Below are 72,089 nucleotides of genomic sequence, written 5' to 3'. Positions count from 1 at the left end.
CTTTAGGGAGGGAGGAAGGGAAGAGGAATCAAACCTAATAGATGGGAAATAAGATTAATCTATGATCTAAGTGCCGATTACACTTGGCCCTGCCCTTGAACACCCAGGTGTAACCTTGAAATTCACATCCACTAAGGCTTCGCAATTGGATTGAGTATCCCTCAAGGCCGTCAGGGCAGCTGGCCAAACTTTACCCATTAGTCCCCAGTGCGAACCCAAGACCGGCTTCTATGTCCGACTCTTTTTTTTTTTTTTTTTTTTTTTTTTTTTTGCGCTTGTGGAATTTGGCAGCTGTGCCTTTTCATGTTTGTTTTGGGATAACTCGAATTTTTTAGATAAAATACTTATTTTGGGTTCTTGAGTTTTTTGTTTGTCAGAAGCACCCGGCCATGGAGGGATTGAACTTTTACCTGGACCTCACAAGAGGAAAACAAATGATCCGGCCCCTCAAAATCTGATAGCTGTACCCAAATAAATGTAAGTCTTCGCTTCTTTCAAAACACTGCCATCCTGATCCCTAAAGCTACACATGTTTTAGAACAAGTAAGAGGAGGGGGGGAAAGGCTCCTCGCAACTTTTGTCTTCTGAACTCCGAACTGCTTATTTTTCTTCCACATACCCCCTGGGGTCTTAGAAAGGACAGTCCCTGGGTAAGATGGAACAGGGCTAAAATGCTGGCGCTACTGGGGATGTGGACAGAAAATCAGTTGTGCTCAGAGCAGCCTTTCATCCCCAACAAATTAGCACCGTGAGAAACGGGAAAACAAAGTTGTCTTGAAGACTCAGTCCAAGTCAGCAGGTCTGAAGTTGGGAATGGCTAGAGGGTCGTTCATCAGAAAATCCCCGCAAGCCACAATAAGCTTTGATACAAAGTAAGAGAGAGATGGCAAGTTAGTTCTACAAGAGGAAAAAACCAGTGGGCTCTAAAAATACAAGGGGTAAAATTTGCTTCTCCGAAAACACGACCGTTTCTTCCAACAAAAAGTAAGTCCAAACCCCAGGGACACTGGCTAGGAAACTGCATCTGAAAGCATTCTCAGCCTGTTCCGCTGACCTCAGAAGTGTGCCCTGTGAATGCCGCAGCACAAACACATTTTAGAAGCAAAACAAAATTGGGACGGGAGTGTAATTCAACAAGAAAGGGCTGCTCCGGGTTCGTCTCCATCCCATTGCCAAACAAAAAGAGCAAAGAGAAATGGGGCAAGTTAAGCAGCATTTAGTTTCAATAGATTTTTTTTTGTGGAGGGGGGAGGTTTGGCAGGTTTCTAGGTTTGAACCTAGAGCCTCATGTCTGCTATGAAAATACTTTACCACGCACAATCAGTAGGTTTTTCTTCCTGTTTTGTTTCTGAGGCAAGGTCTCTAGGGAGTCCAGGTTGGTCTCCAATTAGAAGTAATTCTCCTGCCTCAGCCTCCCTAGGCCTGGGATTACAGGCATTAGTCACCACAGGCCTCTCCCTTGATGCTTCTTAAGTTCTGTCTTGGCAAAACCTATGTTCATTCATAGCTCGTGAGCCCTGAGTTCTCTGTAGAACATAGACTCTAGGCCATCTGTCACTTCTACAGAGTTCTCTCATGCCTCTAACTGTGAAGCGTGTCTCCAAAATATGTTTATCTTTGTGTCTCTTAAGAGTCCATTAGAACGTGGCCTTCCTCCTTAGTGGGTGGAAAAAAGCAGGGCTACAGAGAAACTTCCACAGAGCACACAGTTTGAAAACTGAATTTTGAATTTTGGGTCCCTACAAGACAAGACTGCTCAGATATCCTGGATAGATGGTGGCGGTATGACCTTGAGACCATGGCTTCACACCTCAGACTTTTCATTTGTCCAGATGCATAAAGGACATAGAAAGACATTGGCCTGTACAAGGCAAAGGGTCACATAACCACCCGCACAAGTATGTAATAGCCACTGACTAACTGAGTTGAACCCGGCTCTGCGGTTCGTTCCCAATGTAAGCTTGGGTAAAGTTCCTTAACCACCCATCGAAATGTCCTCATTTTCTAGTGGGAACAATTTGAGGACTTTGTAGAGCTCTGTGAAGTTTAAATACATTAAATCTGATATTAATTAAAAGATATGAGAGCCTCGTACGACGATTATCTTTCCCTTTAAATTATTTACAGTTTACAGTCACATGCGCATGCGCACGTGCGCACACACATACACGTATGTGTGCACACACATGTACACAAAACCACACTTCTTTCTCCTCTTCCTCCTCCTTCTCCCCACTCCCGCCCCCATTTACTGTGAACTTGGGAGCTCTGGAAAACAACACTAAAGTTTTGTTTTGTTTTCTTTTAGATTTTTTTTTTTTTTGCAAGGTTCACAGCTGAAAAAACATTAAGGAAATGAGGACCCTGTAAGTGCTGGCAAAATACAAAGGGTTCTTCCCTTTCCTTTGTTTTGTGTGGTAGGACAGTGGCCTTTTGACGGAATGTAGGCGCCCCCATCAGCTGTCCAAGGAGGGTTAGCTCTCACCTCAGCGGGAGCCTCATGCCATTAAGTCAGGGAGAGTAATGAAATTTCACTTAATTTGTCAGGAAGAAAGTGCTAATGTTAAAAGGCATTTAATAAAAAGGGAAGAGATTCTTTGAAAGGGAGCCCTTAAGTAATTGCTTCAAGTATCTTAGGCCTGCTCACCAGAATATTTACATTACTGTCTTACGGCGCTAGTGTGTAATTAAATTAGTGCCACATTTACGCCCCCTGTTTTTCTCTCTTTTACAGAAGTATGATTTTATTAATAATCCCCCTTTTTAAGAAGAAGGAGAAAATGACTTGACCTAATCAAATCAGACGTTAGCGTTTGTTTGAAATGTTCACTCTCGGTCACTGAGTTAAAGCTCTATGTGTATGTGTTCAGGTGTGTAGGTGTATGTATGTGTATGTATGTGTGTGGAGGTGTGTTTGTGTATATGTATGCTTGTGTATTCATGTGTGTGTTTGGGTAACTGTGTATTTGTATGTGTATGTTGGAAAGAAGAGCTGGCTCCAGGATTGAGAAGCAAGGCAACTTCCTCATTTCTTCTTGGAAACATGCCCTTGTTTATCTGATCCTATCTGCAATGGAAAGTCGGGTCTCTGATTGTCAACAGGTGACATACATTCAGACATAGAAGAGAGCAGGGGTTTCGTGAGAGGCAGGCTCATCACTCAGCCCCCTCAGTGCACGGGCCAGCTCAGTGTGTCACCGGCACTTGAAGGAAGAGATAACTGATGTGCTAGAAGTGGGGAGCGAAGAGGGACCACGATGGGATGCTTTGAGCTTTGGCAAGCAGGTGACATGCTAGCGAAGGAGCCTGAAGTATTTCATTAGAAGTAGCTGGCTGCTGCCTTCCAAGGTGATAGATGTTAGTTTCCCACGAGTGGAGCTGAGCACTGATGTATGGATGGTTTGTTTTGATCTGACTCGTCTTCCAAAGTACAGACCTGGGACGCTGGCCAGCAAACAGGTTGCTGGATAGAAGGCAAAATGAAGTTACATAAGAAGGAACAAAGGCCTGCCTGGATTTATCCTTCCCATTGGTTTCCAGAAAAGTCTAGAAGCTCCTAGGTGCCATTGATTTAGGTATTTTTATGACTATAGTCGGGGAACACAATAACTATAGTCGGGAGACACAGGAGTGGATTCTGTTAAACGAAGTCCGGTTATATCATCTTTTTCCAAGTCATCATTCCCAGGTTCCCTGGTCTCATTCAAAGCCTGAACTTTTCAGAAAGCTCCATGTGTTCTTTGCTAACTTCTCAGTCTGACCCTTCATGCATCCATTCTTCTCCTCAAAACACAAGGTCCTCAGTGGGGTAAAAGTTCACCTCTGCCCCTTTGAGCACATTATTCCCTCTGTTTAAAGCTGTGAAGTCTAATACATTAGCCCCGAGGCTGACAGTGCTAGTAAAGGGAGAAAGGAATTAAGCTGCTAGAATACTAAGCACGCATGAGTTTCATTTCCAGCTCTCAACATCTGCACTTGGTGAATGACCCATCTTTGTTAGCCCCAGGTTTGTCTTCCGGATGGGTTAGTATCACATTGTACCCACAGGAAGCAAACACTGTCAAAATCCTTCCTTGAATGTTTAGGAAATACTTCAGAAGTATGCTCTCACTATTGCTGGAGTAAGGACTGTCCATCTCAATACAGCGACAGGTACCGAATGCCATCCCAACACAGCAAATGGAATCCTGAAGCATCGTGAGCTTAAACTACTAGCCAAGATGCTACGGCAAGTGACGACCAAGGAGAGTGTGCAGGGCCAGGCGGCCCACCACTAGCCCACGTTCTTCCTCTCCCTGCCCTTGCTACGCACACAGATTAGTCCAAAGAAAACAAGATTGCCTTTGAGCACGCTTTGAAGCAGACAGTGGTGACTCCTCCACAGTGCTGCTATATTTTAAAAGCACACTGATTTTTCCCAGTGGCCTGACTATATAATGTATTGCTTTTCCTTTGATAAACACTATCTATTCTCGGCTTTTCAGCCCCCAGTCCCCCAGTGGGAATAGAGAAAGGGCACTATGCTCACTCTACAGCTAGAAACCATAGTGTCTGTGGAAGTACACATGGCAATACACCAACAAGCGAACTTTAAGTAACGTATTACAGCTTTGTGTGTCTTCAGGAGACAAGAGGCGTGGAGGCTTTGAGATCCGAGCCATCAACTTTCTTTTCCTTTGACTCCACTGCCCAAGTTACGTTAATTATCACTATCATTTATCCTGAAAATGACGTGTGTTACTAATATTTTTTAGAATAAAAGTTTAGAGTCTTTTCAACAAATCAGGTTGTCCACAAATCTACCAATCAAACATTAAGCCTCACGGCTACCAAATCACCAAAATGATTAATAAATCAATAACACTGTGGTTATGCTTAGACACTGTTATTACTGTTGTTTCAAATGGAACATTAACCTTGGGAAGGAAAGAATTTCTAAGCCAAATGTCTTCAGTTCAAAATTTTGGTGGAGGGGAATGCTCAGGGTTGGAGCTAAAGCTTCTGGTTTTGCTCGTTAATACTGTGGTGAGTGTGAAAGCAGAGGGATAATGGGCTCCTCTGTGGGATTACACACCGTTTTGTCAGACAACCACAGCACCACGTGGGAAACATTGTTCTCTCAAGGCTCACGGATCCCTCCAACTCCGAGGCCCTCATTCCTGGCAAGTGTTAGTCTGCATATTTTGGGGAAAAAAAAACATTAAATTAACTATTGTCCTCATCATGGAGGTGGAGGGGGAGAGAATTGAGGCATAGGCCTTGCAATAACTTTCTCAGTCATCTACTTTGTGAGGGACAGCTGAGATTTGAACAAGTGCCATCCAATCCCAGGGCCTGCTTGTTCACCTGCTGCACCGTCTCCCCACTAGCAGGGCCACGTATACTGACTTACGTGAGTACATACAGAGTTCTAGAAGACTCTGTTAAATTGCATGCAGATTCGTGAAGTCATTTTCATGTTTTAACTGAAGGAGACCATCTAACTAGAAGACACACTTCTGGTTGTCAACAAACTTGAAAGCTGAAAATAGGTACCATGTTCAAAAGCAAAAATGCAAGAAAGCATATCTGGTTAAGTGAGATTTTAAATCTGATTAAATACTTTACCTAAGTAGATAAAGAGAAATATCAGGGAACAATTATTTAAGGATATATTTCACTCTGGCTTACAATATAACATACATTTTGTTCAGCAGGAGCTGGTGGAATCATTCAAGGTTTTAGATATTTTCTGTTTGCTGTCCCTGGGAGCTTGGTACAGGATCATGTATGTTCCTGGCTGCTATCCAATGTTGGTTCATATAAAACTGAACTTACCATTTCTTCTCATAAACACAAAGGAAAAAAAGGTTTTTAAAAAAGGTGCTTAAAACACACACACGTGCGCACACACACACACACACACACACACACACACACACACACAATGTCCTCTTAGCAAGAGCTTCAATCAAAATCCAGATGTAATTTTTCTCCCAATCATAATGTGTCGCTAATGGCATTTTACAAATAAATGGATTGTACTCTCTTTCTTGAGAGCTATTTATACAGCGTGTTCATTCTAGCAGATGTTCATGTCAGTTACTTAGCAGAATCGACCGGACCGGATCCAGTCCACTACGATCTGTCCTTTAGAGGAGAAGAAAACCAGAGGCTACCCAAGAAGTGGGTGAACCACCCAGGAGAAAAAAAAGAAAAAAGAAAAAAAAAAAAAAAAGGTGTCGCTGCTTTTAAAGACTCTGAAGTAGCCGGAAAAGACGATGAGTGTTTTGATGCTGAAGTTCATTCTAAGGCTGGGGAAGCAAAGAAGAACAGGTTTCTGAAGAATGCTCCGGGAACAACATTCAGCACGCCACGGAAGGGCGCACAACAGCTTTGGCTTTGACACGCAATTAAAATAACCACTCGCGTTATTTAGAGTCAAACCACCAGCAAAGAAAACACTAAAATGACCCCAAATCATGTTTATAGCGTCTAAAAAAGGAGCTATTGAAATGGGGAGGAAACGGATTGAGAAGAGATGATTCGTAAGGACGTGGTTAAAACTGTTTATACGCCGGGTTCTATTTGTTTTACAGCGAGAGGCGCGGGGACTGCACGAAAGGTTATCTTTGACAAGGTTTTAGCTATTATTTTCTCCCACCGAAATGGTATTTCTTGAGAAAAAAAGGTCTTTGGAACAAAATAACAATAAATCCTGATTTAGATACATAAACCTGCCATTGATATCACATAATATCAGTGTTCTTTCTCACTCGATACAGGCGTTTTAAAGATAAATGGTAAAACCGAACTGGAAATCCATCTGGCCGGCTGCCTGCTCTAATGAATAACCCCACTTTGGCTCCTGCAATGTAAGCAGAAAGTTCTCTCCTGGCCTCTTTCGTCTGTCATGAATCTACAAGACAGCCGACATAATATCTGGGCGACAACGGCGCGCTAACAGTGCGGGGACTTCCATTTTCTTTGCTTTCTATTGATTTTCACTTAATAACTGGCGAAATACTAAACGTCCGCCCTGAGTACCTAATAAATCCTGCCTGAGCTTTTTATTGAGGAGAATTTAATAAAAACAACCATTGCGGCCGAGGGATTTTTCTTCTGGACAGAGCACAGGGGTAAGGGACAGTGGGGTTGGGGCAAAAGGAGGCCATTTAACTTTTTTTTTTTTTTTGTATAGAACTTTGCGGCTTTAGACAAGATGGCAGCAATGTCAGGGATGCATGTGCCTCCCATGTTTGGACCAGTTCATGATGTTTGAACCAGTTTCCGCACATCCCAACCCCCACCCCAGAGAAGCTGTAAGGTTTCCAGCCTGAACATCCCTGTGAGAAAAGGGTGCAGAAAGGTTGAAGGGGAAGGCTCAGCACAGCCCAACCCTTTGGCTTCTGGTAGCCTATGGTAACTGATTGCAAGTTCTGTCAAGGATTTCTCTTCCTTGTGACACTGGTGGTCAAAACTCTCCAAGGATTTACTTCCCTGATTGTTCAGTTTGGTACGAGGAGAGTCAGAACAGCTTGGCTATCGCCTCTTGGTGTCCTCCAACGACTGGCAGGACTGTGATAATTGTGTGTGTGTGGGGGGGGGGGGGTAGTAATGTTGCAATCCTTGCAGTCAGACAGTGGAGGCAGGAGGATCAGGAGTTCAAGGTCACCGCCAAACTACGCAGAAAAATTGAAGGAAGCATTGTCTACTTAAGATCCTGTCTCAAAAATCAAACAAAAATAAAATCATAGAAATAAATAATAAACGTCTGTGAGGAGAGACAACTTACATACCATTGTCTTCTGTGTTACTTTGAGTCTTCGGATTTCAATTTGGGACCTCACACATTTCCATCAGCATAAATGTCTAGGTCTGTTGTGGGTGTTTCGGGGGGGGGGAAAAACCTCCTGTTCCGCCCTGAGGGCTTTCAAAGCATTCCACAGCTGAAGGCTCCCTGGACTAAGAATTTAATTGAGCCAGAGACTACATTTAAGTCATCCGACTTAATGATAAGTGTTCCCGGTTCCTCTCTATGTGTGTTTGCTCCATTCCACTCTCGACGAAATGTCTAGCGAAGAAGCCCCATCTTTCGAAAAGAAAAAGAGAAGCATGTTGCATCCTTAAAGTTGTGGGAAGTACTTTTCCCAGGATTTAGGGATCCTGTTACCCCAGCAAAGCTATGCAGAACTCAAATATTCAATGCCTGGGCAGCTTTTCCTACAGTATGGAGGGAGGAGGTAGCGTTAATGCTAAAGACCTGTACCGAAATTCAGATCTTAGCTTTATCTACTAAAAAGTTTGGTTGCTTGACCTACGAACACTAGACATCAGTACCAAACTAGTGTGTTAGGTTCCCTCTTACTAAAAATCAGTAAATAAACTAATATAATAGTGGACTTATCATCAAAATACAATAACTAGATTCACAGATGCCCAACAAAGGTTGCTGATTCCCTCACTGGGGTCTCTCAATCAATGTGGTTTAGGGGCAGACCCAGTAAGCAGGGGAATTGCTAAGCCCAAGAAAGCACCTCCTTTTCCCCGTATATTCTTTAAGCATCTGATCTCAGGTCTTCTGTGCCTCAGTTTCCTAATCTTTAAAATGGAACAGTTATCTTTGGTGTTGGAAGTGAGAAAGGGTTTATTATGTCAAGTGAGTAAAAGATTTTTTTTTTGATATGAAGTCTGAACTTTGGGTAATAACATTGTGTCCAGAAGAGACACACCATCATACCCCACTCTGCTTGGAGAACCCAGACAGGGAGGAGGCCACACATGTGTGAGAACAGAAAGAAGGTGAGATGTGGCTGCCACTCAGTTCTGTCAAGAACAGAAAACTGATTTAGGAAATAACGTCTTTATTCTCCAAAGTGTCCCTGCATACAGGATCATGAAATACATGTTTGTTCTGGTGACTTATAAATATTTATACAGAGCAACTGAAGTGGTCACTGTTCCCCAAGAAAAATCTGATCCCTATTCTGTTGAAATAACACTCTCTCCCCACCCCCGACTTTTCTCCTTTAGCTTTGGGTCAACCCTCCTTTTCTCTCTCCTGGGCACAAGTTTTTGTTCTGTGTTAACAATGGCAAAAATTCAGCAGACCCCATTTCACATCCCCAAGCTGAGACCTGGATAAGAATGTTTCTGAGCTGACTCTCTGGTGTCGCCCAGATTCCGTCTAATCAGTTCACCTAAAGGTGTATTGCTATTCAGATAATGTCTTCCCTGCTCCACAGAAGGGTGTTGTACTGAGCTGTGATTGTGACAAATGATTTACTATTAGGGACATTCTGTAATTATTGTTCGGTGGGACCGCAGACCGATACATCATTAACATGATAGACGGGCTTTTATATCAGCAAAAATAACTAAATTAATAAAAATGGCTTCATTCCAGACCCTGTCAGAAAGCCAATACTCAGAACAATCAAGTAGCAATGGTACCTGAGGATACCATGCTTTATATCCCCAACTAATCATGTTTTATGCATAAGTAATAAAATATTTGTATTTATAATCTCTACAATATGGACTACGTAATATAGCAGATTTTTTTTAGAAATCAGCATTAAACAGAAAAGGTAGGGAATTTAAATATTTTGCTCCCACAGGAATTAGGCTTAAAATTTATGCTGTTGTATATTTGCATAGCGTTTGAAAACATGGAAACTTTCCAATGACTTTTTTCCCTCTCCAGGTCTCTTGAGTGGCAAGAACCATTTTAACATAGGCCTGACAGACCAGGACATCCATTCTTCCTTCCTTCATTCTTTCCTTCCTTCTTTCCTTTTTTCTTTCCTTCCTTCCTTCCTTCTTTCCTTCCTTCCTTCTCTTCCCTCTTCTTTCCATTAACAAACCCCTAATAATTAAATATTTAGCCTCACAATTTGTGCTTTTCTACCCAGAATAAATAAAAGAAAAGAAAGCTCTAATTTTTGACTCATCTTTGGAGTAGGCCATAGAAACAAAATGTGAACCATAGGCACTTGTGTTAAAAATCATTAAAGCATATCTAAGTAGGAATCACAGTTATATCGCTAAATTCTCCCTCTTTATATTGACAATAAATTTCCATGAGAAGTGGCCATTATAATAATGGGAAATCAAGGTGAAGATTGAGGAGATTATGAAAGCGATAAGAAAGAGTGCATGAGTTTTCTTTTGCCCTTTTTCTTCCTCCCTGATTTCACATATGTCCATGCATTTGACATACGTTCCCTTTCCCAGAGTCTTGAGGTGAGATCTTTGCCTTTCAAAATCCTTGATATATTGGAGTTGACCTGCGTACATGTCCATGAGCAAGCCACCATGCCCATCATTAGTGGGCTTCGAACAGAATTCTGTCACCTGTCATTAAAACCTGTGAGCACAGCTGCAAAGAGGGGAACTAAAGACACTGCACACAGTGCACACCGGTCCCCCATCCCATTTCTCTACCAGTGGGTTTAAGTTGGGTGGGACCGGTTTTCGGGTGTCCCTAATCATAGCCCACAGATTTGAAGGCCAAGAATTTGCAGAACTGGCTGTGGTGAACTGCCGAAATCAACCGCCAGACTCCAGTTAACATCCAAACAGCCTCAGTTCATTTCGTGTGATCCCATTTGGGACTTTAAAAACATGTCCCTTTCAGAGCATTTCTAGTTTTATGACACAGGCGAGAGGAAAGGACATTCCCATGCCTTACCTTTCCACAGCATGTGGTACCATCATCAACATCTGGCACCCAAGGAGCACATGTATGACCTCCAATGACAGGCGGTAGCTGAGCATAGTTCATAATTTACACGCATGCTCCATCCTGGTGCTGTATATTCTGCGACCATCCCATTCCTGTAGACAGGACCCTATAAGCATCCTTGTCACACTTTAGTGGCTTTTCTACTTTCAGTTGTATCATTAAGGATTAAAATTCACCCTTTAGTAGATGCTCAGTAAAATGCACTGACTTATTGGTTCACCTGTTGCTACTGCAATACCATGAACCTTTAGGATGTGTGTTCTTGCTACTTCCTAATTACACAGCAGCTTGAATGGCCTAATGCTTCATCCTGGGATAAAGCCAGACACAGCAGAAATTTTTTAGAAAGGTGTTGATGGCTTCGTGGAATTGGTGTAAATGGAATTCCTAATTGTCTACATGTTGGATGCTTTCATTTAGCAGTGCTGTTTTAAAAGCAAGTTCTCTCCCTAAAATTATGTGCAGGCATGTTTCTGTAACTTTTGAACCCTCCTGGTATTCCCTGCACATAGGAAATTAGTGTCTGGCACAGGTGGCGATGGGGAAATTGCATACAGTACAGTTTGAAGACACTTGTAGGATACAAAAGATTTGCCAATTCTGAATCCAAGGGAAACCAGAATACCATCTTGCGAAGTATCTTGCATGGCAAGAGAAACCACGGAGCTAGAAGCAACCTTCCTAGGGTAGACGGTGACACCCACACAATTGATTTTATGGCAAAAGCTTGATGGAGACCTATTTTAAACCTCATCTTCTCTGCTTTGGATTTCTCTTAAAGGAAGACAAATGCCCTTGAAAAGGAGTCTTAAAAGTATGATTCACAGATGCAGGGAGAATTACAGGATGCAGACAGCCTAGCGAAGTGCCTCCCCCCCAAGGACTTCACATTTCCTTCCCCTTAATCCGAGGGAGCCATTAAAAAGTTAGCCTATTCCCTGGAGGCTCCTCTCCAGTACCCTCCTCAAAGGAGACACTCAGGCTGGAAAGGTAATTTACCTAGACAGGGTTTAAGAAGCTAGGCTCCAGAGTTCAGAGGCTGCCATTGCCTTCACGCAGACTGCGATCTCTTTTTCAGGCCTCTTCCTAAAGTTAAGTAACAAAGAAAGATGCAGGGTAAACAAGCCACACGCACAAAACACACCACCCCCTGCACCCTTTATTATCGTGTGTAATTAACTCCCATATATGGTAGCTTCAGAGTTAGTATATCATCAAACAGTAAACATGCAATCCTACGGCCCCTGCAAACGGGCTCCTTTTATCCATAGTTTGCCATTCTGTTTGGAGAATGTTTTTAATTACTTGAGCTTCTGGTGGGAAAACTCTTTTCCGAGAGGTTGGGATGTGGGAGGGGCAGGAGATTCTTTGCTGCTGGGGACCTTAGGGAGTGTTGTGGTCATTGGGCTTCACAGGACTTCAGGAAAATGAACTGGAAGGCTGATTCCCTTTTATGGCAAAATAACTCGTATGAATTTGCCTTTTGAAAGTCCACTGGAAGCAAGGCGTGTGTTTACAGAATGCTGCAGCTGTATCTACAAAGCCAGCTTCGATTCCCATATCCCTGAGTCCCTCCTCCCCACACCCCTACCTCCAATTGCTCTCCTCTCATTCAGAGCAACATGGCAGCAAAGGGAAACTTCCCGAGTTTCGTGGACAGACACGTTGACGATCACACAGCATTTATCAGGGCCTTTCACATTTTCACCGTCCAGGCTCACAGTGAACTTTAAGGGGTGGTCATGAGAATGGTCATAATTTTATTGCTCCAGTTGTGAGGGGACGTACATTCAACATCTGCAAGCCCTTTCAAGGGTGACGTAACAGGTAGTTGTTGCGGGGGCGAGGAGCGGTGGAGGGGCTGGAGAAGAATATTAAATTCAGAAAAGTGTAGCGACGCAAAATTGTGATGCTAGAGACGACCTGAGATAAGGAAAACACAGCCTGTCAACACAATCCAGGAGACGGAGCTGGACCAAGCGTGACGCGTTCATCTGCTCACATTTTCAGAAATCTGAAGGATTTGCTTCCTAAACACTGGCGGATTAAAGGATTCGGGTATACAACCATCTTCCTTCTTCAAAGAACTCAGTGTTTTATGGCTGTAGCCCTGGGTCCAGGCTCCACACCTTAACACAAGATAAGGTCAAGCCAGGAAGCTTTGCCTGTTCTCTCATTTGCATACCTTTAATATACACCAACTCTTAGCATTTGAATAAAAGTCAAATATAGTGAGAAAGGGGATATTTTCGATTACATCAGATTTAAATTATCTGATGACAGAGCAAACTTAGAAGAAAACATCAAAAAGCTCCCCTTTTGTCGCTAACAGGCCACCATCCGCAGTAAAGCTACTCAGATTTGATAAGAAGTCATCTCATTATTCCTTGTCCTGCGAAGCTGGAAAAACAGAGAAGAAAAATTCACCTCTGTTCTTATTTGCTTTTTATAAAACTCCATCCCCGGGCTTGCACATTAGATTCACATTTTTCTTGTGTGCTTCCTTCTGTGTGTTTTGGCCGCATGGTTGGAATTTTCTTTGATAAGAGGACCACCAATCCAGTGAGCACTGCGTGGGGTTGGCCTAGTTGAGTGGGCCCCACTGGGCCCCCAGGGAACAGGGCCAGGAATTCACGGGGTTTGATTACTGCCAGGGTTATTTTTTTCTGTCCCTAAGCTATGCTCTTCCTGGCAAATCAACGCCTAGACTTGGGAGGCTTAGCATCCACCCTGAAGGAACCCAGTAAGGAAGGAGCAGTGGAAACCAGGCTTTCTCTAGGCCTCTTTAGAGACAGACATGAGCAGGCATGGGGGAAGGGTCAGCCTGTGCGTTCTTATTAAGGGCTTGCAAAGTTTTAAGAGATCTTGCCTAGCAAAATATGTGAGCAGGCATAGTGAAACTATTTTTTGCTCATTAAAGTCAACACTTCCCATTGAACTTTTCATTTTTTGTCAATAACACATTTGCCCCCGCTGAGAATATTGTCTTTAAAATGTACAGAAAAACTAAAGCCACCAGGTTTATTTTCCTGTTGTGACTTTTCTAAATTTGAAAGTATACTGTGGATTGTGGCTATGTGTGTGTGGGGGGGGAGGTGGAAAAGCCATGTGTGTGTCCAAACACAGGTGTGGAGGTCAGGGGACAAATTTGCAGAGGTCATTTTCTCTTTCCACTGGTATGTAGAGCCAGGGGATCAAATCCAGGACTCCAGAGTTGGGTGGTAAGTGCCCCTTTCCACTGGTCCAGCTGTGATGCAATCCACTTTTTTTTAAGTATTTATTTACGGACCATGTTTGAGTCGCCGGCTTCTGTGTAGGTAAAAAGAAGGTGAAGAATATTGATGTTTTCTCTAACTGTTTTAATAGTTGGTAAACAAATGTATCATTTTTCATTTTCATGAGATGACCAGCACTTTCTTCTTTGTAGGTTTCTTTATTATTGTGACCCATTTTCTGTGTATATGTATGTATGTATGTATATATATATGTGTATATATATATATATATGCTTGTGTGTGTATGCATGTGTGTCTATATGGTACATGTTCATGTGTGTACAACTGAGTGTGGAGGCCAGAAGTCATGATCAGTTGTCTTTCTCCATCACCCCCTATCTTGTTTTTTTTTTTCTCTTTTACTGAATCTGTTTCTCTAGACTGGGAGGGCAGGCAGCCCCAGGGTAACCTCCTGCCACTCCCTCCCCACTCCTGGTATTGCACAGATAAGCATCACCACACCAACTTCCTACATGGGTGCTGGGATCTGAACTCAGGTCCCTATGCTTGTATGGCAAACACTTTAGCAACGGAGCCAACTCTCAGCCCCATATCACTGTAGCCAACTTTTCATTTCCCCTTGATGTTTATTTTGAGAAGTGGGTTTTGTCATATGACTGAAGGACAAGAATATGTGAAGAAGTCCTTTGATCTAGGGTTCCCCCTATGACTTGCTGTGACCGATAAGAAATACTAGAAATAGTGTGACTTCAGAGGCTTTGTGTGTGCTGTGACTATAAAGGGAAAAAGACACGAAAACGAAAACAAAAACAAAAACAAAAATGCCTGGACAACATTTTTACTCCCAAATGAAAAGTAAAGAACACGTAGAGGTGAGTGTCCCCACCTGAGCCAACATAGTCAGGCTTAGCAATGGACCACTAAATCCCATCTGATCTACAGAAACAGGGTTCTCTAAAACCAGGTCTAGAATGGTTGATTGTACAATGGAAGTTAAGTGAGGCAATGATTACATTCATTCATTCGGTCAGTCACTGGTTCTCAAACCTCAGAGGTTTATCCGATAAACCCAACGACAAGGCTGAGACCTAAGCTGTGCAGTTCAGACCTGTGAAGAACATAGGTCAATGTGGTAGTAAATAAAATGGACATGCAAAAGGCCAAAATCGAAGGTTGGCTGGAGCACAATGGTGAATCCTCAGTGGGGGCGTCACACATCTGGAAGGGGCTTCATGTTAACTCATGAACAAGGATTAGGACGGCAGTTCGAATCTCAAGTTCACAGGAAAATCTGTGCAGCAGCATCTCAGGAAGAGGAAGTGCACAGCATTTGCAAACCTGGCCACACAGATCAAGAACCCTGGAGTGTGTGACTCGGAAGGTGACAGACTAGAGCCAAAACCATGCCTTGCACTTCCTTAAAAAATTTCCATGGTGCTTTCCATGGACAGCGAAGTCGAGCGTAGCTAAAAACGTCTCAGCAAATTTTCTCAGCCCTTACTTAGCATGAAAAGTAGATAGGGCATTTGAGTCGAATCCCCTTTAAACCAACCAGTTCCCCATCTGAACTCTGCCCTAACTGCTTGAGATGGTGAGAAGGAGGCAGGAAGCCTTTTGATTATTTGTGGTGTTTCCCTCTGCGCTTCCTGCTTTCGTCTTAAACACAGGGACTGAAATATTCTTAGAGAAGCTGCTTCCTACATATGTTTGGCATTCCCTGCACCAGGAAGTTAGTGCAAGTATCAGGGGTCCCCCTTTCCCAAGAGATTTCAGTGTCGACCGTGGGTGGGGGTTGCAGACACTTCCCTAAGCACTCAAGGCTTTTGCTGTTTGTGCAACGTGTGTTTTCACCACTATACACAAAGTCTTGTAAGAGGAAAAGTTCAAGAGGTCTTTAAAGGGCCCATAGCCATGTTCTGTTAACTGCCAGGGTTTAAGAATGTCATTTATACAACACTGTCATTAACCAGAGAGATGTAGGATGTTATGCGCCCCAATAAGAAGGCTGTTGTGAGGTAGTAACTGGCCTGCTGTTTCCTCAACTACAAACCTGGAAGGGCCTCTTCTGGGGACAAAGAAATGACTCCGAAATTGCCCTACTTCTTTGAGACAAAACTAGAATTAGGTTTCTGACCTCCAGCTCAGGTGCCCAACACTGGGCTCCTCCAATTCTTGATTCTGTCTGCTGCTCAAATGATCTAGACTCTGACACATGCACTGTGGCCAAAATTGAAGAAGAGAAAGATGCAAGAGAGGCAAAAATGATTCTGATGCTTAAAAATAACCGCTAACAGTTACAACAACTTGGCATGTCAAAATGGCTCCCAGGCCATTGCTCATTTTCAGGGTGTTGAGGTCTGGTTCTCAGAGGGAAAGGGAGTGGCCTAGGCATGTAGGTGGGTGAAGGAGCAGGAAAGGAAGCCAGAAGAAGACACTACATCTTCAAATTGAATTGAATGTTCTGTGACTTTAAATAAAAGCTCTTCTGTTGTTGGGCAAATAAATTTAAACCACTTAACATGGCAGAGAAGGTCAGGCAAGCTTATTATAGCGATCATAGCGTTACAGCTATTGCGATTGACCGCTGCTCTCAGGAATCGCCAATAATCAGAGACCGCAAGCTGTGTTTGCCGAGAAAGGTCATCATTCATTTTTTTCAAAGCATTAATATCTTTTGTTTGTTTGGCTCAACATGAAACAGGAATCGATAGAGGTAATTCACAGAGCAATTAGCCCCTCATCTGTCAAACGGCATCTGGGTGTATTTAACAAAAAGACCTTTGGAAAGGTTTAAAAAGGAGGAAAGTGCCTGTGTGATCAACAATTTATAGTTTCGACATGACATGTTGTGTATGTATCTGTGGAAAGGGGGGGGGGCGCGAGGAGTAAGAAAATATACATAAAGCGTGCTATAAATCTACACTTCAATGTTATGATGTGCCTGGGTAGGGATAGACCCACGGCAGCTCAGATTCCATTTTGAAGCTGCTCCCACGAAGACAGCAAGTAGCCATACAGATCTTTGTATCATGGACGAGCACAGCTCTGATGCACACATTTCTCAGGAAGGAAGCCCTCTAGAATAAACTTCAGGTCGACTGTGTAACAAATTGGACAAGGTCAAGTCTCAAATACAAAGGCTCCCATTTGGCGGCACAGCCTCTGATTTCTGTGCCGGGCTGGGGTTCCTCCCAGACGGCCAGTGCTTTGCACCCATCCCATCAGCTGGCGTAGGAAGATGTCCTGGTAGAAGCCGACGGTGGTTGTATGGACTCTTGCTGAGCATCTTTATAAAGGAAAGGTGAAATGTGAAATTGAACTGCAAGTCCTTTGTATTTGATAGAATGAGTCTGATCAGGAGCTATGGTTCTCTATGAAGTTCCAAATGTGCAAACCGCAGAATAAGGCGATGTATTTCAGACACGCGGACTTCTGAAAAATCTAAGCTTACAGGCTTGTCCACACAGTCACATAAATGCTGTTACTCACAGCAGGACCAGATGTTATTCTGGGAACGTGGTATTTTTTTTTCACTCCTAAGTTCTTCATTCTCTCTCTTTTTTTTCTTATCTTTCTTTTTCCCATTCCACTACAACCTCTTTCCCTTTCTTTTTTACTCTGGTCTTCATCCAGACCAAAAGATTGTGGCCAAGAAAGAAATTACAAGATTTAAAAGAATAATAATAGAAGCTATACTTAGTTCATGACTTGAGAAAACACACTTGAGTCTAGTTTTACTCTTACTATCTAAACTCTGTGACATTCCCAACTATCTTTCAGGCTGTGTCTGCATAATTAGAAATGTTTCAGGCTGAAGTCCTGGAATAAAAATAAGCAGAGAAGCAAGAGGCTATGACAGACTTTGAAACAACCACGCTAGAGAAAGGAGATCATAGCAAAGTATAGGAGCAGGGCTGATCACGGAGATGCGTGCCTTTAACCCCAGCACTTGGGAGGCAAAGGGGCATGATGATCTTTGCGAGTTTGGGGCTAGTTTCCTCTATGTAGTGAGTTCTCCAGGTCAGCCATGGATAGATCACGAGACCCTGTCTCTGAAAAAGTAAATACATAAAAGAAATAAATGGAAAAGCTTTGACCAAACAGGTCTTCAACAAAACAACCACAAGTGGAAGGATTATCGGGGTGATTTTCACCTCATTCATTTTCTCAGTTTTCAACCTTTTTTATTACAATCATGCAAATTTTAATTAGAAACCCTGCAGTGTTACTTATCCCTAATGCGGTCACACTGTGTTTTTATATAGATTCACAGACAATCAGATGTTGTATACACTTTGTTAGAACTGCCAAATGATCTATATGTTTCCATAGAAATGTCACAGATTCTAGAGGCTCAGCACTAAAATCAGCTCTGGCCGTGTTTCTGGCTGTTAGGCAGGAAATAGAACGTGGTGCAGCTAAGTTTCCAAAATACCGATAGCCTGCAATGCGATAATTCCATGTCAAATATGTGGGTCCATCTCACACTTCTGAACGTCTCTTTTCATCCTGGGGGATTTGTCTTCCTCGCAATTTTCTTTTCTGTTTATGTCACGTGTGTTAGGTGTTTCCACTCATTGGAAACATAGCTTCCTCTAATTAGATAGGGTTTCTGTAACCCAGGGATATGGCCAATAATTATTCTTCAGACTCCTGTTACTCAAACAAACTGTGTAGTGAGTTTGGTCTCCTGGCTTGCTTCCCTGAAAACAATGTACTTGGATAATAGGTAAAATCCCCCCACTTTCCACATGGTGTCCATAAGCCGCCATCATTATTTACTTGGTAGACTCTTTTAGGGGTCGATCTGGCTTCCACGGACTTTGAATGGTCTTCGGATTTGTAAATCAAACCTGAGTTAGAAGGATGGACTGCCACCTCCCCTGGGCTCTGCTTCGTGTTACAGGGTACAGTTCATCAGGCAAACACCTCATAAGCATCAGTTCTGGCAGATTTCCAGGGAAAACCATGTCATGCCATTGAATAACACTCAGGACCTCCCCCTCCTCTATAACTAAATAAATTGGGGAAAGGTCTTGCCCTGTCTCAAGATAACAAGTAGTTTAAAGGACTTAGTAATGTTTCATGTGGCAGACACAGCGTGTTAGGGGAGTGAACCAAAACAAGATGGCGGCTTTCCTACAGTTCAAAGGCGGCTCTGATAACGAATGGATACTGACAATCTTGCTGTCCCCTGGTGTGCACAAATCACCCTGCTGACGATCTGAGGGACACTGGGACTGAGAGGTGAAAGGAAATGAACGCACATGTTTCTGATGCTGTTCTGCACGGCTGTTCTGAGCCGCCTTCTACACGGCTCCTCATCGTCGATGGTGAAGAAGAGCAGCAAGCATTTCCTACAGATGCCCAGAGTCATTTCCTGTGCATCTTTTGTATTCTGCCCTTGTAGCATGAGAGCTACTGCCGAGAGCCATGAGATGAGTGAGCATTGAGTGCCTACCCATAAAACTTTATTGAGAACACCACCATTTGAATTTGTATCACCTTTTCTATTTTACAAACATGTCACAAAATATTCTTAACTTTTTCCCCCATTCCTTCACAATGTGAAATACACTTTTAATTCGCCACTGAGAGGAGACCATCAGGGAAATTCAAGTTCTGGTTAAAGAATGATGTTTCCAACATGGCGGGCTCCTCAGCTTGGGGGTGGGGGTGGGGGCATTTGCAGAACTCGTTTCTTGTTTCCTATGCACAGACTATTCTTCACAACTTGCACCTTTTCATTTTCTCTTCCTTTCTTTCTACAGGCAGAACGTTCCAGAAGGGCACATTGTACTTTGCAAACTCTTTGAATTGAAAGGAGAATCTTAATTGGGTGTGAGTCATACATTAGGGAGAGGGTTATACAGCCAGATCAAATTAAACTGTCAAAGCACGTTTCAAAAAGAGATGCCTTCTCAGGTAAGACTCATAATAATTTAAAATGCTATTGAAATTTTTAATTAGGTTATTATTTATTCAGGTAATGAGTGCAAATAATTTTAAAATCATTTTATGAACTATTTGGTAACAAAGGAAAACGTTCACTTCCTAGTGTAAGTTTAAATAGAGTTCAAGGCTCTGTATGTGTTTTTGCTCTTATCTATCAGAAAAGATGTAAATCAAAGTGCTTACCCCGTTTACAGAGATGGTAGGAACCAGTTTTTGTCCTTCCTAAACCTTCCAAATATTTTCCTCTCTGTCCTTCTTTTAAAATTAGGAGAAACCAATGCATGTTTCAGGGGTAATCTTTGTTCCCAACTTTCAACTTCTCTAGTAAGCCTGACAAGAGATCTTACTTAGAATTTTCTGGATGATTCGTTGACCGCGAGAAGACTTGAGATAGCCTTGATGATAACCTCTGGTGAGTTTGGAAAAATAATTACCTAAAAGTTACACCAATTCAGAGCTTTTGTGACATGCAAATAAAGAAAAGAAAGAAAAGTGGCATGGGCGAACACAAGGAAGAGCTCATAAAAGAGACAGCGGTGAATATATATAAAAAGAAATAATGGATGTTACTAAAGTCTCTAAAATTTTTGGCAGATCAATAGAACTGAGTAAGAAAGAGCCAACAGACCTCCCTCCCCTGCTATTCAGACAAGAACAAAGAACACATTATTCCCTGACATTCTAAATTCTTATTTGTATTTATGACCAAAGGTTTCTTAAATGCTGACCTTTCCCTTTATTTGCCATGATGCTGCTGCTGCTGATAATAATAATAACAACAACAACAACAATAATAGTAATAATAATAATTGGGTGAAGAAAAACATTAAATTTTCATTGATGGGGACATTGTGATCACAAAAGGATTTTCTGTGTTTCCTTTGTTGTTTTTAATTTCAACTTTTTTTCAAATTTATTTATTCATTATGGATAAAGTATTCTGCCAGAATATATGACTTTTTTTAACTGAAATCTCACCCCACAGTCCAACGCACAATTATTTCATGCACGTTTTTTTCCCAACAGACTTTGTACATCATGTGGGGAGAGGAAGATGAGAATTTATTTTCTCCTGGGCTAACAAGATCCTAGCAGGCACTCTGAGAAGAACACGGTATTGGAGACGTATTACTGCCCAGTCTGGAAAAATAAAACATCAAAACACACTTATTGATGTGGGTCAATGCTTGGAAGCTGAGTGAATGCAAGATCATAAAAAACTTGAGGCTTCTCAGAAGAAACTAAAGGGAGGCTAGGTATTTGCTATTTGTTGGCCTAAGAACTTGGGATTTGATAGTTAAACCTGACACACCCATAATTTCAATACCTACAGAAATATACCTGAGAGGGAAATCGCTGAGAGTACCTTCCCCTTACTCCTGTTTTTTTTTTTTTTCTATCCCATGGAAACCTGGCTCCAGGGTAATCTTCTTGACTGATGGACCTGAAGGGAAAGGACGGTACAACATGGGACCATTGCTTTCACTTCTCCTTATCACGCGCACTCGCCAATTGATGTTCTTGGCGTCTTTCCACAGTCTCCCAAGAGTCAGGATTATTCCGGGGCTCTTTGAGTCCTCTTGTCTTTTGAGATGGTGACAGTCTATCTTGACAACTCAAATCAAGTCACCGGGTACCACCCACAGGCTGCTGATACAGCCTTTCAGCAAGTTCTATGGGAACCAAGAAAGAATGAGATTGCAGGCTTCAGTGTTCATTCAACGCTGCCACTATTAAGTCTATTGCAGTATTTAAAACCCATCTCTGTAAGACCCAGCTCTCCCTCAGCCACGTGAAAAGTAAATGGGAGACAAGGTGGATGGTAGAGGACAGTGACACATCTTGATGTACGTACTGGTGATCTGAGCCACAGGGTTCACTCCTGTGGTCTCAGTTATCCATAGTCAACTGCATTCTCAGGAGATTAAATGGAAAATTCCAAAGGAAAGGAGAAAGAACACATCGATTATTATGTTGCATTTTATGGTGGCACTATTTTTATGTCATTGTCATCAGTGTCTTATTGTGTCTTATTACAAGTGAGACTGTATCACAGAAATGCACATAAGGCAAAAACAGCGCATGTAGGGTTCTGTGGTATGCAAGTTTTCAGACATTCAGGTATGGGGGATTTTGGAGAATACAAGCTGCCGGTGAAGGAAACTATGTATTATGTATATTATGTATGTATGTATATGTATTATGAAATTCATAGCATTATACATAGTGAGTATGGGAGACAAAGTATTAGAAAAAGAAGGTAGCATAAAAGCCAGAGTGATTCATGGAAAACTATAACCAAAAAACAGAATGGAAGTTGGATTTAGAACTCTCTGCGTGGTTAGTGCTTAATCCCACTGTAGCTATAGCCCAGGACCTGTCTTAGTTGTTCTTCACATGCATTCAGTTCTCATCAGATGAGGATGCTAAAGAACAGATAATGTGGCTTCCAAAGATGACTCAGCTTAATGTATGTAAAAAACGAACCCAACCTTGACCTGCCCCTTTCTGGAGCTTCTGTTCTTTTTCGTAGCTACATGGAGGCTGCCTGTTCAGAGGCGCACCTACAGGGGCAGAGTGAGGAAGACACAAACTGCGTGACCACCACCAGGAATTGGAAAGCAGATCATAATGGACATCAAAAGGAAATTTCCAGGGAAGAGGGGCAAGAGCCTATTGACATGACGAGAATTTGCTAACATCTGAATGTATTTCCTGATGAGCAGAGTAGAAAACTCACAAAGTTCAGACATCACCACCTAGTGCACATCGAAGGATGCTGAGGACAGCCAATGTTCTACTATCCTGTCTTCCTGTCTTCTTATATTTGCTTCAAATATGCACCTACTTGTGGAGATGTAGTTTTGTGACATTTGAATTTTGTCCTTTGTAAATTTCGTAACCTTAATATGTGAATTAGTAACATGTGATGGAACTCTCTTTTACTGCACACACCCTTTCAGAGTGCTTTTTAATGAAAAAGACCACCATAGTTCTGCCATTGTTTATTAAGCATTTAGCCTTGAATGTTAAAGTTATGTCTCCTTTTTGTAAATTGTGAAGCATGTCTGATTTTTGTTGAAATCATTTTATTCATTTATGACTTCTTTCAAAATTATGTATAAAAAGTCTAAGTTGTATTTATTTCTTAAACTTTTATATATTTTATTTCAAATTTCAGCTCGATTTGTTGCTTTAATTATTTCGTTTATTTTGGGGGACTATAAGCACATCGTTTCCCCCTTTCCCTCCCTCCTTCAAAACCCAAGCTCCCCCTTGCTCTCTTTCAAATTCAGGTCCTCCTCTGCTTCCAATTGTTGTGGCACACATGCAAGTGTAAGTGTGTGCGTGTGTATGTGTGTGTGTGTGTGTGTGTGTGTGTGTGTGTGTGTGTGTGTATTCCAAAGCGTAACCTTCTCGGTCTGTTTAATGTTAATTGCAAGTATGTTTTCAGAGTTGACTATTTGGGATTGAATAATCAGTTGGTGTACTCTTCCCTGGGGAAGCTCTTTCTCCCACTCAAAATTTTTTAGTTGTCCATAGCTCTTTGTATAGGGTTGAAGTCTCATGGTCTCTCCTGCCCACTTTGAAGTGTCTATCATTGTCTTGTCCAACAAATTTTTAGGGAATCCTGATGATAGGATTTACGGGTTTAACTACTGACACTATGAAGAGACAGCCTCACAGCAAACTCATGTTCCTCAGTTCTTACAATCTTCCACATCCTCGTTTATAAGATGTGACTAGAAATTCAAATCTTAAATCATCCTAGGAGCAAAAGACCTACTTGGGCTCTTGTGGAGAAGTCTAATAGTCTAACTGAAGCTTGACCACATCATCACTACTTTAGCAAGAGAGAGAAGGAGAAGGAGGGAGAGAAGAGATTGAAAGAAAGGGACAGGGGAAGAAGAAGAGTTTGAATGAGTACTGAGTTTCTTCCCTTCCCATTCTCAGGAGGCACATGCTTGTTGTCCAAGAGCAATGGTTTGGTCCTAGAAATGGCTATCCCTGGTGCTCATGCAGGATGCTAAAGACGGGTCATTGTTAGACCTCATCAAAGCGGCATTTTAAATCATTCTCATGTGATGTTTCCACATCCCTCAGTCAGTGCGCTTCACTTGGAAGCATCACACAGGAGAGGCAACTGCCTGAATCTCCACCCCAGCCACTATGCACTGTCGCCCTGTGACTGAGGATGGGTCTCTGACGTTTCCTGGACCTCAGTGTCCGTGGCAGAGCAAGATCACAGTGAAAACTCGGAGTGGTTAAACCAAACAAGGTGACAAAAAATCCTTTATTTCCCCTGTCCTTTCCCTATTAGGCAAGAGATTTTTTTTTTCACTTTCTTCGGAAGAACAAAGTTCGTTCATTCCAGAAAGCTCTGTTTGTTGGCACTGCGAGTTCAAGGCATCATCCTGGTCTCATGGTGACTCCTGTCTAGTGGAAACTGGGTAGCATGGCAATGAATTAATATGTTCGGGAATAAGTGTTGGTACATAGAAAATTAAAGAGCAAACCTCTTTGAAGAAAGAGATGCACGAGTAGCCTTGGTGGGAGTCTTACCTGATGGGTACAAGCTTGCCAGACAGGGAAAGGGAAGTGTCTGTCATCAGTAAGGGTGATTCTTGGTCTGTGGTAGTGAGGATATTGTTAGTGGTTGGTGTGAAAGTTCCGCAGAGAAGACAGATGTTATTTTAAAATGCCACTTCCTCTGCAGAGCCCCTTCTGGGCCCTTTACACAGGAAACCCTTGCCGCCTTAGTACTGTGATTGCACCACATCTGTGGGTCCCTTTGACATTTACTACTTCCTGCCTTACATTAGCGATGCTATATTTGCGTGCATATTTTACTTTGATTACACTCCTGGCAGGATGATGGTCTATTGCCGAGTGGTATTCTTTGCAGCTCCATCAATTTAAAAGTACATACTCGGGCATATGTGTGTACATGCAGTTTATACTTAGGCCTTATACAGGCATGCAGACATTTGGATAAAATCCAACATATCTCACACTCACTGTCTTCCTAACAGCCGCATGTTTCATTCTTTCATTACTGCAAGTGATGCTGGGGAAAGGGCATATCTTTGGGTTCAACAGATCACCACACACTAAACATTAATAGGTGTGGGTCACCTCCCACTTTATCCATGATAATCGCTGGAGCAGTTTTTGATTTTGCTGGAAAGAAATGGATTTCTCTAACATTATTGATTCTTCTAGGACAGAGAAATGGGCTATCTTGTCTAGATGGCCCATTCAACTAAGATTTCCTTGGGAAGCATCCAGAGCTAGGGAAGGAAGTAGAGAGCATTGTGATTTAATGATTACCAGCCACTGAAAGAGTGTCCGTGACCATGAATGGGTTGTTGGTCAATTTAAGGTTGGGGACACTTAGAGATCCCACAGTGAACAAATGGTTTCAAGCCTGGTTACCCGAGTCAGATACCAGAATCTACTATCAAAAGCCTACTGTAGAGCATACGTCTGTAATCTCAGCGCTCTTGCAGGGGGACTGAAGGCAGACACAGAAGTTCATACACGCTCGCAAGCCAGCTCACCTAGCATAGTCAGCGTGGCAGAAACAGGGGAGACATCGCCTGCACAAAGGGGAAGACAGAGTTGACTGCTGAAAGCGCAAACAGCTCCTCTCCTAAGCTGTTTCTCTAAGCAAATAACATCTGACAGTTCTCAGGAAGAGGCAAAAGTGGCAAGGGATTCAGCCAAACAGTACTGTTTTATGGAATGGAGCAATAGTCTTCCCATTCACGTCAGTAGCCGACAATAGACAATGGAGTCCCGCTTTATATCGTAACTAGTAACTTGCAGTTATAGGAAAAATGAGCCCTAACAACCCAATTAAACCTTCTTAGTGCTCATAAGAAAGAACTGAACCTGGCATAAGGCCATTGCTTTGATCATATTTGCGGGTAGGATGAATGCTTAGACATGAAACTGTATGTCATGGCTAACCTTCATTGTCAACTTGATGACAGGATCTAAAATCATTCGGGGCATGACTAACCTTGATTGTCAACTTGATAGAATCTAGAATCATTCTGGACAGGACTAACCTTGATTGCTAACTTAATAAGATCTAGAATCATTCTGAAAAAAAGTCTCTGGTCATGTCTATGAAGGATTATCTGGATTAGATCGTAAGGCTAGGTAGAGAGACTCATTCTGAATTTGATCATCACCATTCCACAGTTTAGGGTCTCAGAGTGGATAAAAAGGTAGATGAGAGCTGGGAACCAGCATTTTCCCTCTCTGCTTCCTGACTATGCAGTCTGACCAGCTGCCTCTCATTCCTGCCACCTTGATTCCATTGTTGTGAAGAAGCAAACCCTTGAACTATTAGCGCTTCCTTACTTGAGTTGCTTTTCTATGGCTATCATCAAACACCATGACCAAAAGCAACTTAGAGAGGAAGGGGTTTATTTGGTTTACACATCCCAACCACCATCCACCATGAAGAAAGTCAGAGCAGGAATTCAAGGCAGGAACGCAGATGCTGGAACGGAATCAGAGGCTTCTGTTTACTGAGAATACTGCTTACTGGCTACTTCCTCATGGCTTGCTTAGGATATGGTCTTAGCAACCCAGGGGCAAATGGAGTGGGTGATGGGTGCTAGTATTAGCCAGCAAGGTCTGGGCCCCATCACATCAATCATTAATAAAGAAAATATACTATGGACACAGCTAAAGGCTAATTTGATGGAGGATATATTTCAGTTGAGGTTCCTTCTTCCCAGATGTCTATGTTGGTGTCAAGTTGGCAAAATTTAGCACAGTTGCTTTTTATCAAGTATTTTCTTGCAGCCTTGATACAAGGAGCTAGTACACTGGGAAGCTTAACTTGGATATAAGAGAAAACACTTTTCTTTTGTTTGTCATTTGTAATTCTATTAATCATCCCAAGCCTGTCATCTCCTATGTTATGTCAACATTTACCTCTTCTGTTCTTTAAAATTAACTTGACAGGGTCCCCTAGCTTTCCAGTCCTGAGATACGCAAACTTACTGCTATCGTTTGAATGAGTCTGCCAAAATTCATGTGTTGTATGAAGAGTTGGAACTTTCAAGAGTTATTTCACTTATGAATGTTCTGGTGTGAGAACAGACTAATGGTGCTATCACACGAGTGGGTTAGTTATCACGTGAGTGGGTTAGTTATCACTGCCGTGGGCTAGTTTCTAGAGAAGTGGGTTAGTTACCACAGGAGTGGGTTAGATATCACAGGAGTAGGTTAGTTATTACTGGAATGGGCTAGTTATCACAGGAGTGAGGTAGTTACCACAGGAGAGGGTTAGTTATCACAGGAGTGAGTTAGTTACCACAGGAGAGGGTTAGTTATCCCAGGAGTACATTAGTTATCACTGGAATGAGCTACTTAACACAGAAGTGGGTTAGTTATCACTGGAGTGGACTAGTTACCACAGAAGTGTGCTAGTTATTACAGGAGTGGGATAGTTATCACAGCAGTGGGTTGGTTATCACAAGAGTGGGTTAGTTATTACAGGAGTGGGTTAGTTACAACAGAAGTGCATTAGTTATTACTGGAGTGGGTTAGTTGTCACAAGAGTGGGTTAGTTATGACAGACATGGTTAGTTATCACAGACGTGAATTTGGGTGGAATTCTGATAAAACAAGGAGTTTGGGTCTTTTTCTCTCACTCTCTGGTATTTTGTGTTGGTTTTCTTAAGAGCAAAGACTTTTGCTAGAGCCCTGAACCTTGGGCTTCTCAACATCTAAAATAGAAGAAATCTATTTCTTTCTTTATAAATTATCCAGTGCGTGGCATTTGCTAGTAGCAAATCAAAACTGATGTTATGTCAATTGATCCTATTTTAAAACCAGAGCTTCATGTTGATCTTGTGCTTTTCTTCCTCTCTTCGACTGTCACGAGAGCAGACAAGAACCTGTGTGCTGGGGTTATAAAGAAGGGAAGCAAACATTGTTCTTCATACTTTCATTCTTTCCCCTTCCTTGGTCAAGCTCCTCTAGCTTTCCTGGATAGCCTAGCTTGGTTTCGGTTGCTGTGGCAAAGCACTGATCAAAACTAACCTGGGGAGGAAAAAGGTTTAGCTCAACTTCTTTTTTTAGGTAGCATCCCTCATAGAGGTTAGGATGGTGTTTAGTTTGCTCTCTGTTCCATAACAATACAGCATGCTCTAAAACAACATTGTGATGAAGTTTACTGTGCTTATCCTTCGTGATCACAGTCCATCGTGAAGGAAGTCATGGTAAGCAATCAAGGCAAGAACCTGGAGGCAAAAACTAAAGGAGAGGCCACTGGCTTGATACCTCTAGCTTGCTCAGTTTTTTTTTCCTTAAACAACCAAGAAAATACCTCACAGTCATGCCTGATGGAGTCAGTTCCTCCTGTGAGATTCTCTCTTCCCAGGTATGTCTAAGTCTGTGTCAAGTTGGCACAAATAACTCTGACATTGTTTGATTCTGGCCAGGAAGACTCGAAAGCCGCTTTCACCTCCCCATCTTTGATTGTTCTTCTGGTGTTGGGAGGAGGACAGGTAGGAAGACAAAAAGAAAAAAAAGGAAGACTTTGCTGAGCTGCTATCACTCTTGTCTGGCATAGACTTCAGCGTCATCAATTCTATTTGTACTATATTTGATAGGATATCAGTTAATGGTGGGCCACTAGTCCAACTAGTGTCTAGGTTCAGCATCCTGTACCAGCTCTCACTTTGTTTATATTTTTCATAAGATGATATAGTTTATTCCAAAGCAGCACTTTGGAAGATCCTGCCCACTCCATTAATGCCTTCATACGTACTTTGCTTTGTCTGAATTGATCTAGCAGCCTTCTGACCTCTGTATAGTTTCCACACATCCTGACAGAAAGACTTAGGACCTCTGTGTCTTTGCCCTCTCTAAGGATCAGAGGGACTGCATTGGGAGGCAATGATTACAGCTTCTTCCCAGAAACAGGATGTAACCCAGACCAGCCTCACATTCATGGGCTGCTGCAGTCAGTGTCCAACTCCGCAGAGGAGGACGACTTTGGAGTAGTCCTTGGCAGAATTCAAATAGGCCCTCAAAATTCAAAGAGATGTGTGCCTAGGCCACACAAAAATCTCTCTCTGTTCCTTGTCTCTGTCTTGATAGACTTAGAATATGCTGAATTTTCTCAGATCCATTGAGCATTTAGTTGAAGAACTGAGTCAGTTTTGCTTTTGCAGCATTGTTCTAGGATCTATAATTTCTCCTTAAAAGTCCCTGTTCTGCCTAAGGACTCCAATTAACTTCAGTGGAGAAAGTGTTGGAGCAGTGACGGCTTCTTCATTCCCCACTGCCTGATTAGCTTAGATTCAAAATAATCACACACAAACTGTATTAATTAAATCATTGCTCAGCTCATTAGCTCTAACTTCTTATTGGCTAACTCTTACATCTTAGTTTAACCCATTTCTAGTAATCTGTGTATGGCCACGAGGCTGTGGCTTACCTGCTAAAGTTCCAGCATGTCTGACTCTGGCGTCGGCTCCATGATGTCTCTCCAACTCCGCCTTCCTCTTCCCATGCTATAGGCTCAAAGCAGTTCTTTATTAATTAACCAATAAAAGCAACCTATAGACAGAAAAACCTCCTACACGAGGAAAGCTGCCTTCTCCCCTTGCATCTGCATTCCTCAGTGCCAAGAGTTTGTCTTCAGTATGTCAAACCTACAGTATGTCGCTATGGAGGCAGTGAGGGCAGTGACCACTGGAAGGAGGTTTCCATTTATGTCGCCTGAGGAATATATCTGGTCCTACCTCTTGAGGTTCATTAGTGACTTGAGATTTTGGAGTGTCTACAATTTGTGTCTTCAACTATAAGTCTTCATTGTTTATTTAAGAGAAATAGAATTCAAGCTGTACATACGTGAACTACCCAAGATGGGTTTGGTTTGTGAGAGCAAAGGGAAACCTTGTGTCTCTTCTGTTTCTCCTTTGTCCAACAACATGCCAGATCTGGAGGGACAATGCATTTAGAATCTTCCAGATCAAAATGGCCAGTTAGCAGAGGCTTTGCAATGCTTTCCCTCCCTGTTTGCCCTGAGATTTTTCCAGATGTAGTCATGTTTTTGACCACAGTATCCACTTGTGACCTTTGGTTTGTCCTTGCTTCTTGTTTTTGGATTTATCAAGGCAAGAATAGGAGCAACTGTGATTCTGCAGAAACGGGTCTATTTACAAGGGTCTACAGGGGCATGCCACCTCCCTAGCGCCTGTCAACTGCATCTTCTCCATTAGGAGCCAATGCCTTTCTTCCTTCTTCCTCTCAAGTGTCCTTTGGGACTGTTCACAATATGTCTTAGGCAGCACAACTCTGTTTTTTGTGCCTTACTGGAAATACGCTCAGTGCTGACGGGATCTGACCTATTGGTGGGTGGAGGGGAATGACGGGTCAACACTGCATTTGACCCTTTGTTCTGCAGACTTACTTCATAGCTGAGCAGTCAAATTTTGATTTAAACTTCCTTTTTTCTAGGCCTTAGATCTGTCCCTTACCTTGGAGCATGTCCCCTTTGCTGATCTCATACATTTTTATTTTATTTGATACTCGATGTTATGCTTGGATTATAGGGTTTCCATTCGGTAAAGGTTCTGTAACAAATTGTTCTTTTGTACAATTGCCAAATAACTCAGACTAAAAACATACTGGAGAGGAAAAGTCCAGATAAAAAATGAAATTAAGACAAAATTAGGGCCCTGCTAATAAAATCAAAAATTTCTTGACACTTTTAGTCAATGCAAAAATAATTGTGGGAATATAAAAGGATTTTTATGGTCAATTATTCTTGTCTTAGTAAGTGTCTATAATCATAACCCCCCTCAGAAAAGGCAGTAATCTTTACAGAGAGAAGTGGGACTTTCCACAGAACCATAAAGAAAGTGAAATGTTATCACATGTATGCATAAAATATATTAATATTGAAATGTGCTGGCTATAAGGTTGTGGGTGGGTAGACACCTCCTTTTTTTCCCTACTCAAAAAAAAAAAGATTCTCCAAGCTGACTTTACTGGTCTGCTGACATCCAATTGATCTACATTATTCTTAGCTGGCTAGAGACTATGTATCTAAATGCTTCAGATAATAGGCATTACAGTATTAGGTAAAAGCCTCCATGCTGTCTCCAGCAATATCAAAAGGGTAGAATGTGTAGACTAAAGGGGATTAAGATGACACCAGAGAGCTTTGAATGAGGTGTCATTTTGCATTTAGAGAGACAACGAGGAAAGTTAAGACAGAAGGAAAAATGCCCCTTTCACACCAGCTGCCCTTAAAGGTTTACAAATGATCTGTTAACAGAAATGAGTTTCTCTGGGGCTTCAGACACCATTTATTACGCTGGGAGAGAGACAAAAGGGAGAATGGGAGAAATGGCAAATTATGTTTATTTGAAGGCAAACTGCTTCCCATCAGCAGCATGATGAAAATATACCCAAGGTGTCAGCCAGATGTTGACATGTTAATATTTTTCATGAGGTCTTTCACGGGGGGGTGGGGGGGAGTGAGTACCAAGAACTTTTTGGGTGTTCTTTAGAATACGGATTGAAATGCATTGTTAGGCACCATGCCTAGCCTGGGAAATCACCAATCCCAGTTGATGATGGAGAGGAAGAGGAAGCATGTCCTAAATAGGGGGCTTGAACCTCGATTCCCTGGCTGCCTCCCAGACGTCTTCGGCTACGAATGGGCTCATCTGATCTCTCCCAGTCAATTTCATCCTGGAAAGTAGCCAGTGGGCCTGGTTCACGACCCAGTGATGTCATTATAATTCATTCTCCCTCACCACAAAGACTTCGGAACTTTCCAATTTACAATGGGCCTTTTTAATAAAGAAGGGTGTCATGTACAGAATTTTAAAGGGTTTCTAATGATTTATTTTTTCTTTTTTTTCTGTTACAGCCTCAGAAAGGCTTATCTTATTCGTAAGAAGACTGAGCTATCAAAACCATTTAAGGAATTTATCTCTTTGTTCGAGAGCATGGTATATTGTATAGGTCAAAAGAGGGTAGCTACAGGCTAAGAGAACACTGTGTCCAAACGAAAAATCGTATTTATAAATAAGGGAAGGGAATTTGAAGTGTAACAGGACTTGTTCGATGCGTCATCCTGAACATGCACATAAAGTTCTGAGTAGAAAAATGACATTCTTAGCAATGCCTTCTGCATTTTGAATCTGGTAATTTACTAGACGAGGGGGAAGCTGGAGGCTGATAGAAACATATATGAATCCTTTCAAAACTCTGTCGTCTGTGTGTTCCGCCTTTTCAATATCTCTCATGGACTGAAAGGATATCTCACTGATGAAGATCGTACATCATTCGAGTTCAACACTGGGCAGTAAGGGCCAAGCCCTGACCTCACCTCCCTGAATTGGGTTAGCCCTCCTTGCTCAAATGAACTTAACTGAGATGATTTTGCTGATCCTAAGCATAGATCTTGGAGGCCCAGGGTGGTACAAAGCTGAGTGGATGATCAATGCATTCGTGGCCAGCCCTGTAATTTAACTCACTCTGTCTGACAGGGGTTGCGGAATAGCTAAGGAGAGGCTTTGCTTGTAATCTTCTTATCACCTTGTCCTGGAGTGTCTGTGAAGAGTGGGGCCTTCCTACATGCATTCCCAGTTGAGGGTTAAGGCTAAGAGAGAGAAATTGCCCTTTTGTGTGTCTGGTTGTGTGACCTGATAAAGCCTTTCTCAGGACACCTTGTAAGCTCTGGCCTATCACAGCCAGAGTTCAGCTTTTCTGCACTTCAGCCAAATGTCTTTCTCGTAGAAGCTCATTAACAAAAATAGCTTGTTGTAATTATAACACGTTGGGGGAAAAAGCCTATTCTCTTATACCCCAGTTTTAGGCTAAAGTGTGGAATTCCCAATCAGATCTTCATTTGTGGACAAATATTAGGAAGATGCCAATAGGAAGATGCAATTGGTAGCATGCTGTCCCTGCAGAAGGCAGCTGGAAACCGGACAGGCAGAATAGCATAGAAAGTGTTGTTGAAAGAGAATTGGGGTGAGGAGAGCAGAAGAGAGGGCGGAAAAGAAAGCAAGTTGGAGGAAGCAGCAACGAAGGTGGTTTAATGAGAAATGAAGACATTGAAACCCTTCGGGGAGGACACACAACCGAGTTCTAGGGAAATTTAGGTTTGTAGAAAGGACCCCCCCAACTTCGGATGTAGGCAGTTCGCTGTTTTCTCAGACATCTGAGGAATGACAGACATGTTCACACAGGATTGCCACAGTTTAGCAGGACAACAGTGACAATCGGGGCAAAACACTATCCTAGCTGCTGATGAAGGGTTGGAGAGAGCCAGAGAGCATCACAGATTTAAAAAATCAACTAATGATGGTTGCAGCAGTAAGCATGGAAGCAGCCACTTCCACAGTTAAATTTATAGCAGTTACTGCCGTTCTTATAAACTCTAATCATAGGTATGTGTCTTCTGCAGATGATTGTAGGTATGTATGTTGGGAGGTAAGTGGAGCTCTACCTACAGAGCATCCCCTAGTTCCCTGAACACACGTGGCCTCATCCAAGCATGGGCAGAACTGTAGTTGTCTATTGTTCATGAGTTCCTCACAGAAGTACTAGCACTATTTTGTTTACACAGCTGAGGGTATTTCTCAAGGTCAGACGGCTTACAGAACTTATCCATGGACATACGTACACATACATGTATGCCGACATCTGCTGGGGAACTGGTTTCAACATTCATCACAGATGAGGAAATATATATATGCTAAAATCTTTATGTAATAGCACGGTTTCACATAGAACCTTTATTCGTATTCTCTCTCCCAGTTTAAGTCATCTCTAATTATTTTTAATACTTAATTCAATGTAAACACTATATTGCTTAGGGAACAGCAAGGGCAGTTGCAAGGCAATAAAATTGGACCTATGTTGTAAATGGAGGGTAGTCTACCAGTAAAGTGTAACATGAGGGGCCAGCTTGTTGGGGTATCTGTTCCCGCCCGGTACCCCACAGCTGGCAAATCCCAGAGAAAATCAATCACACAGAGATCTCTATAAGTTATAAAGCTGATTGGCCCATTAGGTCAGGCTACTTATTAGTCCTTGTAACTTATATTAATCCATTATCATTATATATGTTAGCCATATGGCTTGGTACCCGCTTTCAGCTATCAGCTCACATGTTGTTGCCTCTTCGGTGGTCTGCGCAGGAATGGCGGAGAGAGTTTCCTCCTCCCTAGCCTTATCCTATTCTCATTGCCCCGCCTCTATTTCCTGTCTGGTTAACCCACCTATACTTCCTGCCTGGCCAATCAGCGTTTTATTAAAATACATGATTGACAGAATACAGACAATTCTCCCACACCAGTAAAGGATGAGATTTCGATTGGGGTCTCATGAGATAAGGTGAAGTATTCCAAATTAACCAAAGGATAAACAAAGCTATCGGCCTTTTCCTAAAGCCTGGAAGAGTATGGATATTATCCCAATGGATATGATCAAAGGCTGTCATGGCTTCACATGTAATAGGCTAACAGTTAATCAACCTAAAGAGACAGATGAAAAGATAGATGTGAAGAAGTTGTTGAGGAATTGTTCCATTGTTTTCAATATTAAATTCTGATTCACATATTTGCCTTTATTACATTTGAGAAACTCATTAACTTCAAATAATAAGGACATTATAATGCCCAAGTACATGTGCTTGCTAGCCAAATATAAATGACACATTTAGGTCTAGGGTGCCACTCAGTTATGCAAAGCCAGCACGATCTGAATATATGGAGTTCGTGTACAACATTGAACTATGTAAATGAAAACATAAAGTTGAGCTTAGCTACAGATATAATAATTATGTACTAATTGTCGCCTGTTTACTCCGTGCCACACTGGACAGCATTACTAGGGACGGTTGTGACAGCTTTCAGATGACTGTTAGGAAAAGCGTTCTAAAGACTGGAAGATTCCAAAGACAAAATGATTCTCTCTAGGAGGAGTTGAGTTCCCTGCACCAGGAGTCACTAATCTCAGCTCTAGGTAAATACAATCATACATTACAGCCACAGAATAAGATTTGAATGGTTGGTTAAAAACAACACCACCAACAACAAAATAATGACAATAGCAAAGAGTTATTGAGAAGCTACTAGACACCAGGCACTGCTTCTTGTATCTCGTGTGCTGTCTCAAAGAGCCTAATCCCTGCCTCATAAGGTTACAAAGTTCTTCCTTTATCACAAATAAGACGAAGCTGGAAAAACTGCAGGCAAATGCCATGACCAGGATTCCTTTAGCCCCATACTTTTAATGACTCCTCTCTACGGCATCTACGTTAGCCACAGTAAGAGACCTCTGAGGTCAGTACAAATTCTAATGAGCATTGGTCCTGGACATTACACTTCCCAGGGTTAGAATAGTTGTTTGAAATCTGACCAGGGTTCACATCTGTATTCTTTCCTAGTTCCTAATGCAGACCCTTAGGTGATGTATTTATTCTCTCTGAGTTCATTTTCTTCATTTGTAAAATTGGGGTCAGAGTGTTTAATTTATGGCATTTTGAGGATTAAATAAGATAATATATGCAGTGTCTAAGCAAGACATCTAGCACTGCGTATGTCGTTAACTGGGGGTAGCAACCACTTTAATGTCTTGAGTCATAAAATATTATTAGAGTAGCATCCTGAAGCCCATGCCACACTCCTCTGCATTTTCATCAGAAGAGCTTTGAAGGATTATTGATCTGAGACCAGTTTTGAGTCCTTTGTGGGAATAACCATTTGATTCTGTGCTTCAACCTCTTATGAGGTAAGCAATGGATTTAAAAGCTAAGGTCAATCTGGAAAGCTACTTGAAATATACATAAGCAGGGGAAGAAAAAGCATTTACAGTCAAGAATGAATGGAGGCAAAAAAATCCACTAAAATTGGCCAAAACCAGGTGGCTCAAGGAGAGACATAAATGGTGAATAAATAGAAAACTTGCTCAAGAAGTTGTCTGTGTCCCAATCCACTGGAATCATCATCATCATTATCATTGTCATCATCATCACCAACATTATTATCACCATCATCATCATTATCTTCATCAGCACCATCACCATCATCATCATCACCATCATCATTATATCTTCATCATCACCATCATCATCATTATCATTGTCATCATCATCACCATCATTATTATCACCATCATCATCATCACCACCATCATTATCATCATCATCATCATTATCAACATCAACATCATCATCATCACCATCAGCATCATCATCACCATCATCAACATCAACATCAACATCATCATCATCATCATCATCATCAGCAGCATCATCATCATCACCACCACCACCATCACCATCATCAACATCAACATCATCAGCATCATCATTATCATCATCATCACCATCATCATCATCATCACCATCATCAACATCAACATCATCATCATCATTATTACCATCAGCATCATCAATCTCTTATGACCCATGGTCATAGTTTACTGCTCCCTTCTGAAGAAACTCTTGAAAACATTTTCTCATAATTGCTGTTTGCACTTCCTAGCCTATCACATTGAAAATTCATCTTGATCTCACTCTCTCTCTCTCCCCCTGCTTCCCTTCCTCCATCCCTCCCTCTCTCCCCACCTCTATGGGTGGGCATAAGTGGGTATGTGGGTGTGTCTCATATAGTTGCTGATTAGATTTTGAAGTCTTGTGTGATCCTATGTGAGTCAGATCACAAAATTTGTAAGGAGCCAGGTCTTTAACTAATAATTCAATATAATTTTAAAACCCTCCTGCCTCTACATCTTTCTGTGGACATTTAATCATTTGAATTGGATTTTCTGTTTCCTAGAGTAGACATGGATGACTAGGCTAATTGCTATGACAGAGTCTATGGATGTGATATGATGTGATAAATAATAAATAATCTTCAAGAAGAAAATTTCCAGAGATAACAGCACACAAAATTCCAATATAGGCTTGCCATGCAACCCACATAATTCCTAAAGATGAGTGGCAAACATCACAAAATAGTCAAGCGGTGAATTAAGTCATATCAGTGAGTGATCTATCAAGATCCAAAATGAGGTGTAGAAATTGACTCATATGCTGTTAGAGACATTGAGAAAAGGCATGAAATAAAATGTGGTTTCTTTGGTGCACACCTCTAATCCTAGAACTTTGGAGGCAGAGGCAGGCAGATCTCTGTAATTTCGAAGTCAGTGAGGTATAGTTACCATCACCCATATTTACTTATGGCTCGCATGAGTGACACAGGGCAAAGGTACACCCCTAGTGTACAACATCAGTGCGGTGCAAAACATGAATCACACATGAAACCACGGCAAGCTCATCTCTTAGGTTTCATGTTTAAAACTTAAGTTAAAAGACAGTAACCTTCAGGAGTGAAGGCCTTCATACCAGGATTCACCATGACATATTCTTTAGGATACATATCAGCTTTTCTTCTCAAAGTCTATTCTGACCTGGGGAACTGAAGGGAGGTTAGTGAGAACAGAATGATGCCATAAGGGAGTCTTTCTTGGAAACCCAAAGGACCCTGGGCAAGGGCTGAACAGCAGATTCCAGCAGTGTGAGAATCAAAGTGAACTACTGAGCTACAGTATAATTGGTGATGGGCACAGTTGTCAGAAATGTGGGTTTAACTCTGTCTTAGACATTGTCGGGTGGCAATGCTCAACTCTAGCTTTGCCACTGTCTCTGCTTTCTACCCACTCTGTTCCGATAAATACATATATAACAGATATATGTTTTACCACGTTGAAGGTAAACAGTGTTGTTTCACAGATACGACATTCCTATCTAAATTATGCTTTACACTTTTTAGACGATTCTCGGGCACGCACATAATTTAAAATTGTATGTTTTGTCGGACCTTTCGATGGTCACACATCAGTCTCTGTTTCCTCCAAGGGTATTTTCACAGCACTGAACTACGTGAAGAGTATGGTAGCGACTAAAGGGGCAATGGCAGAGAAGTTGACTTTTAGAAAAACACACAGAGAATTGTTTACAATACTTTCGAAAAAGTTTCCCCCACTGAAAATTCCGTGAGTGTGTTGGAGAATGACAGCGAAGTTTCCTGAATTGAATTCAGCTCTTTCACCATAATGTGATGCTTTTGTTTATTATAGCCTATAAATTCGTAAAGCCTACATTAAACACATGTACCCAACACCGAATAAGACAAATGGTCCCCGCACATGGGGTTATCAATACAGTTGAGTATATTTATGTTTGGCAGAGTCAGACATCCTGACTGCATGTTTATAGATACTCATGTTTATGTTAAAATAATGTATACACAGTAAGTGTATGTGTATATGAAGAGTGCTTCATTACGTCTTTTATTGTACATGGGAAGATTTATTATGTGAGAAGGACAACTTCCTATCACTTATTTTCTCCCATTTCAGACAAGAAAATTGTCAGCATTATATTCACTAGGATCATCAAACACATTCATTTAAGAGGACTCTACAAGGAGAATATTTTTTTAAAGTACAACAATTAAAATTCATTTCTATAACCAAGAAAGCACATTCTTGAAGAAGGGCTCTTAATGTGCTTATAGTGCCTGTGTGTGTGTGCATGTATATATGTGAAGAAAAAAATCATCATAATAGAGTCTGTGAATTGCAAAATGTTGTTAGTGCAGGTGAGGAGGAAACATGTTAAAAGCAGAAGCCTTCTGGGTTTTCTGTGAATTTGTGTGTTTGGGGAGTTCTGTTGAGAATACAACGTTGAACTTGACCTTAGGGAATGGTAGACCACTGATGGTGAGGAAGAAATCTTTAGAGAGAAATAAGAGACAAGGTCTAAGAAGATGCCTTGCAAGCATGAGGACCTGGGTTCAAGGTCAGAACTCCAGTTTAAAGCAATAAAATCAAATACAGTAACATAGATTTATAATCCGAAGTGCCAGAGGACCTCCACATGCACACATGCACACACAAATATAGATACACACAGAGAGAAAGAGGGAGAGACTAAAATATGGATGTTTCTACTTCTTAGGCTGCAGAAAAATGGGAGAATGCTCTGCTGGCTAGACTTAAGTGTCAAGGGGACACAACTTCATGTGACCCTAGATGAAAGTCTTGACTTAGAGATTATGACAGATCTGTGAGCCTGTCTGTGGGGGATAGTCTTGATTGTTAATTGGCATAGTTTACTGCAGCCAGCATCATTTTCTAGGAAGGGTCCCCTCAGCTATCTAAGACCAGAGAAAGCAAGGTGAACATGGAAGAGCAGGCAAGCAGGCAAGCAGGCAGCATGGGTGTTTTCCATTTCTCTCCTCTTGATTGTGGTGCAATATGAGGTCCTTCTTAATGTCCCCAGTGAGAGACTGAAACCTGGAAGTGTGAGTCAAATTAGGGCCATTCTCCTTTAAATCACTTGATCAGGGTATTTACCATAGCAAGTGGAATGCAATTAAAACACCTACCTTCAAAGAAAATCTGGGAAATATCTGCAAAATTGTATTTTCATACTTTCCTTTGTTTAACAACGATGAGATATAGCCACAAAGAAACAAGCAGAACTGAAACTCTACAAAGACATATTTTCTAAGAACCGTAAATAGAATATGGTCTACTGGAGTCATTTACTGAGGACTTGGACAAGTCATCTGATGGGCAAGGCTTTTCAAAAACGATCGCTTTTGGAATTTGATGATTGTTTTAGGCATTTGGTGATTGTTAGGCATTGCACAACACAGCAGATTGAGAGGCATTCTAAAGGTGCAGATGGCTTCTCAGGCAGGCTGCTTACTGGGACTTCGGTGATCAAGCAGGTAGAAGTGGAGTAGGAGATTTTCCACCATCATTTCTTGAACAGCTGCCAGAATCTCAGAGTCTCGGTGCCTACCCGGATGACACCATCAATAGAACATCATGGTCCATGGTCTCACAGCCATCTGGGCATCAGAGGACTGATAAATAGTGATGATCCTGCATATCCATGGAGAATGATTTACAAGATCCCTTTAGATGTTCAAAATCTGTGAATTCTGAAATCCCCAGTATAAAAAGGTCCCCTTTTCACACCGTGTACACACATCAGTCTCCACACTTCTACCCAGCTCTAGGTGGTTCTTCAACTCTACTATGATGTAAATGTCACTTGAATAGTTATGTGGTATATTTGACGGACTACTAACAACAAAAATATTTTCTGTCCATCATCAGTTTAGATGCAATTTAATCAGAGATGTAATTATTGACAGATAGATGAATCTATACGTGTGTAAGTGACTCTGGAGGGATTGAGTACGTAGCCTGTATTTCTTCTGAAATTCCTTAGAACTAAGACTTATTCAGGAGCCAAAAACAATAACAACAACAAAAAACAATAATAATATATTTTAAAAAGGCATCTGCCAGACCTGGTGGTGGAGGATCTATAATTTCATTTACTTTGGAAATTAAAGCAGGAGAATCACAAATTCAAATTTCAAAGTCTGCTTGGACTAGAATAAGTTTAAGGTCAACTTGGGCAGCTTAGGGAAACTGTGTTCCCAGGTACATAGGGGAAGCTTGACCTGGAGCTCGGAGGCGTCGTGTCAGTCCAGCCTGTGCAGGTGCTGGGTCAATCCTCAGCACTGAAAACAAAAACGAAAACAAAGCACCAATACATATGTGGTTTATAACATGCAAAACATGCATGTGTAATGCTAGCACAGAGGTGAGAATGCAAATGAAGCCTGCCGTGTGAAGTTCATGACATGGTACAGAAGAGTGTGAGATTAAGGTAAGGAGGACCGCACTAAAGGAACAGTGACAGCTGGGTCTACAGCAACTACCAATAAATAACACTGAAGGATGACTAACTCATAAAGAACAGAAAAGTGGGTGCAAAAGTGGGGGAAGAAATGGCAAGCCAATGGCAAAATAGTAGAAGAGTAAATCATATAAGTAAGTAAAATATATCCCATGTAAAAAAAAATAAGGATAAATTTTGGGAAGACCCAAGGATCTGCTCATTATAAAAATATGTTATAAATACGGATTGAAAGTAAAAGCTGCTCTTCCCCCTGAACTGCTGACAATACGTTATTCACAAAACTCATAGGAAGCCATGCAAATTTATTCCCATCCCGGCTGAGTGAATAAGAGGACTCTTCAGATACGTCCGCACGACGATGAAGATCCTCCAGCGTGCTACCTGACACAAGGGAAAATTCGCACGACTCAGAGGAAAGAGATGGAGGTTTGAGCCCGTTACAGTTCACACACGCTTTGTGAATCAGAGCCAGTCGCACGACAGCCGTGTGAATGCCGAGCTGGGGCCTCTGCAACGCTTACCAATGAGAGGTGCCGAGGCTTAAGCCTGTGAACGGCTTCGCCTCCAATCAGCCTCTGATTTTGCCTGTATCTGTTTTCCTCGACGTTGTTATCACGGCACGTCTAAATATGCACCTAGATTTCCATCCATATTTATGTTCCACAAATCCTTTCATAACCAGCACAGTCTCTTATACCCAAAATAGTGTCGGACTTACCAAGATACCAGCTTTGCAAGTTTGTCAGGTTGGACTGAATTTAACCAGCAGAGTGTAAAAAATTTAATAGGGTTGGTTCCTATATGTTTTATTCCTTATGGCAAAACAAGAAGAATGCCTCAGACTTCAGAATTGCCTGCTAGTTTTTGTTTTCTCAATCTAGAGAAAGTTAATATCCTGACATTGTATTCTAGCCTACAAAAGCAAACCAATGACGCTGTCAGAGATTTCTGACTGAATATTAGAGACTGTTAGTTAATTCTTGCCGTGTTTTTTTTTTTTTTGCTTAGCTTTCATTTTTACTTTTTGACTATATATATATTTAGTCTTTGTTAGTAAGGATATTTATGTGTCTTTGTTAGTAAGGATGTGCACACGAGTACAAGTGCCCGTGAAGGCCAAAGGCAGCAGATGCCCTTGGAGCTGGAGTTACAGACTGTTTGGGGCAAGCATCCTGACTTATGTGCTGGGAACTGAACGCAAGTCTTTTGAAGAGCAATGCTCATTCTTTAAGGCTGCGGCATCTCTCTAACCCTTGCTTTCTTCTCGTTAAAACAAAAATGCCTCTGATTGTAGCTGGTAATGGGGATACTGGATACTCAGAATGGATACTTCAAGGTCCAGTTTCTCTTGTAGGTCAATAAGATGGTTGAGCAGAAAAAATGTGCACAGCCAATTCCCACACACTGTGTCTTGCCTTCCTCTGTTGCAAGACCTGGAATCCACATGAGATGCTGGGGCGTGGCTTGCCGTCTACAACCCTACAGTGTGAAAAGCCAGTGAGGGAGAGGCTCCTGATTGAGTGAGACTTTAAAGAATAAAAACATAGTGTGGGCCCTGGAGTGTAACTCTGGGCACAACTATTTATGCCTCTATTCTTTTGAGCTTCTCCTATTATCCTATATCTGCTAGTCTTATTGGGAACCTGATAAGTTTTCTAATAATTAGGTATGATAGTTGCTTAGTACAGTATCTGGTGCAGCATCCCTATTAAAAGCCAATAACAGTTCAGTATTTTTTTTTCTCAAATTTTGACTTACCCAATGAATCTCCTTCAGCAATATTATCATATTCCCAGTGCTAGTTAGAAAGTATCTTCATTTCATATTTTTAAAGGAGGCTTATTTATGACATTTATGCATTAAAGTCTCTAGACTACTGTCTCTTCAAACCCTTGTAATGGCTGGGGTTAGCTTCCTTCTAGAGACTCGCCTGAATGTACTTGACGGTTTCCCCCAGAGCGTTCTTTTCATTTTGTTTGCTATTTTTGTTGTAAATTAGAAAATAAATTTCACCAGATACTCAGAGAAAGAAAAGGCCATGTCCTCAAAAATAATGGCACAGCATCTCTATAATGCAGTTTATGGAATGATCAAATTTTATTCTCTGTAATCAAAGTGGACAAAATTAGAGTATAGACAACCTGTACCTGAATATATATGAGTCAGTAGGGAAAAAGCTATTTTAGTCTTTTAAAGGTTATTATTATTATTATTATTATTATTATTATTATTGATTACATGTATTTTCAATTATTTATTTATGTAATCATCCACTCACTCATTTGAGACAGAGTTTCACATAGCCAAGACTTGCCTTGAGCTTACCACATAGAAAAGGGTGACCTTGAACTTCCAGACTTCCTGCCTCTACCTCTTGAGTACCAGCATCACAGACAAGCAACATCACATGCATTTTATACAGGACTGGAGATCAAATCCTGGGCATTGTCTGAGCTGCCACCACCACCCTACCCATTTTTCTTGCCTTATTTTTGATGAAAGTTTTCTTTAGTCTCCACGTATCATGTTTTCTTACTTTTGAACTCCCCCCCTTTCTTTCCCTTCATTATCTTGCCATATCCTTTAGATTTTGACTTATGGCTCATTCCCATGGATGATGCAAAATGCAAATAAAGTCTAAAAGAGCAGAGTAATTGCAGGAGCGGAGAAATTGGCCACAACCGAGATCCCTGCCTCCAGGACTTCATCTCCAGCCCCTCCTCTGCCCTCCTAGGGGCCTGCGTGGTGAACTTGTTAAGGCACACACAGCATAGAGGAGCCCTGAAATTAATCTCCCCCAGTACATTAGGGAACACTTCGCTGACACGTACTGTCCCTGTCAGCCCTAATAAAGAGATTTTTACCTGTATTTGCCTATTCAACACTTCAGCCCCTCAGCCAATTTTGGAAATTATTTCTGATTTATGGCTCTCTCTCAAGCCGGTGTCACCTTGCCTGTCAATTATGCCTCAAAGCAAATGCTAAGTGAATGTTGCCTGGTGAAATTAATAAGGGAAACCTTTACTCAAAAACCTAGAAAGACGCTTGGATAAGGAGATCACTCAACCAGGCCGTGAAGCCGAGGCCGCCTGTGGTACTTGTAAGTGGGACAGAGGAATGTGGGTAGCTCGGTGCTACACAGAGCTCTAAGAATTGCTGCCCCTTCAGTGTTCAAACCACGGCCCCTTAGGTGTCAAAGGACATCATCGCCAAAGGTCATTTGCCCCAGGACCCTGAGGTGGGACTTGTAACCATGCTTCCTTAGCTGATAAATACAAGCGGCTCTGTTTCAGCATCTACCCAAGAAATGGAAAGTGGGCAGATGCACTGCTTCTTAGAGATCGCTGTTGTTTGGCCTTTTTTTGGAAGAGCTGCAATCATGTCGTCCATACCAGATGACAGAAACTTCCAGAAAGGATTTACAAGTTACCCTCAATAGTGCCGACCTCTGCTACTTCTGCCATTGTATGTTCTGATGTGCACACGTGTGTGTGTGTGTGTGTGTGTGTGTGTGTGTGTGCATGCATACACACATGCATGTATGTGTAGGATCATGTGCATGTACACACATATGCATGCGAGGTACAGAGCAAGCATCAGGTCCTCCCTCTGTCACGATCCCCCTTATGTTCTGAGGTAGGTTTTTCACGGAGCCTGTAGAGTACAGATTATAAAGTTGGGTAAGCCAGCAAAACTAGGGATCTTCTTGTCCCCCTCACCCCAGTGTTGGGCTTACAAGCGTGCACCACAACATCCAGTGGATGCTAGGAACCAAACTTGGATACTCATGCTGGCAGAGCAAGTACTCTCTGACTGGGCCCTTTTCCTCAGACTTCTAATCTTTCCCTTTAAAAACTGCAACAAAGAGGGATGATGTCACTGTCAGTGAGCAGGTGGCAGAGTAGCTTACTGAGGTTTTGGGTAAAGAACTAAAATCTGTAATACTTGTTTTTTACTTGGTTTTTTTTTTGTTACCCCTAAATATGTGGCCTGGGCCTTGTATTTCATCCTCTGTCATCCTATCTACCAAGGAACTAAATATACTATCTCTGTAGGAGGAAATTAAACAGAAACCTGCAAGTCTTCCTGTTTGAAACAATGCCCTACTTCACACTCATCTGGATTTGGAGAGCTTTGCTAATAGCAGATGCATCTTTGAAGGGAAATCAATTTGAAGATAGATGTATAGAAAGCAAAATAATGTTATACAGACAGCATTGAAGTTATACAGCTCGTAAAAGGAAGCCGACATGATCAAGAAGGGCAATAATAGCCTTAAACTAACAAGGTCCTGTTTCTATCCATAGTCCCCTTGGGAAAAATGTTTCCTAGTCTTTGAAACAGAAACGTCTCAATCTAAGGATAGAGTTTGGATCCGAGCTTAATTCTTTGCCTGAATAAAAATGTCAGTCCCTCCCCTTTGGAGAAAAGGAAAGCTAGTGTAGTATATCTGTGGGTCCACCAGTGTCCACCAGGGTACATCTCCGACACGGTTTCATCTTGGTGTTCTAGAAGCCCTGGGAAGCGGCGTGAAAACTGAACAGCTAAGAAGCAAAGGTCCTGCTAATGTCACAGAATGTTCTATTTCTGTACATTCCTGGAATCACAGCTTTTGTTTTCCTTAGAGAAGACTCATTTGTCTACAAATAGAACGTTCTAGGGACACTTCCAGGACATCTTCCAGCTTCCATGCATTGTGAAGCTAAAATACCTTAACTTCAGTGTGGACCCTGGACTTGTGGCAAAAGAGAGTGATAAAGAATATAAACCTCAAAATTTTCACAGGCTCTTAAATCAAGATTCTCTTATCATCCTTGGATACTTTAGTCAAAGCCTCAATTTAGCTTAATTTAGTTTAGTTTTGGCCAATGTTCATGACTTCCCCTAGATATTTTCTCAGCACTCTAAAAAATGTTTTGGGAAGAGTTTACTTTTCATCTCTGGAGAGAGAATTGGGAATCAGAAAGGTTCAGCCCTAACAAGGATTCCCACACTTACTCGGCTGAGTCTAGACCTTAAAAGCCATCTTTCAGACTCCAATGCCTGTGTGACGCTTGCTGTTGATTGTCAATAGGACAAGACTTAGAATCACCTGGATGCAGGGGATTACCTGGATTACATCCCTTGATGTAGGAAGACTGATCTTAATTGCCAATGGGACCATTCCCGGGGGCAAAGAATACTGGACTAGCCAACATTCAGAAAGTGATCTGAACACGAGCTTCTTTTAGCCTCTTTCTGTTTCCTGATTGTGAATGGAATGTGACCAGTGACCTAAATCTGCTGCTGCCTTGACTTCCACACCACAATGGCCTGCATATTGAACTGTAGGCTAAATTCAACCCTCTCTCCCTGGGGTTGCTTCTGTCAGGGTATTTGATTACAGCAGTGGGAAGAAGGACACACAACATCCCAAAATTTGTGAATGAGATATGTACAGATATGTAGAGTTTAGGGATGATGGTCCCAGAGTCTTTTTTCTCCATGTGCCATGCCTCTCATCATTGGAGATATGACAGAGACAAAGATACCTCTTGAGCTTTCACAGCTTTCTGCTTTAAGAGACCAGCAACCGTTCTCCAATGACCAAAACCCAGCATTTATTGAGTAATGGGTACAACTCTGGAAAGACTACACTGAAGATGGAAAAGACTGGCAAAACTTGGGCTTTTGAGAATCAAGAGGTTGTTTCTCACATGCTTCCAAAGCATTGAATGCACATGTCTGACAGTTTCCTCTGTTCTAGCAGGTTCCTTCATAAGTTTGTTTACTGCCACCCACTTCATTATTCTTCCCTGAGATTGACAGTGTGCTCAATTGCATGTCTGTCTGTAGAAACAGTGAGCTTCTTGACCCATGTTGTAGAAGGAGGCGGGCTGCGTTCCGGCCCGGATCCCGGCTCCCCGGCTAACTTTACCTGAAATAATTACATACAAAATGTATTCATTTGAACACTGCGTGGCCCATTACTTTCAGCCTCTTATTGGCTAATTCTCACATCTTGCTTTAACCCATATTTAGTAATCTGTGTAGCACCACAAGGTGGTGGTTTGCCAGGAATGATCTTAACTTGCGTCCATCTTGGAGAGGAGAACTATAGCGTCTGACTGCCTCTGCTTTCTTTCTCCCACAATTCTGTTCTGTCTACTCCACCCACCTATGTTCTGACCTATCAGGCCAAGTAGTTTCTTTATTAATTAACCAATAAAAGCAACACATAGAAAGAAGACTCCTACATCATTTCCCCTTTTTCTGTTTAAACAAAAAGAAAGGCTTTAACTTTAATATAGTAAAATTACATATAACAAAACAGATATCAAGCAAGAATTACAGTTACAGTATTTATATCTATTTTATTATTTATCATAACTGAGGAAAACTATAACTATCCATTCTTCAACTCCATCAAAGACTCCAGAAGGATATAATATTACCTAAGTAAACAAGAAATAGGCAATTCCAAAACTCTAGAAATGACAGAGACATCTCTCTGCCTGGACAGTCACCCAAAGTTCTTTTGTACCATTGGGGCATCCATCATCGGCCCTCAGGCCCATAGTTTCCAGCAAACTTTTCCACGAAGCAGGAAATTTTAAAGGCAGTTCAGTTACCATCTGCTGTGTCCTGCAGAATGTCTCGCAGACTCTTTCATTAATCAGGAACCCCAAAGAATCATCTCACTTTTAGGCAAGTTCAGCAGTCCTCTTTCTGTGGGTTCTTTGTGTCCAGTTTATGCAACAGTCCAGGCAAGAGCAGTTTCTTGCCCAAATGGCTAACCAACTCCATAATGAAAGCAACACATAGAAAGAAGACTTCTATATCACCATGTCTTTGTATCTTCCACCCGTTCATACCAGAAACATAGTCCGTGCTTGAAAAAAGGTCTCTGGGATGGCTTTTTCTACCACTCTGACAGCCTCTGTTCGGGACAGTGGTGGGTTCTCTGTCTTTCCAATGCTTGTAACAAGCCAATCTTTTACTTACAAGTTCAGTTTGAGTTACAGATCAGCTGTATCCTGGCTGCTAGGAGCTCAGAAAGCCCCAGGTGCTGGCTGCACAATGTCATCTCACAGACCTTTGGCCTCCTCTCCAAATGTAGAAAAGGAAAGGGGTGAATAATATGAGAAAAAAGTGAAGCAAAGACAGGTAGAGATCAGCTCAGTTCCTCTTCTTCAAGCCATGATTGCTCCTGTTTTAGGGATCTTGTAGTCATTCATTCCTGCTCTACTCAATCAATTACCTCTCCCTTCTGGGTCTTGGGTCAAGTGTGACTTCTGATGAGAAGTCTGATCTGATCACCTAATCTAATGCAGCCCCAGGTCTCCAGGTCTGTACATCCACACATCCTGTCTTGCATTATTCTGGGATTCCAAAACACTTAGAATCACATTTCTATAGTGTCTCTTTCCTCCATTTCTCTTCAAAATAGACTCCCAGAGAGGAGGCATACCTCTTTCTTCAATAGGAAAACCGCTCTCAGCTTGCGGGCTCAGTTATGATAAGTACTCCACCAGTCGCTAACATGGTCCTTGTGCCCTTTCTTGTTCCTATGTCTATTTTTACACCAACCGAATAAACATGATTATTACATAATCACAGAGGACACGGGGTCACGACTTGGGGTCACAAGTTTATACAGTGCAGCTGTTGTCATGCTATTTTGCAAATTCCATGACCTTAAAATGACAGTGTTAGGGGGCATCTCAGCATCCAGCACAAAGCTAGAAGCCTGTTTCCTCCAGCGAGGATTCGTAAACAACTGGGTCACTTCGTTCTCGGTTTATTCCAGAGTGGCCTGAGGGACTCCAGACCTCCCTCGAAGAAGCAAAGTCTGAGGTGGAAGGAGTATGTATTCTTCAGCGCTCTCCTACATCCATGGCTACTTGGGTGCTTGACTTATCGAAGGTATCCCCCTAGACGAAAGTTAGAGTGAGACTCAGCATTGTGCCAGGGTCCAACCTCCATCTGGGTTTCTATTTTGAGCCTCAGTCTCTGCTTCCATAGTCCAGCTCTTTTGTAGTTATAAGACCTGCATTAACATCTTCCTGACACGTCGGGAAGCGCTACCCGCAAGGCAGAATCTAAGTTTGTAAACCAGCTTCCTTGGGCCGCCACGTGTCAGCCGTCTCCATATAGTCATGGGGACTATCTACCTTCTGCCCTCCAGAATGGTGAAGACAAGTCTCGCTAGAAATAATTCCATTGCAAATGTAATATATATGCATATATGTATCTATATTGTATATACATACAATTTCTGGATATTAAGTAAAAGAACTATGTGTGGAGATTTAAAAATAAAAGTGTAAAAATAATAAAATCTCAGTATCAATATTCTCTAAGAAGATCTTACATAGCCATTCCTACTACAAGCATTTAAAACAGTATTGATGAGATTATTTGTTTCTTGTAGGTATGCTCATTGTAAAGCAGTCAAATAGATGTGGGTCTGTGTATATAGAGTGCAAAAACAGTGTATAGGAAAAATAATTTTGGTCAACAGCCCATCACTCCACAGACTCATGTGCACCCTCAGAATTGAGCCCACGCTCCTCCGTGGTTTCACGGTCAGAGGCACAATTGCACATCAGAGTTCAAGGCATCGTTGTGCTATGGCTTCTTGAAACCACTGTTCACAACGGCATCACCCTGCAGCCCCTGACCTGCCAGCCAAGGGGTGAGGTGACCCCAACGAGCCTGTCTGTGAGATTACAGAGGGATTTACAGAAGCAACAGCCCTGTAGATAAATATTTTTTCACAGGACGCAAATGAAGGAAGCTCTGACATTGTTCCTATTGGGTTCATGGAGATACCCAGACAAAGTGTTCCTTGAAGAATGAAGGGTCTCAGTGGAAAGCCTAGAAGTCACAGGAGAGATTGAATATGCTCCTTTCTGCATAAACACACGTGCATGCAGGCATAACGGTGTACATGCGCAGGGGACACGGCTGGCTCGTCGTGAGTAAGCAAAGCTCATTTCATTGGCGGCAAGTGTTCAATAAAACCTTTGTATATCCTCCAAAATTCAACCTGCCAGCGATTTTCATGGGTTGTGTCAGCCAAATGTTATTAGGAAATTGTGTAGTTAACCTCATGTGAAAACTTTATTGCAACAGTCTTATTTGGTGCTTATATATCAGTAGGCTTGTGGTGCTCAAAACCTGGCTTCGGCTAGGCTTCTGACACTGGAGTTTTCCAGCATTTTTCCAGTTAACTGGAATTATCACCCATCAGTTTCCTTTTTAATTAGCTGGGGAAGTGAACTGGTATTTCTTTATGTTCCCTTTCCAGAGGGAACCAGGAACAAAGATCGGATCCGTCACACCAGTTCAGAAACATGTCATCTTTCTCCTTGAGCAAAAATGCCTCCCAGCTGCCCCTGTCCCAAAACCAAACAAATCTCAAATAGTTATGAGCAGCGATAGGAAGCCGTTCCTAGCCAACGTTCTGGTACTCACGTTAGCCTGAGTGCTCAGGATGGCATGAAATAGCCAGTTAGAAATGGAAATGCCACCTTGACAATACAAGGACAGAGTCTCCTCTCGGAGGCAGTGACTGCAGAAGAGGAAAACCCTAGCTCCAGAGGGTGAGCTTCATCGGGCTGCATGCCCCGCGGTTGCTCTTCAGCATGCAATCACGGAAGGGAGAGTTCATTTGCTGCTACAAGCCATGCAGCTAGTAACAGCTTTCAGAATCTCACAGCATGGGTCTGGGATACGCCTAGGTAACTTAGCTATTGTAGGTCAATCAAGGGGCCTGGAGTTTTGCGAGAGAAAGGTCCAGCACTTTCATGCTCCTGCTTGTGTCCGTGAAGACCCCCAAGTTCAAGTGGGTCATCTTCTATCCACCATGTCGCAGGCATCACACATGATTTCAGATGTCTCAAAGAAGAGATTGTTTTAAAACATTATTGGTATGCGTGTTTGCACAAGCTCCAACATACACATGGCTTTCAGGGAACAACTTTCTAGAGTCAGAACATGAGTTTCCAGTGTCAAACTGCAGTCACCAAATTTGGCAGCAAGCACTTTTACTCACTAAAGCCATCTCATGGGCTCACGAGAAATCATTTGTCTATGTGTATGTCTGTGCAACATACGCATGCAGTGCCCACTGAGGCCAGAAGAAGGCATCAGATCCCCTGGGACTGGAGTCAACGTGTTTATTAGCTACTATTTGGGTGCTGGGAATTGAACCTAGTTCCTTTGGAAAAGTAGTCAGTGCTCTGACTGATCTATCTCCCTAAGGAAACATACACACACACACACACACACACACACACACACACACACACACACAAGGAATTTTTTAAAGAACGCTTTCTAAACACAACTTGCCGCACACGACGCCCGTCTGTGTTCTATGAGCCATATAGTTCGTGAACCGGGCAAAGGGCTGAAGATTGAAACACACAAGACTCACAGAGAGAGACACGGGTCATCCTTGATACAGGAATGCTCCAAGAATGTCCCCTTTATTGTGTTCAGGGGCAGTTTATTAGGGATAGCCACGCCCCAGCCAAACACACCAGAAACCATTCCCCTGCCATCAGGAACTCCTGAGGGTCTCGTGCTCAGAGCAGCTGTAGGCTCTCAGATCAGGGGAAAACAAACTGTTTACAAGAAATTCAGGATCTGGGGGCTCACTGCTCCCAACAACGACTGGAGAAAAAAAACCAGTGAAATAATTCTTAATGATATTCTGCTATACTCATAGATTTGTGCCTAGGCCCGTCATCATCAGAGAGGCTTCATCCAGCAGCTGATAAAAGCAGATGCAGAGACCCACAGCCAAACATTAGGCAAATCTTGAGGAATCTTGCAGAAGATGGGGAGGAAGGATTGTAGGAGCCAGAGGCATCAAGGACATCACAAAATAACCCACAAAAATCAACCAGCCTGGGTGCATAGAGGCTCACAGAGACTGAAATGTCCATGAGGGAACCTGCATGCCTTTGACCTAGGCCCCCTGCTTACGTGTCACAGTTGTGTAACTTGGTCTTCTTGTGGGACTCCTAACAGTAGGAGCAGAAGATGTCTCTGGCTCTTCTGCCAGCTGTTGGAACCCTTATCCTCATACTAGATCGCCTCAGCCTTCAACCTGATAGGCCATGTTTGATTGACATCCATGGGAGAGGCCTGCCCTCCTCTGAATAGAAATAGAAGACTAGGTGGTGAGTGTGGAAGAAGAAGAAGGGAAGAGGGACTCGGAAAAGAGGAGGGAAGGGTAACAGTGGTCAAGTTATAAAATAAATAAGCAAACAAGTAAACAAAAAAACAACATATATTTTTAAGATAGGACATTTTCTATTCAGTCTTGACATTAGTTCTGAAGCAGAATATAGCTGTGGAAGTTGGGACAGCATAGCCTGAATTGTTCTTCCTGCCATCACAGGGAAGGCTACATGGATGCATCTGTGCCCTCCCAAGATGTGCATTTTTAAAAGGCATTGAATAGTTTAACTATTTATTTTGTCAAAAAATATATAAAGCAAGAACACTGAACTTAGAGTGGGACAGCCAGCTACAAACATGCTGAAAGTGTCACAGAGATGGGTCAGTTGTCAGTGTGCCTGAGAGCCTGAGTCTAAATCCTCAGTACTCATGTCAAAGAGGCATGGTCTCTGTTTTTGTCACCCTAGTGCTGGGGTGGTAGTGACAGACAGACCTCCAAAGCTCACAGGTCAGATTTTATAGCCAATCAATGAAGCCCAGTTACAGTGAGAGACCATGGACTTCCCCAAATAAGGTGTAGTGTGACAGAGGAGGACGTCAGATGCCTACCCATGGTCTCCACATGGACTAGCACACACATGTGCCCAGAGCCAAACCCCCAAGGCCCAAACACATATAGTGCACACGGAAAACACTCCAGAAGGGTGTGTGACCTTTCCACATGACAGTTATTGTTTTCTTCAAAATACAGAACCATCGACCATCAGTCATTGTGATGAAAACTTTTCTACACACATCTCTGCATTTACATATCATAGTCTATATAATATTATCCCTTCATTCAAGAATTGTGTGCTATTGCAATGGCAAAAAAGTAATGAGAAACTATGCTTCATTTTTAGTAACATCTTATTATTTAAAAATCCATAGAGAAATTATAAGGAAGATAATAAAGTATACTTTACCCCATTACTTAAAAACACCCACTATCACTTGCATTTTAACACAGGCAGTAAAGGTATGTCTATCAAGATTCCCCTCACTGTCACCTTGTAAGACTCTTGAACATCATCTTAACTGATCTACGATACAACATCTTGTCGATATGCCATAATTTACTTGGTGGATATCTGATATTCTGCATTTTTATTCTTTTATTTTACACTTCCCCAGAAGTTCTTCAGTATTTATTTATTTTATTTCTGTGTGGGCATGCAGGTGTCAAGGCAGCCATGTGGAAATCAGGTAGCACCTTGCTAGATTCCGTCATCTCCTACTACTATGCTGGTCTCTGGGACTGAACATGGGTCATCTGCCTTGGCAGTCACCTTCTCTGATTGAGTCATTTTACTGACCCAGAAAGTATGTGCAAACACATCCTCTGATGCTACTATAGACATTGCTTATGAAAGACACCAAAGATGTAATAACTTTAGCTTTGCCGAAAGTGATGATGACTTTAGAGTCTTTGGACTGAAAATGATAAAACGTTTCTAATAGCAGCCTCATTTCCTGTATAAAATACTTGTTTGATATGGGGACACTGTAGCAAAAGTATTTTAAAAAAGACACTTGACAAAATGCTTCTGCTACAAAACAGGGACCACTGGAGTCAGGAGAACTGAGAGAAGAGAGGTGAATAAGATGATGGATTGAAGGCTCAGGGGTCAAGAACATCTGTAGATCCTCCAATGAGTTCTGTTCCCAGCAGCTGTGTTAAGGTAGCTCACAATCACCTGTAACTCCGGCTCTAGGGCATCTAACATTGTCTTCACCCTCTGCAGCAGCTGAACACCCAAGGCTGGCACACACACACACACACACACACACACACACACACACACACACACATCTTAAAAATAAAGGAGAGTCTGAACATTTTTGAGTATCTCAAGTTTTCATACTATGAACTCACATTTCACCGAATTCCTGTTCAAGGCCCGACATAGTTTTGGGCCAGTTAAAATACTCAGTTGAGGAGCCATATCAAAGTGATTTGATAATGTTACCTGGTATTCTAATCAGCTTTACCTGTCAACTCAACATACCTTAGAGTCACCTCAGGAGGTCTCATGTGCAGGACTACAGATTGGACTGTGACAGTGTGTCTATCAGGGACTGCCAGGATTGTCAGTTGATGGAGAAGGACCCTGAGTACGGTGGGAGGCCCCAGTGGTGGGGAATGATCCGTTTCAGTTTACAATTCCAGGTTACAGCCTATCACCTAGGGAAATCAAGGCAAGAATTGGAAGCAGGAACCAGAAGACAGGCCTACTTGCTTCTCCACACAGCACTAGCTGCAACCAGGGACCCCGGCGGCAGGGAGGGGGGCGTGCACATGGTGCTGGCCTTTCTTGAAGAAAACTGTGTAAGCATAATCCTGAGTGAGCCAGCAAGCTGTGCGTGAGCCATCATTCCTGCCACACTTCTCTGGCTGTAAATGAGCTCCTTTATTCCACCTTTTCAGTTAAGAATCTGTAAAATGCGATTGACTCATCTGCAAAATGTTTTCAGAAGGAAACAAATGCCAGGAACATTTAGAGTTGTATCTGAAGGTATTTTACTAAACGTTCTGAGTCACCAACTCTACTATTGGGGAAAGCTGTAGAAACAATGAATCGAAAAGGCCTGCATCTTCTCCGTGGCCACAGATCCCTCCATGAACTGGAGAAAACGGGCAACCTTTCTCTACGGAAGAAAATGATTCAGAAACAGTTAGATACAATAAAGTACAGGATGCCTCGGTAAGATCGGGAGATTCACGGTCCCTCTGAATCCTTTGTTTAGGATACAAATAAAACATTTCAGTAAAGACTGAGAATTTCAGTCCCACCGGCACCTAAACTCCTATCTGGAGATAAAACACACTGCCATGAAATGCTGTCTCTCTACTCACCAATGTGGTTAGCCATAGTTGATAATTATAGTTTTGATCTCCCATTTGCTACTTATTCTTTTAAACCAATCAAAGAGAGGGAAGCCCCAAGAAGGGAGGAGGCAAGACACTGATGTGTTCAGCAATAAGCAGAAAACAGTGAGGAGAGAGAGCTGTTGGGCTTCTAGACTCTTAAGCATAAAGGCAGCTACTTCCTCTCCCTTCTCCCTGAAACCATTAAAGTTCTTTTTAATGTGTTTTTTAATGTTTGGAATAGTCCAGCTAAGCGATCAAGTTACTTAAATAATGTTCTTTCTGTAGACTGGTGATTTACTAGAGAATATCCACCTTTAAGATCTAAACAGTGGTACTTGCACAGATAGGTAATATTAGAGTGTGGATTTTTAGCGCTGGCATGCTTATCTAATTAGCTCTGGAAAATGTGGACAACACTCTCGTGGAGAGCTTTCCTTCTGCCCCGTAAATTTTGACCCTCCCCTTCTGAGACTGACAGTAATCATCTGGTTTAATTTTAGAGTGTGTGATGTCTACAATCAGTTCGGTTCTTTAAGTAAATTGAATACTTTCTTTGCAATCCCCCCAGGCCCACTCATTTGAAAAGCACATGAAAGAGAGATGTAGCGGTGCCCCGGTTTTGATGAGGTCATTTGCATATCCTCGCTACCAATTTGGTGACACAGCAGCACGATATCACAAACTGTCAGAAGTTCATCCGCCTGAAGCCAGTGTCTCTGTGCATATGGAGACGATCAACGGGACGTATGGCATTGCAGGCCGTCACCTGCTAGCCCTCCATCCCAGCCTTCAGTAATCTCAGTGGAGGCAAACATGAGCCTGACATCAAATTACTGCTCCTAGATCCACTAGAAAAATAAAGGTTGACATACATGGAGGGGATATCTCTACGCATGACAATGGCTCTGCAAATTTCTTGTTGCCAGTATCATATGCTTCCGGAGAAGACTGCACTGGCGGGGGGGAGGCATGAAATCAGGTTGCAGAGACATATATTAAAGTTCAGAACTAAGTTGGCAAAATTTAAGGGTTGGAAGTCGGGATATGACGCCAAAGCAATCATCAGAAGCTGAGCCAGCTTCCTTTTTCTTTGCATCTTCTAATTGTTTGTCAAGGGTGCGACAGAATCATCTTTCCTTGCGGGACCACTGTTTCTGATCTGTGCTGTGGCAGTCTGAGAGTCCTGGAGTTGGGGGCACAGAGGTCCTTGTACTCACAGGGAAACTCTCAGGGATCCAGGAATGTTAATCACACAGCAGTGTCGCTTCAATGGGGGAATACAAACCAAACACCCAGCATTTCCTCCAGAAAGCTGAGAGTGGAGGTTGTTAATGACCTGGTGACCTCTTTTTTTCTATTTGTGGAGGCGGGCATCACCCAAATTACCCAGAATGATTAGCTCAAACTCTTCCCTCCTCCTTAGATTATACCCATCTTTAGGGTAGATGTCACAAGTACTTTATGACCCGCTGACCTCTATGCAATCGGTCAGTGACCACACTAGACTCTAGGCCTCTTAGCCGTAGAAGTCACCCCTGTGGTCACAACTTTTTATCGCAGAAGTGTTTCTATGTACTCACACCATAAGCTTTATCGTGTACCTGGAATTGGACTGATTGTTGCCTGGAAACCTTTTCCCAAATTGTGCTGTGTCTTATATATGCTGACAATGAACCGCCTGGTATTAGACTCCCCAAAGTCTGATTCAGGTTGACAAAGTCAATCTGTATCAGGTTTCAATTCTTATCTCTTAGAGTACTTCACTTCCTTGTATGACACCTGCAGGGATACCTCCTCATCTTGGTACCAAAGATAACCTTCAAGTCTATATTGGAGCCAGCCAGAAGTAAAATGCAAGGGTGTTTCAAGGGCCATATCAAAAGTCAGCTCTACCAGAACGAAAGAATGCATGATGATCCAGCACGGAGTCTTCAGTTCAGTTCAGATGCCCATCTCACCACCAGTTAACTAAACTAGATGCTTGTTATTCTGATGAACAAATATTCTTCTTTCTGGAAGAATTATTGACACCCATCTTTCACCCCCACCCAGAACTGATCCTGATGATTGGGCAGACGTCACAAAATGTTGGTTTGATACTGTGCTTAACCAGGTTGTGTGGTCTTTGAGGCCTTGAAAGGGAAGCAAGGGGGTCATTATTTCCCTGCGTCAGTGTGCTTTCTGTTCTCCAGTTATCTCAGTTACACGGGGAGTAATGGTGCAAGTGGTTGGCTCCTCCAAGCTTTGAATTCCGGCTAAGTGATACTCATGGGTGAATTGCTTATGCTCACTGATACTATACTGTATCACTGCAAAATGGGGACTGTAAGATTCATGTCATAAATTTTTATAAATCTTCAGTGAAAAAAAGTACATAAATTACCTATTGTGAAGCCTAACATCTAACATTAACTGAGTAAATAATAGTGATTTATTTAATTACTAAATAATTCTGCCTAAAAATGTGAATAAGATTATAATTTTTTGTAACATGAGTGGGCTTGTTTGGGGGTTTCTTGATCCTGCCCGGTATCCCCATCTGTTTAGTCCCAGAGAAAAATCACACAGAGATCTCTGTAAGTTATAAAGCTGATTGGCCCATTTGCTCAGGTTTCCTGTCCATTCTTGTAGCCTATATTAACCCATTATTCTGATTTATGTTAGCCATGTGGCTCAGTACCTTTTTCAGTGGGACAGATCACATACTGCTGCTTCAGTGATCTGAGCAAGAGTGGGAGGAATCAGCTTCCTCTTTCCCACAATTCTCCTGCTCTCCTTTCATCATTTCCACTTCCTGTCTGGTTTTCCCACCTACACCTCCTGCCTGGCCAATCAGCATTTATTTAAAACATGATTGACAGAATGCAGACAATTCTCCCACACCAATTTTTCTTGTTTTCATACATACCTATGACATATTAATGTCTGACGTAGATCAGAGCTTACAGAATGACCCCAAGTAAAGGCAACACTGTTTAGTTTCGCAAAGATCTTAAGTTATCCACCAGATTCACCTTTTAATTGTTTGATTTTGTTTTCAAATGAATACATGAAAACATAAAATCATATATAATATAATAAAAGTACTGAGTCATATTTACATGTTGCATATACTACCTAAAGGTTAAACATACCTACCTCCTCAAATGCTTGTCATTATTTCTTCCTGAGGGAACCATTTAAATACTTTCTTCTGACTTTTGGGAAGCATACAGTGTGCATGATTGATATCTGTGCAATGGCACACAAATCTTATCATCCTTATCTAATTCTACCTTTGCCACCATTGATCATCATTTCTGCAGGCAGCCTCTCCAGCCTTCCCAGTCTTTGGTCATCACCTTTAAACTATCAATTTCCATAGGAGCCGCCTCTTCGTATTACATTAATGAATGAAATCATGGGGCACTTGTCTTCTCTGCCAAGTATAATTCACATGCTGTAATGCTGCCCAGTTGTACCAAAACTGTCAGAAATGACAGGTGTGAATTCTTTTAAATGGTGGCTTAACATTCCACTGTATATCTGTGGCGCATCTTGCTCTTCCATCAGTTGATTCACGCTGCAGTTGTTTCTATATCCCAGCAATTGTGAGCCATGCTGCAAAGAACTGGAGTCTATATGGCCCTTTGCTATAGTAATCTCAGTGTCTGTGCTAAACACAGTCCTACCAATGCTCCCAAGAATTCCTTTACTTCCATAATACTTCTCTTCCTTTGTCTTCATACAAAGTGCTCTCTGCATTGCTCTTCAGGTTCTGTTTTCTCTCTCAGAGATGTCTCCCCTGTGGTGCAGAAGCTTTCTTATTCAAAGGAATCCCATTAGTCTGTTTTTTGTTCTTTGTTTTTAGTATACTTTAAGATCTTCTAAAGATTTCGGAGCTATAGAGATGACTGAGCAGTTAAGACTGGAACTTACCTTTCTGGGGAACCAGAGTTCAGTTCCTAGCACCCCTGTTGAACAACTACCTGTGACTCCAGCTCCAGGGGACCCAACACCCCCTTCTGGCCTCTGTGGGTACTACACTTACAGGTACCCGCAACTCTGCCTCTCTGGCATACATATGCATATCATTTTAAAAACTCTTCACTGCAGTATCCCAAGATTTCTCTTCATAGTATCAGGTCATATGTTTAAGTCTGTAATACATTTCTCATTATTTTCATAAGTTGTGAAAGAAGGATCCAGTTACATTTTTCTATATGTCAATTCCTAATTTTCCCAATAGTACCACTGAAAAGCTTTTCTTCCTCCAGTATATGTTCTTAACATGTTTGTGAAAACTCAGCTGACTACAAAGTCATGCTATGATGTTATTTCTGATTATCGATTGCCATTCCATCTGCTTGCATGGCTGCTTCCATTATAAAACCATGCTGTTTGGATTACTATGGTTTCGATTCATATACTGGTGTTAGCTAGTATGACATTTCCAGATTTGTTCTTTGTGTTCAAGTCATTTCTATTTTTTAGCTAGTCAGAGACCCTCAGTCATCATTTCATATCATGAGAGTGAAGATCAGTGTGGGGTTCTGGGAAAATCTCGGAAACAATACTGTCTTAGGAAGTAGTTCTGTTTAAATATTTCATTCTACATCAAATCAGTTTTGAAATAAATGAAAAATTATCTTAGTGCATGAACACTCACAATTTTCATAACAGTATTTATTACATAGAGAATAAATATATATCATTATATATAGAAAAAGAGAGGTAGATAGATAGGTAGAATGATAGATAGATAGATAGATAGATAGATAGATAGATAGATAGATAGATAGATAGATAGATCGATCTATTAGAGGCAGTGAGGTGCTTCATCTGGTGAAACCCTGCCACCACCAAGACAAATCACCTGTGTTTGACTCCCTGTGAACTTCGTGTTGAAAAGAGAGAATCAACTCCGGCAAGTTGTCCTCTGACCTCTACATGTGTGTCATGATGTCTACTTCCCACATGTCCACACATACACACATAATAAAATATAATTTAAAATTGTGGCTGTTAAAAAAGTAGATCTCTTTTGGATACGTGACTGAGAAGTAAGACAGTCAACAACGACAATGTGTGAAATACTCTTTCATTTCAGCAGTTACTGAATGAGACAAACCAGTTACCCAAGAGGATGGAATATTTTGGTATGACAAGAAGATCTTCCCTAATTTCTTCAAGAAGAGAAACCTATAATCTCATACATTTGACTTCTGAAAAGCAATTCATCATTCCCTAATGAGCTAATCAAATACTAAAGTATAAGTTCCAGGAAGAATATTTACACCACAGTAACAAGCTGCTTCAAGTCAGCATACAAACACAGTGACTGGGCTGGTAACACTCATTGTAAGTAGACCATTTAGTTGTTCAGGTATTAGTATTATGGGTATGTGTATATTTCCACATGCTAATGCAAGAACTGTAAAATACAATTTAAGCCATATGTCTTTCCTCCTTCTCAAATCATTGCTTTAAATAAATTAGAACATGGGTTCATGGAGGCCTGTATATATTTTATTCAAGACAACTAAAGTTAAAATAGCCAGGTGACACCTGAAACAAGAACTTTCTAAGACCCCTGGGAGGTCCAGGTCACCTTTGCGTCCAGCAAAAGGCTAGCAACCATGGGCAATCTAACTGGGTCCCGGTACAGTTGTGGAGCTGAGATAGCCAGTTATCTGAATTTCTCCATCTGTTGGTGAGATGATTGGTCTACACTCTTAGACCAAAATGCACATGGTTTTCATAAAGTAGAGAATAAAAATGATACTTTGAATAATTCAACAAAAAACAGTGAAAGTTGTGACTCCCCCTTGACCCAGTTTTAATTTGTCAGTTGATTTACACAAAGCTTGTCAAAAAGTTAAGGCCGATTCCAGTGAAGAACTACAAAAGACACTTCGATGCAAATAATGCCTGTGATATAACCACCATCAGTGACAACAATGTCATTTCATCACTTGGAGTTCTTCAGGGAACAAATGGTATATGAGCATGGACAGTCTTGTGGATGAATGTTCGATGCTAAATTGCAGAGGATAGAAGATAGATAAAAGATAGACAATAGATAAAAGTAGAGAAATGTAGATAAATAAATAATTAATATGGGCATTGGGTCCTGTGATTATGGAGGTAATGGAACCCATGATGAGACATTTGCCGACCGGAGAGCTGGTGTACCCAGTGTTGGAATTGAGTCTTGGGTCCAAAGTCAGCCAGATACAATCTCCAGTCTAAAGTCGAAAAACCTGAGCCCTTGCGAGGCCGCAAGTGCCCCAGAGTCTGAGCTCCGTGAAACCTCCAGTGTTCAGGGGAAGGAGAAAATGGGTTCAGTGGTTAGAAGTAGACAACAAACTTGTCATTGCTCTTCCTTCCTGTTCTTTCCAGTTTCCCAGAGAGCCGCGTAGTGCCCACCCACTAGCAGATGACAGGCATTCTTCTCTCTTTTGAACTGAGAGCTAACCTGTTCTGGAAACCTTCAGACATAGGCAGAAATGGCTCCTCACCTGTAGTGGGATCCCTTAGCCTAATGAAGTGACCTCTAAAAATACTCACTGCTACCGCTCTCCTTTCTAGCTGTCTGCTGGCAATCAGACTAAGCTTTCCCCTACATCCCATGAATTAGATCTCTATGAAACACTATTAAATCTTCAAAGAAACCCATTTACCATGAGCTTCTTTGTATCTGACAGTCTGGACAAGTTGGAGAGGTTGTTCTCCTGCTTATGCAAATGGAGTCTGCTCCACTTCACCAAGTGTTTCGTAGCTATCTATGAAATGCCTTCCACTTACAGGCACAGTGAAACGGGAAGAAGGAGCTCTTAGAATATAATGAAGCAGGTGCAATTACTTGCTCTATCTACTACACGCCTCCAATTTGATTGTGAGCATATAGCTGCCTGATCTGTCTGGCTTTTATGTTTCCCACTCAAAAATAATCACCTTTTTGCTTGAATAAACAGAGCTTAACACAAGGCCAGTGTCCAACCCATCAGTTTCCACTTCACTTCCCATCCTTCGAGTGTGAACCCAGCTACCATTAAGAAGAGTAATGCTCATCTTGAGAATATTTGCACACTATAGTTGTCCTTAGTAGTCCCTTTTTTTAAAAATAATGTTCTTTTAAAAAGTCGCCATATCCAGTATGGTATCGTTGGATAAGCTTGTCTCTAAAACAATCCACCCAGCTGTGTTACTTTCCTATTGTGGAGAAATGCCATGACTACAGCAAGTTCTAGAAGAAAGGGTTATTGACTTATGGTTCCAGGGAGTGGGAGTCTGTCCCACCAAGGAGTCACGGAAGCAAGCGAAGAAATGGTGGCTGGAAAAGAAACTGAGAGCGTGCATCTGCAGTGGCAAGCGGCCAGCAGAGGGAGTACTTTGGGAATGGTAGGAGGCTTTCCGAGGCTGACCCCAGTAACAGACTTCCTCCAGCAAGGTCACACCCTCTAAAACCACCTAAAGAGTGCCACCAACTGGGGAGCAAACAATCAAACACCTGAGCCTATAGGGAACATTCTCATTTGAATTACCAAACCAGTGCTCTTAATTTGCCCCAAGACAAAGGTCAGAAGGCAAAACTGTGACTGGTCCAGCAAGGGCAGGCAGTAGCTCTACCCGTCAGTGTCTCGGTTCCTGGGAACTGTCCTCGCAACTGCACTATGAATCTTCCTATTTCTGGCAAACATTGAAATATATTTTCCATATTTATGTCCTCCAAGGGAGCAAGCAAAGTGTCTGGTTGAAGATTCCTAAAGAGGAAACAAAAGAATAATTTCTTTTCGTAAATACACTTTTTTTTTTGCCAATTTATAGTCAGAAAAACATAAACATATAAAAGGGACTTTCCTGTTCCTTGGACAATTTGAAGTAAGACATGTAACTTTTGTAAGGACACATCTGCTTCGGTTTTTCAATTGTATATGTAAGGGAAAGCTGCCAAAAGAAACCATTCCTTTGGTGAACTTGCTATATACAGGAGTTCTTGCTGACTGTGTTATGTATGTTTTCACACAACACCTTGTATGCAAAGTATTCCTGCCATTTCCACATGATAAAACTAATTTAATGTTTTGCTCATATTTTGTGGGTAATAATTCTATTTGTCAGTGAATGCATTTGTATTTAGTCATGATTTTGATGTTAATAACAGAACATTTGGTCCAGCTCTTCCTAATTTTAAATGTGAGATAACAGACAACAGCTCAGTGCTTTAGCCTGTGAGATGGAAAATGAAGGCCCAGGGCCACACAGCAGTAAATATTCCTGACAGTCCTTTTGAAGTCCGAATCCCATCTTTCCTCTGTGCAATACTTATCAGTGAACATCTACCCTGTTCAAACGTTTCTATCTTTGTAAGTCAGAAAACATGAAAGATGCAAAATAAATCTGCTTGTTATAATTTTGACTGGTTATATCAGTATCTGAACATTTCTGGCATGCTTTGCAGAAGGGTGTTAGTGGGATACCCAAAAGATGTAATGTTGGATTCACACTGGATTTATGAGACCACCATACAGTCTCACGTTTTAGGACTGGATGGGGCTTAGAGGTTCTGGACAGTCCCTTTATTTCATCTTGGGTTGTTTTCTGACTTCAAAATTCTATATTTCTTTAATTATTCTTAACATCATGATAGATACATTGCTTTATTCTCTTGTGTCAGAATGTGTTAAAGGAACGGCGGGCCACTTCCCGCTGCCCGCCCGGCTAGCTTTACCGGAAATGATTACACGGAAAGTGTATTCTTTTAAAACACTGCCTGGCCCATTACCTCAAGCCTCTTATTGGCTAACTCTCACATATTGATTCAACCCATTTCTAATAATCTGTATCTCATCACAAGATCGTGGCTTACCGGGAAAGATTCAGCATGTCTGACCTGACAGCTTTATGGCGGGCAGCTCTCTGCCTCAACCTGACTCTGCTTCTTTCTCCCAGCATTCTTTTCTGTCTACTCTACCTATCTACGATGCTGTACTATCAAAAGCCAAGGCAGTTTCTTCATTAACCAATGAAAGTAACACATAGATGACCCTCCTCCATCTATAATGAATGTTATCTAATATTTCTTTGGTGCTCTTTTGGAAGAATGTCTTAGGATACTGGGGTACCTAGGAACCTGGGCTAGACTAAATAATCTTCATCTCTTTTATCTACTTGACAAATGGCAACAATTGATGATTCACTTCACTCCTGAAAGGAAAGCAACCTTCCCCATATGTTGAATTTGGACATGGTAGCCCAGCTTTTGCAGGTTTACTTACTTGAAAGTTAGGATGTTTGACAAAAGCCATGGCTGAAATGTATTTGTGTTGTTGGGTTATACACTTGTATTTTTGCAATCTGGAGAGGTGGATAAATATTTTTTTTGCCTTGTCGATGAAATTATTTGCCTTGAAACTATAAGGACCTAAGTGTAAATCCCTAGAACCCTCATAAAAAGCTGGGCACCCACATGTGCATCTATGATCCCAAAGTTCCTATGGGGAGACAGGAGAATCATGGTAAGTTGTGGGCCTGCTGACTTCATTCATAGGGGGAAAACAAAAACAAAGAGGCCCTGTCCCAACCAAAGTAAAAAGTGGGGGTCAACACCCAAAGTTGTCGTCTGAATCCACCCGCACCAATAGCAGAACACATATCCCTACACATGAATGTAACACACACACACACATGTATACACACACACACACACACACACACGTGTGCGCATGCTTCTTCCAGGTAGGATAATGTAAGTAACAGATCATGGGCCAACCTTTAAACAACAGGAAAACTCAACCTAGCTGGAGCCACTGTTTGTGGCAGGGCAGCCAGAATGAGCCCAGTCTCTGAGTGTAGCCCCCACTAGAATCAAAGGAACAAACTGCTGTTGAATTCTCATTCCTCTTGGAAAGGTTTTTCTCTGAAATATGATTGATATTGCTGTGAAATTATTTCTTGATGATCAAGAAAGAATGCCATAAAATGTGTAACTACAGCAAATTCTAATGTTTAAAATGAAAGTATTTTTTTAAATTAACAAATACCAGGATATATGTCATTATTCTTCTGTAGAAATTAAACAAGGCTTAGAAAATGAAGCGTTGGGCTGAGGAGGTAGATAGAGATGTTTAAGAAGCACTTACTGGGACATCGGTAAGTGCTTCAACCAAGTACTGGAACATCATCTCATTTGCTCATTAACTTCCTCAGCAAAAGTCTAGTCCCGCTATGCAGCCGATACTTGCTTTCTCAAGATAAAGGGCCCGGTTGCCAAAATTTGCTCACAACTTCAAAAAGCCATGGCTGAATTGTACTTGTGTTGTTGGGTTATACACTTATACTTTTGTCATCTAGAGAGGTGGATAAATACTTTTTTTTTGCCTTGTTGATGAAATTATTTGCCTTGCAACTATAAGGACCTAAGTGTAAATCCCTAGAGTCCACATAAAAAGCTGGGCACACACATGTGCACCTATGATCCCAAAGTTCCTATGGGGAGACAGGAGAATTCAGAGGAGGTTTTTGGTGTGTAAGAGGAAAGTGTCAGGGTAGAATGTGGGGAAGACTTTTAAGAACCAAAGGCTGACATGGATCTTGGGCTTACTGTGAAGAAGTACTGACCCATATTCTCCATCTGGATTTTTCTCCATCTTCAAAATCCTTTGCATGGAATTGAAAAGACTAATGCTATCTTTCTTTTACATACAAGGTCATGGAGTTTCAAGAAGGCTAAACACCTTGTCCTACCTGAGTCAGGCATCTTGGAATGACAGTGGTTGGATTTGAAATGATGTAACCAAAATCTTCACCAGGATTAGGTTAGGTTATGTCTTGTCTGTTTTTCATGTCTTTGTTAAAAGATTGATGTTTACTTTTTCTGTATGTGTATTGTGCATATCTGTTTGTAGATATATGCACATAAGAGTGCAAAAGGTTGGGAAGTTCAGAAAAGAGTTTTAGATCCCCAGGAGCTAGAGTTAGAGATGGTTGTGAACCACCAGGCAAGAACTACTTTTACTCTTTATGGCTGAGCTCTCTCTCCATCCCCTGGTCCAATTTTTAAATGATAAATATTGCCAGACGACCTGGCAGATATGTTGTTGGGGTGGGGAATATACATTGAGTTTGTTGATTAAACTCAATATTGAATGGGACAACACCCGTCTTGATTCATAACAATATTTATAGCACAGGAGCCCAAAACCCTCTTGATGAATGCCAAGTCACATCAGCTATTGTCCTCTATGTCATTTCTCCCTATTCACAGAGAGCTCTGGATCACTCTCTAGACCTCCATGTCTGTATGGATTGCATGGATGATATCCTGACTCAGATCTTGGCCTTGACATCTATGGAATCCACTCCTCTGCTAGTTGGTCAAATGGTAACTGGAACACTGCCTTCACTACTCTCAGGATTGGTGATGGTCGTTGAAACTAGACTACCTCATACTCTGACTACAATCCCTGGTCGTTACGTCCCTCTCTGTCTCCCAGCCTTGTTAAATCTGCACGTGGTAGTAACAGTTTCTAGCATCTCCAATTCATGACTTGTGGTCCAAAAACAGCACCAAATAGAGCTTGGGTCTCTCGAAGGTTCTTCTGTTAAAACTTGGGTTTCCCTGTTGCTAGCTGTTTGGGAAGTCGGATGAGTCTCCGAGGGCAGAACTTCACAGCTCACTGAAGGCACTTTAGGAGGTTATTGAAATTTTATAACTCAATCCCACTTCCTGTCTACTACCTCTTCCTTCTACCTGATGAACAGAGAATGCAGCCATGCTCCTGCAACCCATGCTTCTGCAGTTCCACCTCTCTACCAGGACTGGATGCTTCCCTGCGGAAACTCTAAGCTGAAATAAACATTCTCTGTAAAAGCTGCTTCTGGTCAAATCTTAGCCACAGCAATAAGAAAAATAGTCAGTGTAGGCCTCTTTCATACAGACTAGCCACTTCAGCCTACTTCTGGAAATGTTCTTTCTGTTGTACTTTGGTTCCTCCTACGCAATGAACTCGTACTCACGCACTAGAGGTGAACCTCAAAAACAATCCTGATCACTGGGTGAATGAAACCATGTTTTCATAACACTCCTTACCCCCATCCAAACCTCCCTGCCTGTGAACTAGAGGGATGTTCTTCTCCTGGTGTTAGAAAAGGAATCACTATCCACAGGCTTCTGATTTAAATGGTTGGTGCTAAACAGAGACTCGAGGCTCCTCCCTCTGTCCCGCTGAAGACATCTCGAGGCCTCGGTGGCTACATCTAACTACAGCTAGCACAGCAAAGGGCATGGAAGAGAAGTTAGAGTGGGATTGGTCCTATTGCTTGTGACCCTAGCACTGGGGAGGATCGGGAGTTCAAGGCCAGCCTCTGCTACACATAACAAGTCTGAGGTCATTCTGGTATGCAAGAGAGTCTGTCTAAAACAAGCATAAGAGTTGCTTAGGATAGTGCTGAGCCTTCTCTGCGAGCCCTCTAAGTCAGCAAAAAAATAGTCTAGCACAACCAAGGCCTTTCTTTTAATGTCCTTCTCAGTTCACTGTGATATCGCTGCTACGCTTGATAGACAAGGCTGTCCTGGCTTACAGAGTGTTCCCTACCTCCCCGACTTGAAGTCCTTACAGCCCTTGATGATTAAGCCAAACTCAACTCCATGCAATTGCTTGTTCAAATGATCAATTCAGTCCCTATTTGCCTCCTGCCAGATCGACTCTAAACAGAGGTTTTTACTAGGACAAAAGTTACCTGAAGTAAAAGGAAAACACACATATTAAAACTCTGTTACAACTCTAAATAGTCTGTTCATATAAAGTCAAATGGTGCTGTGGATTCTTCCAATCTTTTTGTCGCATTTCAATCATTTTATAAGTGATTTTTATTGAAACACCTTTTCTCTCACTTCCCCATTTTAGAGATTTACACGCATCTATTATTCATTATTTCCCGCCATACGATCTAAAACAATCTACTAGTTGATTTAATTTTGTAAAGTAAAATCACACATAAATTCACAGTTTAGAAAGTAAAATCCCCACCCCACCCCCCAGAAAAACCTCAACCACTAATGTCATGCAATGGCTTTTATATTTTCTGTGTCTGTGTTTATTTGCTTCGTCTGAATGTTTTATCCTACACGTTTATCACACTGTACTAAGAGAAATAAAAAGAGAAGAACCTGTCAAGCAATCAACAGCTTGTAATGGATGTTGGAATTTACATACATGTTCGGTTCACATAAAACCCTTGGAGGTAAGTGGCTCTCGGCGCTGATATGGGGACACCTGCCAGCTGAATGGGTTCCTTGGTACAGGCCTCCTGCCGGTTTTCTGACTCTTCCCAGATGTAACTTGGAGATTTACCCTCTAGACTGAAGAGCACAGTCATCCAGGAAGCAGGGGGGAGAATCTGCCATATGACTTCCCAAGTCCCTCGGAAGCAGTGTTGACAAGAATACGTTTGAACTCTTTTCAAGAAGATGTGAGGAATCTTTTTCCGTATCTCAGGATGCATTAATGGTAAGTTCAGTTTATTTTCCCTCATTCTTGGCTTCAGGCTCAGGATTTTTCTGATTTTTCTTTTCTCCATAAATGGCCTATTTCTGTCCCCGCATCTTCCTATTTATCTACTGCCATGCTTATAGTAGAGGTGACAGGACAGAAACCAGGACCTTGGAAAGAGTAGCTGGTTGACTTGAACAGACGTGACCTTTAGGAACTGCTGGAATTTAGATGTTTGCATCTGGTGTTGTCTAGCTTGTGGCCCCCCATCATCATCTATGCGTGAATTCCAGCTGCCTGATTCATCCTGACTTGGGAGTTCTTTGCTTCTTTTCCTCTGCAAAAATGTGAGAAGATGAAGAGAAAAGGGCCTCATTCCTTGTGGGTTTTCTAAGCAATCTTCGTTTTTTCCCATAGTTAAGGATGAGATTTTTCCGATGAGAAACGCTGCACTGATGCCATCAGAGTTCCATTTCACAATCCAATTTGTGCTCCTTGGAGTTTTCTCCCATTTCTCACAATTCAAAGTAAATCCTGAGATTACTAATACAATTAAGGGCCTGGAAAGAGGAAAAACGGCTTATTATGGCCTTGATAACCCTGCACAGCAAACAAGTGGCCTCTCTGTCACGAATTCCAATTTTAGGGTTTGCTACAACAATAACGGCGAGTAGAAGAAACACAGGAAAGCAGATTATGTGTTAGAAAATCATCCACAACCAGAAATGTTTATCTAGAAACTCGGGGCTCCAGCAAGATATCTATCATAGCCTCCTTGAATGAATTTCAGCCCGGCAGAATAGCCTTATCTATTGTCTAAGATTCTTGCAACCTTCATTTGGAAAGGTCTTCCCCGTCACACGTACCTTACACTAAAAAGGAAGGCAACTAGATTACGTATTTTTTTTTAACTGGAAGAATTTCTGGAGAACAATGCAAACTGTATTTATACCATGGCCTGAAAAGATTAAGAAAAATGGATTTGTCTCTAATACTGGTATGGGGATTGAAGTTCTCTCTGTTTAAGGGGAAATACACCCATTTCCCCATTAAGACAAAGCAAATATAAAAGTTAAGTCTAATGGCTCATGCACACGGACTGTCCACAGGGATTAAGTAGACAGAGTGAAAGCAAGTATATAGCAAGAAAGTGTATTGAATAAGTAAATGCCAGAAATGGACCTCAAAGTTAAGGCTCATATTTATTGAAAGAGCATAACGAGGAATGCTTAATATCTATGCGCCGTTATGCACTCTGAGATGAGAAGATGGAGACCCCATCAAAGTAATGCTTGGTAGAACCTGGATGCCAACTCACCTGTCCGCCACTCATTCCAAGACCTCGAGGGTCCTTTTAAGCAGATAAAAGAAATTCTCTATGCTGTCCTGAAGAGTCTACACAACAGCCATTCAAATTATAGCATTTCGTTAACTAAGTCATTTGGAATCATTTCAGAATTGCAGAAAAACTGCTTGAAAGCAAAAAGAATGAATGTCTATACAGCCCTCTAACCTGTATCTTTTATTACTGTGCTACCCGATGAGCCAAAATTGATAAATGTATAATTCTTTAAAGTTAATGTTGACATTGGCGTTCACTCTGTATTTTACAGTCCATGGACGTTCACAAATGCTGGCAAGTATCCATCACTGGTGAATCACACACAATGATTTCAGTGCCCTAATTACTCCACCTATTCTCCCCTCACCTCCTCTACAGCCCTGCCTATGACTGGCAATCTTAACTGCTGTCTTCATGGTTCTGCCATTTCCATATATTGTGTGTTTGTAATATCCACTGTGTAGTTTCTAAGATTAGCCTTTCTCTGTGTTCTGTATTTGCATATTTCTCCTTATCTTGTCCTAGATTAAGAGCGCATATTCTTTTCCCACTGAATGCATATCCCATTGCATGGGTGTACCACAAATTATTTAAATATTCATCTACTAAAAGGACTTGGTTACGGTCATGTTTGGCTGTTCTATCTACAATTCATCCTAACATTTCCCTGCTAGTTTTTACAAGGACAGAAGTAAACTCACCTGAGTAAACGTCACAACAGAGCATGGCTGTATACCATTTACTAATATGCTTAACTTTTTAAGACATTACTAATCTGCCATGTATCACTTGGCATCCTCAGTAGGGATGAGTGGAAGATGCCATGGCTTCAAATGCTGCTCAACCTTTGGTGCTGTTGACCCTATAAATTTTATCCATTCTAATAGGAGTGTATTGACAGTCAAACATTCTTTTAAGATGCAATTCCCTGACAACATACCACATTGAACATCATTTTTATATTTATTTGTATTGACAGTCAAACATTCTTTTAAGATGCAATTCCCTGACAACATACCACACTGAACATCATTTTTATATTTATTTGTCATCTTTACAATTACTTATATCTGTGTCTTGGTAAGATGATGTTGAGCTAGTTTAATCATATTTTAAATCAAGCCATGCGTTTTAAGTGTTCCTTGCCTATTTTACATAACAGTCCATTTTAAGATTTTTTTTAAAAAAAATAATTTTCTCCCAATCTGCAGTTTGCAACACCATTCTCTGCACGGTGTCTTTTGCAAAGAAGTTTTAAATTGAATGGAATCCAACTTGCTGATCTTTTTCTGTGATTGCGCTTAAAGTAATGTATCAAAAAAAAAAAAAAAGCATGACCAATCTCAGTATCATTAGGCTTTCTTTGATGTTAGGGAAATTTTATAGTTTTGTATTCATATTTGAATATTTGGCGGCAGCTTTCTGTCCCTATCCTCCCAAGTACTAAGATTATAGGCAGGAGCCACCATGCTATGCCAAAATGCAACATATTTTAAAGATTTGTTTCTAAGTGTTTAGTAATAGCTTCCAGAAGTGATCAGGGAAATGTTTACCTCACCATATTGAATGGAATCGTTCCTGAAGAAACAGAACTTTTGTGGTTCAGGTGTTTCTGCTGGCATAAGATGGACCTGTGGTCTCAGGGTTAAAAACGTACTTGTGTGCACAAGAACGCTCTCTCAAGCCGTGGAAGAGAAGTCAATAGACTGACAGCCTTTGAAGAATGCAGTGTCGTCATTAGCATATTTAGCCAAACTGAGATTTATTTCTCCAATCCATGGATGTCTGCATCAGGCAGTGTGCTCATTCTTCTTACTGGTGTCCTTTCCATAGCAGGAGTAGAAAAGCCTCCATCAACAGTGCGTACAGGCAGCTTCTTTATAAATGGCAACTATTAAGCCTTTGGTCCATAGATGCCAGCCAGTGTCATCTGTAAAGCTAGGGAGCAGAGTCTCTTAAAGACTTTGCAACATGAGCCCCTCTGTGGCATCACAGGGATATTGGGAAAGGTTGCTTTAAGAGGCATAAAGCAAACTCTACAGCGCAGTCAGCTCTTCCAGACAGGTGTACCATGAAAAAGAAAAGTTAAAGAAATTTTCAAAATTTCTTTGTGCTTGTGATTTTCTATACACCATCAAGAAAAATGGTAAGATTTATGTTCTAAAACACAAGGTAACAGGGTTTCTTCCTGGAGTTTATGATGTCTTGGGCATCTTCAGGGAGTTTCACTCATACTGAATCCCACTGGATATACTTCTTTGTATTCAGAAGTCTTGGGGAGCCCTCCCAATGATACACCCAATGTTTCTTATGATTTGGTTAGACTTTGAAGTTTATGGGGCTCTATCAGTTTGAACTTGAAAGTGTTAAACCCATCAATATCATCATCTGTTTCCTTCATCAAATCCTGTCTTCTAGGGTACAATTTCCCCTTGACATCCAAAGAGACTGATTCTTGAGCCTGCAATGCCTATT

This window comes from Myodes glareolus, chromosome 24 (genome assembly GCF_982192425.1).
Source record: "Myodes glareolus chromosome 24, mMyoGla1.1, whole genome shotgun sequence".
In the NCBI taxonomy this organism is placed as follows: domain Eukaryota; kingdom Metazoa; phylum Chordata; class Mammalia; order Rodentia; family Cricetidae; genus Myodes; species Myodes glareolus.
The sequence above is the reverse complement of the archived record's forward strand: the minus strand, read 5'-3'. Positions refer to the sequence as shown.